General features: G+C 37.7%; 2 protein-coding genes across 2 annotated transcripts; one reads left to right on the plus strand and one right to left on the minus strand.

Moving 5' to 3' along the window:
* Positions 1-10,399: 10,399 nt before the first annotated feature.
* LOC126978066 (NADH-ubiquinone oxidoreductase chain 4-like) lies at positions 10,400-11,089 on the plus strand (the record flags this gene model as incomplete). The annotated part of the gene is given in 1 exon segment (XM_050826778.1): positions 10,400-11,089. A coding segment is annotated over 1 exon segment (690 nt), but the record flags the coding sequence as incomplete, so codon positions are not given.
* A 16,668-nt stretch (positions 11,090-27,757) lies between these two features.
* LOC126978123 (dynein axonemal heavy chain 1-like) lies at positions 27,758-48,931 on the minus strand. The gene is made up of 11 exons (XM_050826860.1): positions 48,815-48,931; positions 46,934-47,147; positions 46,334-46,496; positions 45,005-45,123; positions 42,227-42,432; positions 41,123-41,285; positions 39,737-39,897; positions 38,129-38,347; positions 36,231-36,325; positions 34,136-34,274; positions 27,758-27,808 (listed from the first exon to the last, which is right to left on the minus strand). Exons 1-11 carry the CDS (start codon positions 48,887-48,889, stop codon positions 27,764-27,766), a joined length of 1,599 nt encoding a protein of 532 aa, XP_050682817.1. The 5' UTR covers positions 48,890-48,931; the 3' UTR covers positions 27,758-27,763.
* Positions 48,932-53,721: the final 4,790 nt, after the last annotated feature.

Here is a 53,721-nt window from a genome sequence, read left to right on the forward strand (position 1 = left end):
AACCAAAAAAAAAAATGAATGTCGCAAAAGTCAGAAAATTTTAGCAACCAACTTCAACCTGTTACTTTTGTGTTACAGTGATGCGCGAGCCTCTTAAAATTTCACTCTCATCATTTTTTCATTACGCGCCTAAAGAAGTATAACTTCAAAAACTTTTGCTGCTTACCGACAAAAAGGCAAGGAAAGTGTAAATTTAATTTTTTTAAATAAAATATACACTGTAATATGAAATATTTACACATTGTAAAGAATTTGGAAAAGTGACCGATAGATAATTATGAATAAATACTTCTTCTAATTTTATACAAACATTTTTTTTCTTTTTTAAGAAATCTTTACCCTTCATAAGAGCCCCAAGCAAATTTTTATACGGAGCCTAGCCAAGCCACGCTACGCCAGTTTGCCATGTTTTACCGCCAATAGATGTCCCTAAAAGTGCAACCCTTTTCACTAATGTTATGATTACGGAGCAATATACCAGAATTAAACTTAATATTAATAAATTACCTTGAAATTGGGTACTTTGCTGTCACTGGAGTTGAAGTAATCCAAAAAGTCCGGCACTTGGTTCATGTAGGCCTTCAACAAGTTCGCTTTGATGCCGCGGGGAGGTTCTACTGTCATTTTGTATCCTGTACAATCAGACTAGCTTTTACCCGCGACTTCGTACGCGTGCAATAGTTACTTTCGGCAGCAATTTTTATATTGTAACATACTCACTTTGCAAATAATACACATAGAAACTGCTGTGGTTAATACATTTTTATAAGCTACCAACTATAGAACTTTCATCCCCCTTTTTCATCCCCACACAGGTCTAAATTTTAAAAACTCCAGCATAAATATTTATTTATTACTTATCAAGTGCCTAAATACAAATTTTCATGGTGTTATCTTCGATAATGACGAACTTTCATACATACCTCCATCCCCTATTTCAACCCCGCCAATCCTTCTATTCGCGATAAAAGGTGGCCTATATCCTTTCCCAAGCTCTTGTGTCATGGAAATCGGTTCAGTGGTTTAGGCGTGAAAGCGTAACATAAGCTAACATTCACATTTATAATATCAGTAGGGATGTCATAAAATTGTTAATACATATTCAGAGGGAAACTTTGTATGTAAATCCAGTTTTAAAGTGGTTCCGCCGGCAGTTCATATTGGAAAAATTACATAATTTCTAATGTGCTCAAAATTTAGTGACTCTAAATATAACAACTCAGTAAAAATGAGATTCTCCTACTTTGGTTGATTGAACCCTCGGATTTGCCTCTTGCCTCTCCGTGAAAACTACACCCTCGGCGGAATCGCTAACATTGGTGAATCACGCTCTGACATAACTTAAAAAATCATCAATGAAACATATATAATGTTTTGATTGTTATGTCTATATTTTTCAAATAATATTAGTGTTTTGTGACCATGAGCACCTATAAAGAAAACATACGGTAATAGACCACTCAGAAAGTTATGTGAAAAAAAGTTTTAATGCATTAAGCCCTGACTAGTTGTAATTATTTAAAAATATGTGATATGAGTAAAAATATTATCGTTCGAATTTCAATTATCCCTTCATATTATTTGAGAGCTAAATTATCGTATCTCATTGAAAAATGGATTTACAACGGGAACATTTACGTGCTATGATTTTTTATGATTTTAAATTTTATTCGCACCGCAGGCTATTTCTTAACCACGACAACGCGCCCGCGTTCTCTGCGCTCAAAACAAGGGACTTCCTGGACACCACACCGGTAAAAGTCACTGTTCACCCTCCTTACAGTCCTGATCTAGCATTGTGTGACTTCTTTTTATTCCCTAAAATAAAACATCTAACCAGTTTTAGTCCCCTGAAAATGCTCCAGCGTTCAAGAAGGTTCGAAAGAGGTGCCTGCGGCAGACTGGAAAAAGTGTTTCGAAAGCTGTTTTAGACGTGTGAGAATTTATAGATAGGCTGGTGGAGAGAACTTTTTTTCAAAACTTTCTGAGTGCCCCAAGTTTCTGCACACAATATTGCTTATCCTTTTGAATATTAGGTACCTTCGGCCGGCACGAGGAAATCATTAACTACTAATAGTGATCTAGCCAATTAATTAGTAATTAACTTTTACTATATTCAACTTTTGTTCTTGTTCAGAAAACAATATTTTTCCAACTATTACATATTATTTCTAGGATACTTAAGTAGTTTTTAGTCACCTTAAATGCAAATTTCAGTCACTATTATTTTAATGGAAATCATTCCAGAACAAATCAGTGTTCTCCTATAATTGGTAGTACATACAAAAGTTAAGATATAAGGCATGTGTTAGATGTAAGTTAATATGTACAACTGTTGGAGATGCATACAAATAAATATGTATCTCTGCTCCCATGAAAAGGTATTACTCGCTATTTTATACTTTTGTTAGTATTTTTCCAGCCTTGCGCTTAATATTTATACATAAAAGCGAAATACCGTTCACTCACTGTCTGACTAACTGACTAATCACGAAATCTCAGAAACTACAAAGGCTACAAAGTTGAAATTTGGGAGGTAGGTTCTTTCTAGGAACAGTATTAGCTAAGAAACGGATATGAGAAAGGGGGCGTCGAAGGTTTTATGAAAGTCCTATGCTTTTGAAACGTGAAATTCGACATTTTGGTTATTAGCTTTACATAATAAAAATCTGTATAAGTCATTTAGGGGGCAAGTGTAAGAATAAAGTAGGATCGTTTCATGAACATTTAAATATTTATGAACTTACATACAGATCTTTGCTTATAACATTTTAGTGTATAAAGCTTAAATGTATGTGTTCTGAAAATAAATATATAAAAAATTTGAGTTAAGATCAATAATTTGGAAATGTGTTTGTTAGATACCGTTCTGCAGCAGTGCTACAGGAAAGAATGGCGAGGGTGTAGATGTGAGCCACAGACGGAAATCCTTGTGCACCGTCTCCGGCATTATGTGCTCCACATTGAGTTCAAGAACCGGCATCCAGGATGGCGATAGGTGACAGTTCTGTAAGATATTCAATATGTAAGGCTGATCATAGCCAGAGACATAACTTTTATATATATTCAAAAGTATTGCAATGCAGAACTGCTCGAATTGTCGGGAAGTGCTCTGTGAACGGCAAGATCACCTAGCTTTGCGTATAGACGTTGCTTCATTGTATCAACCTATTACGGGGAGTGTTGCGAAGAGCTGTTTAACCTGATTCTTGCTACCCAATCCCACCTGTATACGACACCCCACAAGTTAGCATACTTATATCATCCCCACCACCTGGATGTGCGGCGTTCCTCCACAGTGCGGTTTTCAAGGAACTTTCTTCCACGTACAACCAAGCTGTGGATCGAGCTTCCTTGTCCGGTGTTTCCGGGATGATGCGACATGGGTACCTTCAAAAAAAAGCGCGTACACGTTCCTTAAAGGCCGTCAACGCTCCTGTCATTCCTCTGGTGTTGCAGGCGAGTGTGGGCGGTGGTGATCAATTAACATCAGGCGACCTATACTCTCATTTGAACTCCATAGAAAAGCATAATTCATATGATGTGGTGATATGTCCATAGGACTAGAGGCTAGGCTTAGAGGTTTTCGATTATGTTTTTTTAAGTACGCAGTATAGATGCAGAAATAAGTAATAATATTACATAACGAAAACTTTTATATTTTACCTAGTGTTGACGATAAAATAAAAATATATAAGAAAATTGTAACTACTGTAAAAGTTTAGCAAGTGGTTAAAAAGTACCTGAAAGAACACCCAGTTGCCAAAATCACATCCAATTTTCATCATATTCTCAGCTAGTGGACCCTGACCTTGACCAAGTGAAATGCTCTCGAAACGTTTACCCATCTTCATTTTTTCAGCGAATTTCAGTAAATCTAATAACAAAACACATTTTTGGTACAATTTGGATGAATAGTTTCGTAATTTTAAAGGAAAAACATTTATTCCACAAAATACTCACAGGATACACAAAGTAAAATAAAATAAAGTTACGGAACAAAACAAAAAAGAAAGTATATATTAAATAATGATTGATTTAAAATTGGAGTTTCTGTGCAGTGAAGGAAATGGATCACCGACTCAGGACTATCTGCGACACGTGATTTAAGAAGTAGAAGGGAAGCCCAAGAAAATCTTACCGTGGTGTACATGGTTAAATATAAACGTAACGCCTTCGTAGTGTTATGTAATTATAGTAAGCAAATAAAAGCAATAAATATAGCAGCTAACAATTAATTCTACAAAGTGGCATTGCAGTGCAAAAGTGAGGACGACCTTAATCTAATTTCGAAATTTCGACCCGTTTGACCTATATATTCCCCGTTACAAGTGTCACAGCTTAGTTTATAATACCCAGATTTTTCGGAATTATTTAATCGATCTTTGCCATTACATATTCGATTGTTATTGTGATTTGTTCGGAAGGACACATTAATATTGTTTTTTCTAAATATTTTAGCAATTTTATCTGATATTGGACCAATATATGTCAAAGTACCCACATATTTGGTATTTGACTGTGGTGGGACGGGATAAAGTTCTGAATTAATTAAATGTTTTTGTTTATTTTTAATTAGTTTATTCACTAACTGTTTTGTATAGCCGTTGGAAACCGCGATTTGGTATATTGTATTAACTTCTTTCGCGAAGTTGTCACAGTTGGACAGTGGGACTGACATAGCAGCGGAAGTCTCGTGCTAGATTTTGGCGACTCAAACTGTCCTGAGGATGCCTCGTGTAGAGGCGAAACAGGTGTCGAATTGTTTAAAGACAAAATATATTGGCGGAAATAACACTAAAGAAAACTCAAAAATTTTGGATAATTATGGATTTCCGCAAAGTAACGCCTACTTCAATAAAATTTCTTATATAATATGTTGGATTTTGGGTAATGCGGCAGATGCAGTGTTTCAATAAGTATGGTATCAACCAGTTTTTGTAAATTCTGTAGCTTCTACCAAACCAACACTTTTTCTAATAAACATATCAACACCTACAAAAATACTATCGCGCCAAGAATCCTTAATTTCAACGATATTTGTATAGTACCTGCAGCCGGATCAGTGCCAGTTGAGAGTACGAAAATGATGGGTGCTAGAGGATCAGACTCGGCGTACAGTGCTGCCAGGTCTGCAGGCTGTGGCTCTACGAACCTGGCGCCAAGGCCCACCACGACGTAGTCCTGGAATACATCATTTGTTTTTTATATGTACCATCATCATTTGGGATTTATAAAACAATTCAATTTGTACCAAAACTATTGGACGTTGTAGAAATCAAAACCACGTTCTGGAGATTATGCCTCGAAAGCTCTGATAAGCCAATGTATATGTTTTTATCGAAGTGTTTTCTCTCACTACTAAGCCCAATGTAGGGTTAAGTGTAATGGAGGCATCTCGTACTGAATCTAGTAGCACACAATTAGAAATCACTTAGATACTACAATTTTATCCTGATTCAGGTCTTTCAAATACGATTGGACATGTTGATTCACATCTAGTAAGACAGCTTCTAAAGGGACCATGGAAGGAAAATGGGGTCAAAGAACTTTTTTGGCGGAATCGACCTCTAAGCTGATCAGACCAACATAAGATTAAAGGAACATCAGCATTCCACGATGTTAATAAGGAACGGATATTTAAACATAGAAACTATTAAGGAAAAATTGTCTGAATAATTTGTTTAGAAGTCATGGTTTTTTTTTATATTTACAGACTATATTCGATTGCGTTAGATGATTGAGTAGACCAATGTCCATTATTTTGGTTTGCAAGGGACAAGGAATGTGTTGCAGGGATATCGAGGCGGTTTGTGCTCCGAAAGAATATTTGTAAAATTCTCTTCTACGTAAGCTTTGGAAAATATGTATAGGTATATGAAATTATGTATCTTACTTGCAAGCCGGGTATGAGTTTGTCCGGCCGGAGACATTTTAAAACCAATAGTTTTTGGAACGGGTCCAACTGAGTATCCAATGGTTTAGGGTATGGGAGTCTGTAATTAAATACCAAAACTAAGCTTTAGACACTAATAAAATTACAGCGACGTGAATTATAAAAATACAGAATATACTTGTTTTTTCCAACAAAGAAAAAATATGTTCTCTTTAATTTATTTGAAACTTAAAAAATCTAAATGCCTTAATAGCTTATATACATGTAATTACATCTATCACCTAGGCAGAGATTACAGATCTACACTAATTATGCTTGTTGTTATATATACAAATCTATGCTACAGAATATCTTATCTAATCTCGAAAAGAAAAACTTTACTACTGGGCTATTTTTGACCTTTCAACTTGAAGATCATGGTATAAGAGGTATGGTATCATGTATGGTTAGCTTCATACCTTTCAAACTGACCTCAATTTGTTGTCATCACGAAACATGATGAATATGAATAACGAGATGAAGTCATACGCATCTGAACATAAATTATCTAAATACGGGGTCCCCCAGGGAAGTGTTCTTGGCCCGTTTCTATTTTTAATTTATATTAATGACATAAACATAACAAAATACAAATGTGTCCTCTTTGCGGACGATATTTCCATAGTTTAGTAGTATAGATAGATAGATAATAGTAGCTGGCAAACACGAATTATGTTCAATTTAACGCAACTAAACGCGAAATGCCATTTCTTAATGTTAATTATAATACCGCCATTGTTAACACAGCAAATCAAACAAAGTTTTTAGGATTGCTCCTGGATGACACCATTAGATGGAATCACATATTTCTGACGTACAAACGTCAAATTTGTTAATCTTGCTACAAAGCAAGATTAACAAATTTATTTATGCTCTATGGGAAATGGCAATTATGACAACAAATAAATTAAAATTAATTAGGAAATTAAGTCGTTCGAATTCCGAATATATTTACAATTATTAAAAAAATATATATATTGCTACGATTTTTGTAACCACTAGCACTAAGATTATTAGTATCGTTGTTAAAATTACTTGTGGGGGTTCATGGAATCGTAGTACGTCTTGAAGAATCTAATATTTTCCGTGAAGTCCATTACAAACTGATGCATCGTTGGAATGGAAGCCAATTGCTGCATATCGAGCCACATCCGTGGTGATATCCATTTCGGTTCGGGATTATCCATCTCCTTGAAGAGCAAATTTAGTTGGTACAATGTTATTAATAAGAAGGCTTTTCGCTTATGAAGCGTCAAATATACCACATAATTTGTTTGCATACTGATGAAGGTGCAAACAAATTATGTGGTATCCGGTAAGTACTTTCGCAATATACCATTGTACCGTCGAATATTAAATAGATACTAACGAAATTTAAATTAGTAGTGCACCTAGTTCATACTACATTGAATAAAATATATTTTATAAATGATTATAAACTCGTGTAAATCGAAAATGATTGTCGACGCCATATTTCCTCGACTGGATTAAATTAAATTTTATTATTATATCGAGCCATACACCTAAACCCATCAAATAACTCAAACATTACTTCGTTTACCTACTCTGTCAATCATACTTCATACTTCATCTAGCTGTCAAATACAACCTTCATTCATTCACTCTATCCTACTTCAACGACACCTGAACTACACAAGAAACTATAATTGTAATCCTGTTATGACAGACGAATAAACATCTTTAAGAAGATATCCATCTTTCTTTTGTTCATCGCGAACAATGATTTATTTTTTTCCAATCACTACTTACATGTTCAATTTTTGCACCATTGAGCAGGAAATTAAACTCAACATGTCTGATAGTTCCTTTGTCCAGGAGTATCCTAGCGCAGAGCAGGAAAGCAAACAGCAGCTTGTGACGTTCAAACAGACTTCTGCATACATTCTGATACAGGAGGAACGTAAAGTGCTCGATAATTATTTCCACGCGTTCGATGATGTCCTCTGTAAGATAAAACTCTTCTCAAAATACAAATCGTACACTTTTATTAATTTAATTTTGTAAATTGTCTTTAGCAGCAGTAGAACTATCTGCGTGCATAGTGTTCGATGGAGCAGTACATCACATCTTACAGTAAATAGATGAGCGTCATTTTCTGCCGTGAAGCAGTAATGTGTAAGCATTACTGTGCGTTGGTCTGAAGGTCGCCGTAGCTAGTGAAAATACTGGACAAATAAGACTGAACATCTTATGTCTCAAGCTTACCAGCGCAATTGTAATGCCGCTCAGAATTTTTGAGTTTCCAGAAATGAGCGGCACTGCATTGTATAGGGCAGGGCGTACGACGGAGTACGATTTAATCATAAACGTATCGCCTTACGGTTCACTATAGTTTGTTCCGAGGCATAACAGTGGCAATATACGTGTGTCTGGGCATATGATAACTATAAAAATTAGGTCGGTCATATTATAACAGACTATGAGGAAACTTCCTCTCCTGATAATCGAGAGAACGCAAAAACTTTTCCTTATCTCAAGTGTCTTCTATATTGTAGGTAAATCAAAATTTCAGTTTCAACCCAACATGATTAGTCAACACGTTTGAGAATTTCATTATCATCTTCTAATCGCAACTTTCTTGTTGAATATTTCGCAGCAAATCAGGTAAAATAATAAAATAATAATTTCAATCAACTACGCAATTATTTTTTTTAATACATAAAAATTCAAGCAAGTTTTACTTAACTATACGTTTACTTTTGCATTTTACTTTAATTTTAAGGGATTAATCTTGGTGCACTACAAGATTCTATTTTTTAAATAAACGCATTTTAATATTTGCAAAAAGTATAATTTCATATACTTTATAAAATGTTATAAATATTTATCTGCATAAGTTACCATTAGGTTCCGTCTCTGCCATACTTCTAATAAACAGCTTGACGAACCACTCGAGTGAGTACTGATACATGGGATCCACGTTGGCCATTCCGGACAAACAGAAGAACAGGATCTGGCCGCGGTTGGCGACCGGCACATAGTCTTGCCGTGTCTCGTCTATTTCAGCAGATGTTCGCTCGATATCTTCTACTTTTATCTGCAATTCAAGTTTAAAAAACAATGTTTTATACAAAGCGATGATAAAACGAGCAAGATTTTCAACCAATTATTATTATTATTTGGGGATTTAGATGCACTTAAATCCTAAAATCTATTGTGCCCACTGCTTGCACGCCCGCGCATGCCCTTAACTCCCTATGTCTAAAACTGAGATGTGGCTACTACAAAAATCGAGGCTACTAACTAGGAAACGTGTGCCCTTACTGTGCCGAAGTTTAAATTATATCCTCATGACTTATTACTTTTAAGAGGCGTAGGATTCTCAGAGTGTTTATTTAGGCAGAGCACGTCCTCTGCTCTGAGTGAAGTTACTATACGACACCCCAGCCTGATTCCGCCATTCCAGAAGGATGTTTGGGGTCTACAGCGGTTCCTCAGCATAATCAACGATGCAGGCAGCAGGTTTGATTCACTGAGATCCTAGATGTTCAACCGATGGTAAGTGATATGTTGTGCCAACCCAAAAGTCTGAACAGGACCGCGATTGCGCTCGTTATATTGATATTTTATAATGTAGTCCCTGAAGCTGAGTTTATTTTACTTGGTGAATATCGCCTTTTTTTAAGGAAAAGGACGACAGACGAGAGACAGAACACCGCCCACATTCCCTTGCAACACCAGAAGAACCACATGACCGTTGCCGGCCTTTAAGGAAGGTGTAAGCGCTTTTTTTTAAGCCTACCCATGTGGTGTCGTCGCGGAAACACCGCACAAGGATGCTCATTCCACAGCTTTGTAGTAAGTGGAAGAAAGTTCCTAGAACAACTTGTGGCGGACTGCCACACATCCAGATGATATTATCCTAATTTATAGCGTGTAGGGGAAGGTGACATTCGGCGGCAGGAATCAGGTGTGTTCCACCTGTGTGCTATTCGGAACACGGCTTTAAGCCACGCCGTTATATAAAAGTAAGAAAAAAGCGTTTTAAAGATTAACAATCTTGCCAATTAAGCTCCATTTCAATTAAAGTAATTATTACTTTCATGAGTGTTAATAATTTATGTAATCTATGAACACACTGTGATGAATAGCTTTTACCAAAATTTCAGCACTCTTGATCTTGATCGCCTCCAGGGTCTGTATGAGCGGAACGTCGTCGACGGGCGAGCCCTCGCTATTGGACAGCCCGTACAAGATGGCGGACTGCATCTCCGCCAATTGGGAGGCCATCTGCGCTCGCGACACGATCAGCTGACCGCGCAGTTCCTCAAGATCTGGCCTTTCTTGAGCCACCACTATGGACAGGAGCTGCTCAGCCAGGCCACTGAAATAGTTATTTGTTCAATAAGTGAGCAAAGAAATTTTTTGCTGCGAGCGCCGACTTTAAATCATGAATTGGCGAAGTAGTCTAGAATTGAATCACGAGCGTAGCGAGTAATAATTATAGTTTTTTTATTGAAAATACCTATATATTTTGTTCATTTATGATTATCTAAGGCTCATGTTGAGGCCCCAATTTCAGGGTCTATGATTTGAGCTCGAATCATACTAAAATTAGGGAGTTATGGGTTATTGCGAGTTTTAATTATATTCCAAGAAATTAATAAAAAAATTGGATTTATTTGAATTGTAATTAGATTATTAGGTGGGGTATATATTAGATTAAAATGTTTTTGTCAAGTTGATATAAAATCTCTAATTGCTTATTCATCAGTTGCTCATATAGGATTAGTAATTGGGGGTATTATAACTATAAATTAATGAGGTTTTATAGGATCTTATTTATTAATAATTGGTCATGGATTATGTTCATCTGGAATATATTGTTTATCTAATATAAATTATGAACGTTTTATAAGACGAAGATTATTTATTAATAAAGGAATAATAAATCTTATACCTACATTAAGATTGTGGTGATCTTTATTAATAATTTCTAATATAGCTGCTCCTCCTTCTATAAATTTTTGAGGGGAAGTTGAATTAATGAATAGACTAATTAGATGATCTTGAATAAGAATATTTATATTAATAATAATTTCTTTTCTTAGAGCTGGGTATAGACTTTATTTATATTCATATTCTCAACACGGGGAATATAATTTAGGTTTATATATAAATATACTGAGGTAGTGAGTATTTAAAGGCGCGAGACAAAAAAAAAATTGCTCTCGAGTGAAACATACAACTTTTCACCTCGACTAGCGAGAAAAGTGTTATAGGTGTATTAGTGGAGAAATAATGTTTACTAGTATTTATTTTAAATATTAAGTCTTTAAAAAGACGATAGTTAAATTTGGAGGATAATGGAGGTACGTTTTTATCATTTACAATGGATTTCTGCAATGTAACAACTGATAAACCTTAATTATAATTTTTCGTCTTTATAGTAAGTTGCTAAATTATTCACAATATTTACTATTTTCTAGCTTTAGGTAAATATCAAATAAAACAAACAGGGTTTAAATCCGGACGAGACTTTCTGCTTTCGTTCTATTTTCTAAAATATTTAGTAAACTCTCTGTAACTTTTTTAATTTATAAAATATTAATTTTTCAATTTATATGTATTTAAATTAGAACGAATACCTTGGCACTAGAGCAAAGTTGACAATCTGCACTTTGACAGAAGTCTCAGGAGTGTATCTTGGGTTGGGGAGCTTGGTAGTGATGTACAGACGAAATCCGGCCGTGAAGGGAATCAGGGAATCTCCGAGTTTCAGAACCAATTGACCGGCTTGGCGGAAATATTGGCGCTGCAAAATAAAAACACCAACACTTATCATTAATAATTAAACCTATTTGAACAAAGTATATTTTGTAGAAGTGTAGTGTAACTACGGCCCACTTTACTTGATAAAATTAAAAAAAATAAGAGTTATAAGGCACTAAATATAGAAACAAATCTTAGAAAATTTATTTTAATTAATAAAAGTCTTAAAAAACTTTATTAATTCTGTTCACAACCAATCTAGAATATGTAATTATAAAATATAATTTATGTTGTTAATCTATTAATATATCTAACTATATATGTATAATGAAAATGGTCTTTGTTTGAGGCACTTTCACGCTTAAACCACTGATCGTATCGACATGAAACTACCACCATTCGATGCGAAATTTATCTTAGATGGTTTTTATTATTTTTTTATTGTTTAATTTATTTCTTTTTACAATTCGGGAACGGCTGTTATATTATAAATTAATCTGATCACTCGACTTTTACTTTTTTGTCTTGAATAGAAAGATAAGATACAAAAATTATAGATAGAAAGATGAGTTGTTTCTGATTCGTATTATATATATACTTCTGTTTTAACTTAAATAATTTAAAGTTAGGTAATATGATCGAGTAATTACGTTGCGTCAGCTTGCATCTTGCAATAAAATGTTTAAACTGTAAGAATATTGAAAGAGTAGCAATGATTTTGTTGCCACTTCGTATCAAAAGAGCAATCAAACTTTCGGAAGCAATGCAAAAGTAAATAACTTTGAAAAAAAAAATTTATTAATACAAATTTTTACCCACGTGTGTTTGGATTTTGATTTGATTGCATTACCTTAAGCACAGGATCCAACGCAGGGTCGAGTTCCTGACCAACATTTTCCAGCAGAACAGGCTTCCCGAATCTGAGCGCTGACTCGAAGTTCCTCAGTAGATCTCTGTCGTTGGGTTTGCATACCACCAACCCTTCTATCTTTCCCTGTTAGACAGATTTTTAAACCAAAACATATTATGAGAGGTTTAGAGTTTTAAAGTGATACACTTCTGGGATTAATTATACAAATTAAAATTGTAACCAAAATGTATCAACGATGCGGTTCTCGACCCACGACCTCTCGGTTTCCGTCCGAGCGCTCTTGCAACTCAGCCAACCGTTCGAGTAGCACACGGTTCTTGGTATGTCTTGTTCCACTCTCAGGTTGAGGCTCCATCTACAGTATCTACTTTACAGTTGATAACCTGCTCAACCCCAGTATTTGCATATTAGGAAATAGACTTGAGATGTCATTCGTAATAAATTCTTTAGATTCGTTCATAAATTTTGGTTACAAATTAAATTTTTACTCAGACTCACTGTCACAAATAACTGCTTCTATGTTCACAAACATAACAGTACTTGATCAAGCATCATATATACATTTTCATATTATGCAGAAAATAAAGGCTTTTACAGAACAGAGACGTGAAAAGAAATGGTGTTTCCATACCGATGCATAAAAAATCCTTAACAGAAACTGTATTTATTTAATAATAGAACGAGAATGAGATCTTTTTTATTCATCCATAGTAGATATAATAACCTCCTTAGTCGTTTCGAACCATTATGTAATCTGACTTTCTCTAATGCTATTTGTTTCACCATTTCGAATGTAAACTTACACTATACCATGAGCTTTTTTTATGGAAAAGGAGGACAAACGAGCTTACCTGGTGTTAAGTGATCACCACCACCCACATTCTCTTGCAACACCTGAGGAATCACAGGAGCGTTACCGGCCTTTAAGGAAGGTGTATCGTCCCGGAAGCACCGCACAAGGAAGTTCATTCCACAGCTTTGTAGTACGTGGAAGAAAGCTCCTAGAAAACCGCATTTTGGAGGACCGCCCCGCCACACATCCAGATGGTGGGGATGATATCTTAACTTGTGGCGTATCGTGCGAAGGTGGAATTTGGCACACAATGAAGCGACGTCTCTACGCAACGCCAAGTGATCCAGCTGTTCACAGAGCTTGGCGACATTCGAAGAAATGATGAACTAAAGTTTTTGACCCATGTCTTAACTCACTAAATTTTCTACAACAATACCACCCATTGTTATATGCTTAATCTATTCATAATTTTGTTTTTTCTTAAGATAGTTTGATGGCTACTTGTTTATCACCGCCTCTCATAGGAGCCGGCCTTTTAAGTACGTTTGTACGTGTGCAAGGAAGTTCTATTTATTGAAGATATTATTTAAATTTGCAGCATGTGGTAAATGTGGTACAAGAAAACTACGCAGCGCCATATATTGCAGTCACCATAGCTCTGATCCACTTGTTGGCTTGCGTCTGCGGGTCTATGATGAGCGGCCAGCGCCGGGAGTTTGACATCAGCACGGCTGACTCCACGGAGAGAGGGTCGCGCGGCAAACCATACATCTGCCAGTTTCTGAAACGAATTTTTATCATCTTTATTACATCTATTGTTACGAAGCAGTCCAAACTATAAGATAAATATAATTAATTGAACGATAAATATACTACAATAATTTCCTTTTTTATATAAGAGGGGGCAAGAGGCTAATGGGATGGGGAATGGTGAGGCAACCACCCATGGACATCCACAACAACAGGTCTTAAGAGATGCGTTGCTGGCTTTTAAGGTGGGTGTATGCTCTTTTCTTGAAGGTACTGTAGTGTACTGACATCTAGTCTTAACAGAGTATGTGTTAACTGTCATTGTCACTGTCACGACATAGACAGTGACATTAACCGTGTAGCTTAATAAGCGTAATAGCTTACCAGCGATAGAAGTTTGTATGGAAATTGCAATTCAAGCGTCCCAATATAAGGCGATAAAAGGCATAAAAAGGCATAAAAGGCATAAAAGGCATTTATTTTCTCAAAATTGATTCCTTTAGAATTCTTTTTGATGTCATTTCTTATACTACTAGATACTACTACAGTCAGTAATTAGCTGTCAATAATCTGATTCTGTCCCAACATACCCGATAAGTCATATGATCCAAATTGAACTAATAATGTTTTATAGTAATAAAAATCCTTCATAGCATTTGGTTACCTTATAAGCACAGCATCTCCTAGTGTCGAGAGCGGAGTAGCACCGGGAGTATGAGGTACATTCACTGCCTGTAAACATAATATTATATATGCCTAGATATTAATAGAAGTGTTTCGGTAAAGAAATTTCGTTTTAGTTTGAAAGTTCCTGTAGAACTTGTTATAAAAGGCCCATGAGAGACTGAATGAGATTCACGGTGACGTCAACAGCTCGTTTCACTACATTTATCTGTTCATTAAAAAAAATATTGAAAAGGAGAATATACAGGTCATCTGATGGTAAGCTATCACCACAGCCCATACTCTCTTGTAACATCAGAGGAATCACAAGAGTCCAATAAACGTACTTAAGAATTCGAAAACCGAGGTACGTTGCGGGCGAAGATCGAGCCGGGGGCGCCGTGTTACCTTTTATATCCGTAAAAGTGGGCTAAGTCAAATACCCTTGTCCCTTTTATAATTTTTTGGTTTAATGTTTGTATGATTTCAAAGTCTCCTGACTTTTAGTACAGATCTTCATGTCTTACCACCAAATGTGAGTTCCAGTTTTCGAGCAGTTCTCGCCGGTACTCGTCTGTGAATGGCGTCACGTATCCAACAGCGCCTAACACACATTAAGAATATTAATAATTTATTCATTTCAGTTACAATTTGAAATCCTATTCCAACAGATATATTACATCTCAAAATAACACCGCAATACGCATCGAACTAGCGTATTCAGCATCCGATAGAATACTTACACCCTCGGATACAAAGTTCCAAAACACACCAAAAGGCTTCAGTTAAAAATACAGCTGCCCAGGCTTTCATTCTGTGTGACTTTAATAAATTTAATAACATATTATTACCTAAGAATGTATGATTTACATATAAAAGTGTTGGTGTACTTATATATGCACTCTTGATGGGAGATAAAAGAAGAAAATAGAGCCAGCCAATGGCATATTAACCAGATACAATTAACAGTGGGTCCTTACTGGAGGAAAGTCACGCGAGATAAGACACTATGGAAACATTTAGAGGAGGCCTATGCCAAGAGGCAACCCAAAAAGAAAAGATATTTTGTACATTTGATTAAAAAATTATTGTATGTCCATAATTTCGGAATAAATGGGCTTGTTAATATTATTATACGCACGCAAGAAGTTAAGTAAGACGAAATCCGCAAAAACAAATTAAAACCCACCATGTTCGGTGATAATAATAATGTGTTTGTATCCAGTTCGGTAGGGTTTTGAATTCTCTGTGGATGTGTGTTAGTATTATAAGCCAACCGTAAACACTTTTGAGCGTTTCATTTAACTACAAAAGGGGTTATTTAAATACCATACCATGAAACGACCGTTACATATTAATATATTTTGTTCAAGATTATGGTATAGAATAATTTGAAACTTTTAACGTCCTGCTATTAAAGAAACTTACTTTAATTACATCTATTCAAACAGAGCTCATAAAGATTTATATTTAAAGATAATTTTCATATATTTTTTTTAAATAATTATAATAAGGCTTTTGTTTTTATAAAAATAAACAAAAGGCTGCTTTTATTCAAACAATCTCTGAGGAATTATCTACACAGGTAGGTAATTACATAAAAATGAGTTTAAATTGAATTACCTATTTTCATATTCAAATTATAAAATTAATATAGAAAAGAACTACAAGCAGTTTTGCGAAATGATGTTTTTTTTATGCAAACTCACTGAAGACGTGTAACAGTCAAAAAGTCTGCAATAATATATTTCAATCACGGACGAGTAAAAAAATAAGAACTCACTTTACACAACAGTGAGGCACCAAAACAAGCCGGTAAACGTGTAAATACATAGCCCCACGCACACACTTACACTAATACAAACCGATCGGCCGCTATTATGAGATTTGCCATCGTCTGTGACAGATCAGTTTGCGTCGCAGTAAAATATTTTATACATGCCATTGTGCGTTGTGAAAAAATGTAAAAACAATAATATAAAAGTATTTGTGGATATAAGATAATCTAAAAAAATGTATAACTGGTATACAACGTAACCGCACACACAGTAGCATAAAGGTGCTTCACTTGCTAATATCACGGTGCGGAGTCCTTCTTTTTTACTAGTCCGTCGTTTAAATATGTTTAAAACGTTTTATTACTTTTGGACGTTTATAGGAAAACGCGTGTAAAAGGCAAGTGAATTTCTATATTGATTATTTCGTAAATATTATAATGTTTTAAATTCCTAATTTGTGTGGGCTTTCTTTTTTTTGTTTACGTGTGACAGTTATAATAAACCCGAGTTTTATTTGATTATAACACATATAGTACAAGTAAAGTATTTTCCTAAATATGTTGTAGTTAGATTCAAAACAGTTAGAGCATATTAGCAAATTTAAAATTCTTAGGTATTTGCAAGGATTAATTTAACAAAAATACTAACAGGCGCTCAATAAAATGTCTCCAATAAGATTGATGATAGCAACGTCCAATTCCTTGATAGTACTGATCCAACGAACCCTCTCGCTCGACAGCCCGTTGAGAAGTCTGTGAACAAATAAATATATACATACCCTACATAGAGTTATAAGTATCCTCGCGAGTTGCCATTACCTCGTGTCAGTACAACTCGAAACCACGTGGATATTGTTAAGTTTCTATCTTTAGTGGAATACGACAAACTAGCACACGAGTGATCTGGTAAATCGCCTATGTTTTATTTACGCGATGCCTCTATGCAAGTTGAGCCGTAAGTACTTTCTGGATCATTTGCAATGCTGAAGATACCTACTGATGTTACTTACTAAAGGGGAAGTTTATTTATGTGTCGTACTCAAGAACGTCGAGCACAGGAAGCGAGTACGAAGAAGATTTGGTATTCGTTAAGACGAATTAGGGTAATTAGGTCTGATGTAATTGGCGTGCGGTGCGAGTTCGGATGAGAGCGCCGAGCAGGCAGTCAGGGAATAACTATCGAGCAAGGCGGTTGTGTCGCACGCGCACGCCGGGAACACTACGTTCTTGTTCCGAAATCTATTTTTGCGAAGAAGCTTCTTACGATTAAACGATTATTATACCATGTGTTTTTAAGACTGTTTTACTTGCTGACGTGTTAAACGCTCACAACAATGGATAAGGAGATAACGAAGATCCTGACCATGTGACAGACTTGCCCCGTCATATTGTTTACTCATTTTAAGCCACGTTAACGTCTATCATAAGCCTAGCACATAAGCAATCAGTCACCTCCTATACGCTGATCGTGTTTTTTTTAACATGAACACCACTAGGAACATTCCAAAACTGAGGGGTCCATAGTGCTATTTACAGATCAAAAACATATATATTCACCTGAAATGAATTCGAATGACACTAGAATCTGAACTAGGATCAAAGTTGATTAACATGCAATGTTGCAAAGAACGTACCTGTTAGCGCGGTCCATCCGTGCGAGACACTGATTAATATCTTCTTCCATCTTTCTCTTCTCATCTTCCTTCTCCTGTAGGTACGCGTTCAGTTTCGCGATGCCCTCCAGCAACGCTTGCATTTTCGCCTTCGCGTTGGCGAGCATAGCTGGTGTATTAGAGGAATAAGTTTTAAATTAAAATACCCATTAATGAAAAGAATAAGCAAAGACTAGTTATAGATTGTTGTTTGTTGTTGTTGTCAAATGTTTTTCTGGCACAAAAAAAAAAATGTATAAGAGCTTTATGCAATGTCAGTCCTCTAGAATCGTGTAGACCATTATTCAAAAAGCACCGTCTGTTAACGCTTACTGGTCTATATATATTAGAAATTTGTATGTTCATTAAAAAACATGGTGAACTTTTTAAACCAGCAAAGGACTATTCCATATTAGAATTAAGAGATCCAACTCGCCTTCTGATGCCATACTGTAGAACAGCGCTTCATCAAAATAACGCAAATGTTATGTGTATTAGGGTATTTAACCACCTTCCAAAGAATATTAGAGAGATGCCTAAAACATTAATGCATAAAAAATTAAAATTATGGCTAATAGATAAATGCTTTTATAGTTTAAAAGAATTCTTTAGCCAAAAATAATAGTATTCAAATGTAATTTTTGAGAGGTACCTACAAACTAATGTTTATTTTATATTATCTCATTGAATTAAAGCTATGTAATGTGTATTAAGAACGTATAAGTATAAATTAAATATGATATTCCAATATTGACAATCAAATATTTGTATGCCGATATATTGGCGAATTGTGCTGTACACCAATTAATTGTTAACAACTATGTTACCACGATTCATACAAATAAATCATTTCATTTCATTTCATTTCATTTCATTTCATTTCATTTCATTTCATTTCATTTCATTTCATTTCATTTCATTTCATTTCATTTCATTTCAGATTTATTAAACTATCATAGTTTTAAACACTTATTATAGCATTAAACGGAAAAGTTAATGATTTAGAAATTAAAGAGCATTTCCGATATTTTTACTGGATTTAGTAAAAGTTAATTTACCTATACCAATTACCAATTTGCAGTTTGGATGGGGATCCGAGGGAACTTTAGCATGGGTGGTGTAAAAACTTATTAGATTACTCGCAATCTTGTCTATATTTCCATTTTAATATGCGATTTTGCAAACCCAATAAGCAATGTGATATTCGTTGCTCAATAGGTAGTAGACATTCTTTTGCAGGCTCGTTGATAATGAAAGAAATTATTGCCTATGTTTATCTCCTTTTGTATAAATGTAATCAGTAACAAAGTATTCACTATAAGAGGGCGCCGATAAATGTGATCGCCAACAGATTTTAATCAATCTGCGATCTTAGTAGTAGTGGTAATAAAGTCGTTTTTATTCATCAAAAGCAGAAATAAATTGCCTCCTTAAACGTTTACTACTGACTTATAATATCATTTGCCATTTATCTGAAGATCTCACTGTTATTTGATATTAAAAAACGTGAATATTACAAAGAAAAACGCTAGCAAAGAAGTAAACACTAAACGAATTATTTCGTTTCTCATTAATTTGTAAAATTAATAATGAAATACAATGATTTTCGTTGAGACTTTCTGCACTCTCTTTTATATGTTTATAGTGTTGTTGCTTACCTTCTACTGCAGCTAGATCCTTTGTGGCCTTAGCTAAAGCCTCTTTTTTGGGAGCAACCGCTTTATTCACGTGATAGAACTTATACATCGCATGTACCCACATGCATAGGGACATGCACGCTTTCGACACCTGCAGATAAAGATAGAAATTGTTTTACTAGTCCGCTCGCATCTACGCTAATGAACGGTGTATATTGTTAGTGTATGGTAAGTTGAGCTCTCAGTGATATATTTTCTGTACCTTCATAATCTTCGCGGGGTCGTAGTTCGGGTCAACGACAAACCTCTTCAACTTTTTAATCATGTCCTCAGTGATGCTCTCCTTGTCGAACTTCATAAGCGAATCTAAAAATGCAGTGGGATCCGCAAGCATCTGAGACCCTGGCTTCCAGTAGTTCAGGATTTTCTCGCCGAACGATGCACCAGGCTCCTAAAAAGTAGGGAGAGAACTTTTTTAGAACATTTCAATTTAACTTTTTTTTATTACGCATTAAAATTTGAAAACAAAACGACCTCTTGTGTTCCGTGAGAGCTGAACAAAGCAGACAAGATCTTATCACATCACTCGAACGCTTGACGCAGTTGGAAAGAGCTCTCACACGGAACGCGAGAGATTGCAGGTTCAAGTCCCGCATCGTTCATAAAATTAATGTTTTCAAATTTTATTTGTGTAATCAATTTAATCCCAGAAGTAAGGGTTATCACTTTGAAACATAACAAATTGTTATTTTTTTATTAAAATTGGGTACTACTTAGATATAATGTTAATAATACTTTTGAATTAACCATAATTGTCTTGAGAGTCGTATCCCTAAATGATCTAATATCAATAAATCTCAACAAATATCCAAAGTCGCCGTCGCTAAATAAGTTAGGTATGAAATTGAGATTGTAGCTATTTTGGGTACGGCACATATTATACGAGAGTAAAACCTAATCACCGGCGGAATTGTCTAACAGCATACGCTAGTGGATCTCGGATTTATTAGTCATGATAAATATGTATAAATGTAAAAGCTTTAAATGAAATATACGACGATGATAATGATATGAAGATAGTTACTAAGGCTCCATTAACTAAAGAACTGTACAGAATCATTCTAGAACTAATAATACCTTGATTGACTTGATGTCACGAGTTTACAGCTAATCGACCTGGCCATTGATAGCGTTTCTCTTACATCGATCAGCTACAAAACTCGATTCACCACAATCTTTTCATACTTAGCCACCTGGCTATTTTCATTCACATCAACCAAGCCTATTAGAGGTCTGTAGACTATATGTCGAACTTACTTACCACTTCACTGTATAAAACCAGCGCAGACAACTTTCAGCCATCTTTCCTAGGTGACCAAACCACCGATATAAATTAACAAAAAAACAAGAGACAACAATGATATGAGAATAGTTACTGAAGGTTCATTAACTAAAGAACTGTACTGAATCAGTCTAGAACTAGTAATACCTTGATTGGCTTGATGTCGAAGACTACACAGAGAGACTCGATAACGAGCACCACTCCGCCGGGAGGTTTCTTCATCGCCTTCACCTCTACTACGTCATTTCGGTTAAGTTCCTGCAGCGCCTTCTCCGCCGCTCGTAATGCCGGCATGGCCTCATCTATGGGAATGATTTTTTTAATGTATGCTTAATATCACAACTAGAGATGTGTCATTGAATTTTTCCTATAAAAGAGGGGAGCAAATGGGTGAATGACTGATGAAAATTAATAGAGTCGCAGAAGTCTTCAGTCAAGAAATTTGATTTGCGAACCTTTTCGCTGACTCATTGCTTGAAATATGGAAATATTTTAAAATTTAGCACTGCCGCATAAATGTCATATTAGCGAGGCAAACAAAGATAGCCCATAGTATTATTGTCATCAACAATTGAGGCTTAAGGCGGTACGCGAATCAAATTCATTCTGTACATAAGGAATGCCTTAGCTGGCCGTCATTTCCACAAAGCATCTACGAAAGCCAAGAAGTTTGCAAATGACACCGTTGTGACGCTTAACACAGAATTCTAAATAGAGTCCCATTTGCGAAAGGTTCGAGGGGAGAGGGAGATGTGCAGATTGGTTAAAATGTATTATTTCTTATTTTATCACGCAGTGCAATATGTCCACAACTCACACCCGCGACTTAATGTAACTGATCGCTCAAAATCTGTTGTGGCCTATTTCCATTTCCACGTTTGGCTATCACGTCAAAATGAGATATTACATTAGTGCCATTCGCACGACGCTTTTCTCCTGCAGCCAAATTATGGAATCTTCTGCCAAGCTGTTGTACTATTGAACCGATACAACTTAGGAAACTTCAAGCTTAAGGAGTATGCTCATACTCCAACCTCAATTAACGGCATCGAATTTTTTGATACTTGGTATAACTGATTTCCATAGAAGTCCTCTTCCCTAATATGATAAAAGTAGCTAATCACCCTGTTACTTTACATCCACTAAGTCACGCACTAAGTTATGTCGAAAAGGTGTAGTCGGAAAGGTGAAAATTTTTGCGTATAATTTTCCCTCGCGTAATAAAATCGTGATATTGTACACCTAATTTTAAAATATGTGATCAATTTAACAATGATAGTCCGGCTCTCAAATTGTAATATTTTTTTAAAAATTAGTTGTCAGCTTACTTGACTGCAATCTATGGTGGTAGAGTAAAAAAAATACAATTTTAGTTTATATAATACTGCATACCCAAATCTCTTTGCGCATCCTCAGCCATCGCTGTAGTTTCTTTAGCCATGGCCTCGGCGATTGCTTGTTCCTTTTCAACTTTGATCCTCGCTTCTTCTGCTATGGCCTATTTATGCAACAACAATTTTGATATTTTCTCACAGTAACAATCCAGCTTATTTTGATAGATTCAGTTGAGTCACAAGCTTTCAGCTAATCTATCTACCTTAACATTTACATACAATCAGGCCTGCCTCTCCCAGAGGACTATAACTACGATGTTTTCATTCTAATTTGTCTACTTTCACTCCCATCAACCCTTATATACAATCTCTCCTTATCTAACTATTAGTGATCTTTAGACTGTATGTCGACTTTACTTACAACTTCACAATAAAACTTGTGCAGTCTACTTTCAGCCATCCTTTCTACATGACCAAACCACCAATATAAATTAAAATTATACAATTCGAGTGCCTTCTAAATAATAAAGTAGTTAGTGCATAGAGCAAGACTGAACTCTCGCAAATTTTGGAATACAAAATTTCTTGCGAGTTCGCTAAATATTTATATTTCATTATTAATTCAAATGTAGCTGTGAAAACGTGGTTTATTTTGCATAAGTCAAATGTACTCCATTCATTCGCTTAACTATTTAAACAATAAATCATACGTTATATCAAATGCAAAGATGATCGGGTAGGTTTCGTCAAATAACGTAAACATTACAAAAATATAATCACAGTTACGCTGAGTGTTAGTGACATGATCTGAAATGGGAACTCACTGTATCACTGGCGATTTGCTCTATGACCTTCCTAGTTTCCTCTGCCGCTTTTTCCATCAAAGGTTTCAGCTCTGCCAACTCAATCTGAAGCTGCTTCACCTCCACTTCCGTCTGGTTCAACTTATTGAGGCCTGAGTTATCATTTTATTACTGCCTTTACTAGCTGACTGACGCAGATTCAAGACATGCCATAAATTTGTAAAACATCCTACTGTGACTCACCAGTCTTGAGAGCGTTCGACTCCTGGAGAATAGACCTTTGCTTCTTCCGGAACATATCGGCGTAGGCGGCCAACATCTCCATGTAGGACATGGGGGTGACGTAGTTCAGGCGGTTCAGCTCGGCCAGGAAGCGAGTACTGGCGTCCACAACGCTCTGATGAACATAGCAGCATACGGACTGGAAGTAAAACATTTTCCAATGAAATAGATGATTCAAATTCATTAAGTACAGATACAACTTGTGTATCATCTTTGATGATTAAAATATTTATTTAAAGTGAACTCTCAGATGAAAAGATATTAAAAGCGATGATCAAAATGAGCTTAAAAAATAAGCCATATAAGTAAAAATAATAAATATATAAAAATATATAAAATAAAATTTAAAAATAAATATATTTGCAGATATTTGCAAGAGGATTGGTATAGCGAAATTTAATTTTTCTACTAGTGACACAATGATTGTAGAAGAAAGAAGGAGAATAGACAAGCCGGCGACTAGATACAAGTGGCAGGACAGATGTAAACAGATTATTTATTGGAGAAGGCATTATTTTGTGGAAATCCATAATTATCCAAATGTTTTGAGATTTTGAATGACAAACTTGTTCTCTTCACCATTGTTACGTATTTCTTCCGGTGGTAATACGTCACAAAAGACGACGCACCAACTAATGTGACGAGGGTATTAAAGAGCGGTTTTCGACTCATTCAATTCAGGCACGTGCTAGAGTTTGGCGAATCAACATTTCCTGAGGATACCTCGTGTAGAGGCGAAACACGTGTCGACAAATACTGGCGGAATTAACACTCAAGAAAACTCAAAACATTTGTAAACATATTAGCTAAAGCAAAACATTAAAAGATAAGTATTGCTAGAGGTTCTTACATTTTTGTTAATCTGTATGAAATGGCATCTTTTTTGTTATACTAACCACCATAGACTCGATGACCTCGTCGGTGCACTGAAGTTCGCCCATGTTTGTGAAGAAATGACGTGCGACGGAGCTGAGTGCTGATCGCGGCCATTCACTGAACCAGTCGATGGTGCAGCAGTTCACCAGCGACGGGAACTGACGCAACCGCGCGCGAAACAACTGACAACATAAAGTTACACTGTGCCACTTAAATCATTACTTGTGCACGTAATCGGATTGTGATGCCTCTACCACTTCCCCATTTTGTATTGGAATAGTCCAAATAGCATAAAATATTTCTGCCTATTATAAAGTATGTGACAAGTAGTTAAATAATATTTTTTATATTTATTGACATAGCAGAGCGGTGATATGACGTCATAGACGCCAGATGCAGAAATGTTTCGATAGGGATATTCAAGACTGCAGTGGAATTTAAGTATATTGGCATTTTTAGGGAACTTCTCAAAATATCAGCATACGATACCATAATATACTCATTACTCAATCTATCAACTAAGACTGTATCCATAATAAATTTCGGCAAAATCGATGACAAACAGAGTTATTATAACAATATTAATCTGGATTAAGTATTTTCTTTAATTAACACGAGTGTTAATTTGTTTGTTGTGAGTTTAAGCAAATGTGTAACATTTAAATAAAACACTTTTAATTATGGATTAGAACGCGTGTAATTGTAACTGTTTTTGTTAATGTACAACGTTTTTGCGTAAAAGTTATTATTGTTATTATATTATTTCAGTTAACCCTACGAATGTCTTCACATTTCGGATATCAAACACAGAGTCACTCTAAGTCAGCTGTATGTGAACACATAACAGACCGTCCTAACCACTACATCCGGTTCGACCAACCAAAAGCTTCGGTAAAAGAGAATAGATTTAGACCCAAATTAGTATTGGTAAACGCCCAAATTTCAATAGACCGTCTTGTCTAATATTAGCTATCACTTGGGATCCAATAATCTCTAAATTAAAAACCAAAACTAGCACATACCAAAAAAGATGAGGACACTGTCAGTAAATTTTGCCAAAAACCATATGTCCAACCTCTAAGGCAATAATTACAATTACAAAGTTTACAACTATACGCGTTTTAATCCTTTAAAAAGTGTTTTATTTTTATTTAAATAACTGTTTTTTTATAATAGGTGAGAATCTGTTTCTTGTTCAGAAGATATGTGACATATTGTCACATTATATGTCGGAACTATAATATCTATTTTGTCGTGTCATAAGAAAAAAATATTTATGGTCACCTCCCCCACTGGACTCATCACAATTACAATATGAAGGTTGCTCCTGACTCGGCGCTGGTAGCACGCGAACAGGTTGGTCTTAGTCGCCGGCAGGTTCAGCTCCATGACCGCGTGGCGCACAGACATGTAAATTTTGTCCAGGTCCTCAGCTTCATAAATGTTGGGCACATCACCAGAACTGAGTATATTGTTCAGATCCTCCAGAAATGATTCCATTTTTATCTAAAATATTACTACTTTTAAAATTTTTGAGTTTTCAGTGGCGTAGTGTTCAAGAAATTGATGAAATATTCGCATATATTTAGCAATTAATTGAGTCAAAGAGTTCCTATGCTGAGAATAGACCTAAAGCTTGAGAATATGGTGCTAAAACCAAGAAAGACACATTCCTAGTTCTTTTGATAAGATTTCTGAAGTACTCAAATTGAAACTAGTGCCAAGTTGAAATCTGAATGCTGACAAAACGTCTTAGATATAAATATTTGATCTATACACAACTAAAATTTGAAAAACAAAATTTTTTGAACGATGCGGGATTCCGTGCCGATGCTCTAACTAACTAAGCCAACCGTTCGAGTAGCGTATCGTTATAAAATCTTGTTTGCTTTGTTAAACTCTCAGGTTGTGGCTTCATCTACAGGATCTACTTTACAGTTGATAACCTGCTCAACCCCAATACTTGCATATTAGGAAATTGACTTGAGATGTCGCTCTTGTAAATCTCAACAATATGCTATGTTTTTTAATGTGATAACCCACCCTCACTTCTAGGATTAACACACAAATACAATTTGAAAAACAAAATTTTATTAACGATGCGGGACTCGAACTCACGACCTCCGGCGTTCCGTGCCGGTGCTCTTACCAACTGAGCGAACCGTTCGAGTAGCGTATTTGATCTATGACAATAATCATACGTATGTAATAAGCAATAAAATTAAATTGCCGACACAACCTAAAGAAGTACTCAAAAATTTATCACCACATATTATAAAACAAAGTCCTCGGCCGCGTCTATCTGTCTGTCTGTTCGCGATAAACTCAAAAACTACTCCACCAACTTTCATGCTGATTTCACCAATAGATAGCGTGGTTCTTGAGAAAGGTTCTAGTGTATAATTTGTTAAGTTTTTGTTAAGTTTGTGTACATTAACGATATCTGTTAATGTCGGAAAAAAAATAAGTCGTCTGGGAGCTTTCAACGAAAACGTTATCCAAACCCTGTGAGATTTAACAAAATAATGTGTGGTGGAATTGTGGATCTTATATAGGTCTACAGTAAAGTCCGGGATGGAATATATCTATCACTTAAGGATAACATACTTCATGTATATACATTTTAATACTTTAAAAAATTTTGATGGACTGGAATGTAAAAGTTGTTTAAACAAAATATTCCTACGATACCTATTAATCACTATCATTATATTACCACATATTATAAAATCATTCAGAAATACGTTTTTATTTCATTTTTAACTCATTGAACGCATCTTTCCCATGGCTTTAGAATACATCATTCCAAAATACTAACATAATATTTTTTTCTGTTGACAGAACAGCGTCTGTCGGGTTAGCTAGTAAATATATAGGTACATAAAAATATTGATGTTACAGAATACCATGAAGGTCGCACATGGCATATCTCGATATTGAAAACTGGTGAGGGCTGTCCCAGCATTAGATCATTATATTATAGATTGCCAAAGAATTATTTCTATTTATTGAAGTAGGCGCTACTTGGCAGAAATCCATAATTATTCAAATGTTGCCACACACATGAGTGCAAATTGAGTCTCGTGTCAGAATTTGGAGAGTCAACATCGAATGTTAGCAGAACTTACACTTAAGAAGGCTCACAACATTTGAATAATTATTTCTCCTTAAGATTTGCTCTCGATTTCACCTGAGCATCGGAGAACAAGAAAACAATGCCACGGTTCTCAGCACCCGCTTTCAACATGGTCTGTTTGAGATCGTCGCGCCACTCGGTTTGCCCGTACGCCTTGGTGATCTCAATCTGTATGGTGGTCAGCTCAGCCATGGACGCTGCGAGACGGGACAGCGACTGACGACCTAGACATTAACGATTGATCAATCTAATATGTAAAATTATCGTGTCCCCGTGTTGTTTACCAAAACCTCCAAAACAAATTTTTATATGTGTGTTCAGTAGGTCTAAGAATAGGCCAACATCTATTTTTCATACTCCTAAATCATAAGGGTAACCTACCCCTATATGTCTTTTTTATTTTTCTGACATTTTTTTTGTTTTTATTTTACTATAATTCAGCATTAAAAAATACAAACAACTTCCAATTTTCATCCGTCTACGATCAACACCTATATTTGTATCGCGATTTTTATATTATTCTGTCCCATCCGCAAGATGGCAATCGAATATAAAAATTATTGTAGAACGATAAATTTTATGTATGGTCGTCAACTTTTTTATACTCCAAAAATTTTAATTATTGAATTTCTTTTATTACTTTTAATGGCAATACAACGTTTGGTGGGTCAGGTAGTAATTATATAATTTGTAACTCTTGTGGCAGGTCATTTAGTAAGTAGAAAGTACGGCCCTTGTGTTGCCAGTGACTTACGGTATGCAGATGTGATCGCTAACTATGGACCTGATGAGAAGCTCATGGTCGGTTAGAGGGTAATGGGGAGGGCTTGGGGTTTCCTTGCAAGATCGAATCCGAAATGAGGAGATCCGTAGCAGAACCAATGTCACCAATATAGCTCAAATGATTGCTAAACTGAAGTGGCAGTGGGCAGGGCACGTAGTTCAACGGACAGATGGCCATTGGGGTAGAAAAGTCGTCGAATGGTGACCACGTACCGGAAGACGTGGGGTAGGCCCCCCAAAAAGATGGACCGACGATCTAGTCCAGATACGTAATACGTTGGATGAGGGCAGCGCCTTTGCTTCCAGGAATAGACATCTTCCGGGTGATGATGATAATGATGATGTAGTACGTCCCGATTTTACCTTTCAAAAACATTCTAGTCACATTTGCTGTTTAATTAAATGCCGTATACAACCGTGAGGAATCACAGGAGCTTTTTTTGAAGATACCCATGTCGTATCGTCCCGGAAACATCGCACAAGGAAGGTCATTCGACAACTTTGCTGTACGTGGAAGAAAGCTCCTTGAAAACCGCATTGTGGAGGACCGTCACACATCCAGATGGTGGGGATGATATCCTAACTTGTGGCGTGTCCTGTAAAGGTGAATTCTTCGGCAGGAATCAGGTTCAACAGCTCTTCGGAATAATCCCCGTGATAAATGCGGTAGAAGACACACAATGAAGCGACGTCTCTATGCAACGCCAAGAGATCCAGCCGTTCACAGAGCACTGGGTCCCTGACATGCATGTAACCTGTATGTTTGTTGTTCCTCCCATTTCATAGAAAAAAGTTGAATACCAGATCCCCCCATGCCGAGCAAAAGCGCGTTGGCCATGGGTTGGCGCACTATCCTGGAGATCCGACACAGGTGCGCCACCGCGTCATCAAACAGCACCAGGTCAAGCGGCGCTGTAGTCGACAAATTGTACTCGTTCAAGTAGTTTGCCAACACTTCGTCCAACTGAAATTTACAGAGATGTTTGGTATTGAGGGTCTCTGTAGCTAAGAGCAGGGAGTTAGAAAATAGCATCAACCAGTATTCATTTATTTTATTTATTTACTGACATGCCTACAGCATTACACAAATAACATTATAATTATCATGGTGTTATACATAATCTGGTATGAATTCCAGTTACTGGTATATCACTCTCATTGGAAGACATTAAAAAGAGTATAAAAGTTCGACCTAATTTTGACAAAGAACAATTTTCGCTAAGAGTTGAAGCAAATTATTAAAATAATAGAAATAATAAAAAGAAGAAATATAGTTTGCATGAAAAACAAGTAACATATTATTAAGAACAGAAATGTGGGGTTAGATTTTGTTTCGCGCTTGTCACAGAGTCATGAAAAATATCAAAATCTTTCATGGACGCGGAAAATCGATTGTAGTCAGAACACATCCTTGATAATGAAGAATGTGTAAAGGCATTTTCAAAGTCAAACTCAAAATCACTTTATTCATGAAGGTCACGGAAATGAGACTTATGAATGTCAAAAAAATATTTTTCTTATTCAATCTACCGCTACTTCGTAAAGGGTTGAGCTAATGAGAAGAAGTAGCAAGAAACTCATTGCCACGCTTTTATATCAAGATTTACATTTCCATCGATATACAAATCATTTCAATTACAATATAATATGTAAAATGATGCAGCAAACATACTTTTATACATTTGTCCTATTTACTGGTTCAACAAGTATTATAAGGTTCAACAAGGTTAATAATGGGATTTTGTGGATATCTGTATCGGCTTTTAAATTTTATTTTATCAAGATTCACTGCATGTTGTCTCTCCCGATAACAGCTTTTGAGGAATGTTAGATCCAGTATTGTGGGGCGATTATAGAGTGACATCATTTTAAAGTGTTTCAGCCGCAAGTCATAGGTGGCCTTATGAAAGATGCTGGAACGGTGATAAGCCGAGTATCTAGTAAAGGATCTTCGAGAAGATAGTGTTGAAAAATTAGTAGGAATCATGTAACATTATGATCATAACATTACTTGGCAGCTTCTTTGTTATACAAATGATTTAAGTTTTCTTTAGTGTTAATTCCGCCTATATTTGTTTTTAAAAAACAATTCGACACGTGTTTCGCCTCTACACGAGGCATCCTCAGGACATGTTGAGTAGATGTGTAGAGACACGTAACAAAGCACCTTTATTACGTGTCTCTTCATGGGGTAATACGTCACAACAGCCGACCAATCACAGCGCGTCATTTCATGGGACGAGGGTATAAAAGAGCGGTTTCCGGTTCATTTGAGTCATTCCCCATTCTTGCCTCGGCCCCCGCGCCGAGCAGACTACTACACGCGCCTGTGCTCACGTTCCGCTACGCCCAGTGCTACGCTACGCATCTCCGCTACGTGTGGTACGAGGTATACTACGTCAAGTTCGACTGGTTACGTCGAATTCGTTCCGGCCCGCAGCTTGTTTACAGCAATTTTTATTGTAGTAAGTGAGTTGCGTGTCATCGCGGTTGAGCTGAAGGATACCTAACGGTGACAACTAACTCGGCTAACGTTGACCCGGTGCGTTTCTCAGGCCTCCTGACCTGAGTGAAACCGGACGACCCGATCCCATTGCATTTGGGCTTTCCCAAGAGTGACGGTTCGCGGCTATAACCATTAGGGATAGCCGCATCACTTCCGACCCCCGTTGCTCCCTGCCCTCAGCAGGGAGGCTCCCACAGCATGGCTCCATCAGCGGAGTCCCTCAACGCCGTGATACCCCAGATTGCGGCTTTACTTAAAAATCTCACACCCGAGGAGACCCAAAGGGTCTGGAAAAGACTCTCTTCCATGGCCACCACCCAGAGTCAGCCCCTCGCTGACTCCCCCGACGAGCCCGACGCTCATGCCCTAGTTCCTGCAAACATGGAGTTCTTAGACTCCGCCTCCAGCGGCCGCAAGCGGCCAGTCCATTCCTCCTCGGAGGAATCAGATAACGGAAAACTCACTGGTTCCGTACTCGACACCTCTCTCCGTCCCTATCGTCCCTCAGACGATTCATTTCAACTGGTTCGGTCCAGAAAGAAGCGTCAGTCCAAGCGCATCGCGTCTGATAAGATTTCAACTTCCACTTCCTTCCCAGTACCATTAATGTCCCTCGACATTAGTTTACCCCCGGACTCTGTCCCCTCCTCTTGCCAACCAGCGACACGCTCGCCCGTCCACCCTTATAACAAGCCTCCACCGCCAATCTTTCTCCGTGACAAGGCAAAGTGGACATACGTAGCCTAACTTTGCATCGATCACAAGGTGCGATACACCCGTGCCTCAAACACAGGTGAGGCAATACGCATAGCCGTACCGACCACGGACGACTTTCGCAACCTCACTCTCCTCCTCTCGCGTAACAACGTGCCTTACCACACTTATGCGCTCCCGGAAGAGCGCAAGGTCAAGGCTGTCCTCCGAGGCCTCCCGTACGAGCTCTCTAATGAGCTCATACAGGAGGACCTTGTCAAGAAAGGCTTTCCGGTCGAGGCAGTACATAAAATGTACAGCCGTACCGGGAAGAAGTACCCGTTAGCGTTAGTCATTCTAACTAACGTCCCTGAAGCCAGGGAACTTTTCAAAGGAGAGCTCACCGTATGTGGGCTCTCCAACATACGTGTGGAAGCCCCACACAAGCGGGGGTTCCCCGGTCAATGTCACCGCTGCCAGATGTATGGTCACGCAGCGGCAAACTGCTCTCCCTCCCAGGTGCGTAAAGTGCCTCGAACCCCACAGCACCAAAGAGTGCAAACGCACTCGCGACGAGGTAACACCTCCCGCATGCGTGCTCTGCGGGCAGGAGGGCCATACCGCGAATTATCGCGGATGCCCTTGTGCCCCTCGTTCCGCCCCGAAGGCTGCTAATAAGCAGACTTCCAGGCCGCCAAAACAAAGGCCACCTCTGGCCTCTAACTCCCAATCCCATTTTCCTCATATGAGGAATAAAACTGTCGGGCCCCAACTCTCCACCTCATGGAGACAATCAGCCCCTCCCTCTCAGGCATTCAATGTCTACTCCCGCCCCGCACCGGCCACCTTCAGTGGCCCCAGGCGGGCAGTACCTCCCCAGGCTCAATCACAGGTGCAAAGCACCCTGAAAGACCTGGAAGAGATCTACGCCTCACTAGGCGAAGTCGACATCCACGAAATATCCGTCCTGGCACGGAAACTCAGGACGGCTAAGTCCTCCAAGGAGCGCCTCTTTGCGCTGGCGGAGCACCACCATTTGGTGGCCTCCTTGTAATATCTAAAGCGCTTAACGCTTACCACATAATGCGGTACGAGTGAAGCCTAGGGGCGTATCACTCGATCTAACCAATCACTATTTTTAAATTTTTTCTCCTCTTTCAATCTTTCGTCTGACCTGGATTGACAGGTACCAGATACATGTAGCCTCACCTCCCGTTTGTGATCATCCTTCTGATGTCGCCAAGTCTCTATTAGACAGCACCTTCTGTGCATTCCCAGCGAACACTCCCTAGGGTGTGCCGCTTGCGCCTCTCTTCCCCGAGAGATGGTCGCCTACGATGAAGGCTTAGAGGGCACACTGCCCAAAGCCAACCTCAGGTGGTGTTTAGTTGGTAGGCACTTAGGTTCTTACGTGAGTCCCACATAACCAACGCAGCCTTAGGCTGCGCTGGTATGCATGAGCATTCACCACCTCCCTCCCTTCGTAATCCCGGAGGGTAGCCCTTTCCCTTTGTCTGGGCGCAAAAAAAAAATTCATTTGATTCAGTCTCGTGCCAGATTTTGGCGAGACAACACGTCCTGAGGATTTCCGCAAAGTAACGCCTAATTCAATAAATTTGCTTCTTCCTTTCTGTTTCCCCCTTGTTACAAACTAATAATTTATAATGTAGGTTTTATTAACCGCCTTCACTTCTAGGAATAAAATGAATTCATTTATATTAAAATAAGTGTTTGCGCTCCAAGTCTATTCTCTTTGTTGTATTTTTTCGTTATGGCGAAATATAGTGCAGATAGATTCCTATAGGTAATAGAGAGATACCTATAGACAACAGACGCATTAGTATCTGATTGGCTGATCTAATGCCAATTGCCTCTCGCAACAACGGTGTTCGATCTGTTAGGTCGGAAGTTGATATTGAATGAAAAAAAAAACACTATTTTTTCTTATGAAAATAAGGGAAAAGGCGAGCAGGTCGTTCAGCTGATGGTAATTGATACGCCCTGCCCAATACAATGCAGTGCCGCTCAGGATTATTGAAAAACACCAAAAATTCTGAGTGCCACTACAACTGCCTCACCTTAAAACATAAGATGTTAAGTCTCATTTGCCAAATAATTTCACTAGCTACGGCGCCCTTCAGACCGAAACACACTAATGCTTACACATTACCTTCTGCTTCACGGCAGAAATAGGCGCCATTGTGGTACTCATAATCTAGCCGGCTTCCTGTGCAAAGGAGCCTCTGACTTTGTACCATAACACCTTAATTTTTCATCAAATATTTTTTTTTATAAACTATTTATAACTATTTTTTAATTTACTTTATATTTTACAAACAAAATTACCACATCGCGGATATTAGTTGAAGTGAACTTACACATAACCAATGTTACATAAATTTGGGATATAATATATTTTTTCCTTGATAATTATCAAGTTAAGAAGAATTTTAGGGTCCATCAGTTCAAGTATTGAAAACGGTACGTGATTGTATGTATTTTAATACCTGGAACATTCAGAAGATAAAAAAAACTAATGTCGTAAACTGCTGTAATGCAAAGTCCTCACCTCCTCTTTGTCGGTAATCTCCAGGTACTTTCTATCATCAGCGCCGATGTCCATGAAGTCTCCAAAGAGCATCAGCCGACCTCCGATCAGATCAGAGGTTTTCTTGCCAAACTCTGTCTTAATTTTTGTGTCTAGCAATCTGTGCAGTGATAACAAAATTAAAAGATGATATGCATCTATAGATAAAAACTCTATATAATATTTTTTAAGTCTTGATAGAGCCCCTTGCTGCTAGACAACCGATAAAAACAGGCAAGGTTTATTACTTCAGTGTGCGTGACAGTCCGTAGCTTGTCACGCACGAGTGTAAGACGTATCTTACACTCGCGATTTGTATGTCACTTTCTGTTAGTTTGCATATATAGCTCAAAATAGAGGTTCTCTCAATGTTTTTTTGACTTTTTCACAACTGTCACAGTCTATCTTGTTACCTTTCCTTTCGACTGGGTAAACCGATTTTGATATTTTTTATTTATTTGAAAGCTGGTGCTTCTCGTGTGGTGCCATTGAAATTTGGTCCAGATAAAACCATAAAGGTTCTTAAATTTGCTAGAAGTGTACGCGCGTTAAATTTACGAATAACTCAAAATTGCGCAAACCGATTTCAATGATTCTTTTGTTAATGGAAAAGATATACTTCAAATATACTTTGGTGCGACTTTGGTTAGGTTCTGATTATGGGAACCAAGAAACCAACCAAAGTAACGGAACTCTTCAATTCTTAGGAGCAAATTAACGAAACTCGGCCGAAACTGTTTAATGTTTAAAGTTACCTACGAGTAACGTCGTTATGGTCAAGTAAGTGTCGTAGTTGAATATTATGATCAATGGATCGACCACCGATTCCAAAAATAACAATAATCGTAACTAGAATTAGATTAATTAATTAGATTGTATAAAGATACGCAATTATTTTTAAACCTTTCAGTGCATAGTATATGTATTATTTTGGAATAGTGTTGTTGAAGTCGGTTGTTTTTTTTTGTTAAAATTTTAACTTAAGTGTGCGGCGTAACATACAGTATGTATGTCACTTTTTAATGTGCGTGCGTTGCTGAAAAAAAGGGTTTACTCTTCGCCTCTATTTTTTTTCGATGTGTTCACACTGTCAGTCTACCTAGACGTGTGAATTATCTAAGACGTAATCATATACGACGTATCAGAAATTGGCGCCGCTGTGTTACCCATAATCCAGCTGGTACCCTGTGCACAGGAGCCTCCCAGTGGTTAATACATTCATTTGTGTTTTTTTAGTCGAATACATAATTATTAATATCGAAGAGAATAAGCATCAAACATCTTAAAGTTCTTAAATCCATGCAACGTTCAACATTTTGGTTGAACTTGAGGAGGTTTTTAAAGTTATACTTAAATCTTGGCTTGACACCTAAATTTGACACCCTGACGATTAGACTAGACTAGTTGGTAAACTAGACCATCTATACAGCTACCAAAAACCTCTTGCAAATCATATGTCCACTCAAACACACTCAATGGAATGGAGAATTAAATAAATTACGATACATGTATATTTTTATAGAAATTCATTTCTTTCGAGTTGTATAAAAATATTTTAATGATATTTAAATATTACAACATGGGTAGTTCAAAAAAAGCGCTTTATATTGTCATACTTCAGTAGTCATTTTTTTTAAGTTTTTATGGGTAGGCATCGAAAGCAGCCGCGCGCGCCTCAAACAATATGGATCTCAATAAACAGGAATGGAAAAATGAACGGACTCCGAAAAAATGCTGTTCGAAACTCTATTTCACTTAAAGGCCGGCAACGCTCCTGTGCTTCCTCTGGGGTTACAAGAGAATGTATCGATCACTTAAACCAGATGACACCGTACGATATTTTGTCCTCCTTTTCCATTAAAAAAATAAAGGTTATTTAACAAAATTATGCGGTGTAATACTACTTTCAATAGTTGTATTTAATACATTGTTTATTACGTATTATTCATTCTAAAAACGTAAAATAGCACGAGGAATAATTTTTTTAAGGATTTTTGGTTTATTACTCCATAGAACTATAACTCTATGCGTATGGCGTTTATTTTCGTACGTAAAATGTAAACTTATGTCAACTTACTTGGTAAACCACTTCCTATCTTCGTCGTTGACAAGCCGGTCCTGATAGACGCGTTGATGCTCATGGTACCAGAGACGGATAACGTCATCTTCGTCCTGTTGGTATTGGCGCAGTTACAAATTAAGAAATGAGGGATAGGAATTATGACTTCCGAATAGTACTACAATTTTTAATAATGTGTCTTTTATAACGGCCCCTTTCAATAGCAGAAATCAAATTTTAGATTATTTAAATTCCAGGGTTAATCAACCGTAAATGCGAGTCCATACAATTCATTTTTTATTCAAATAAGGATTTTCAATCGCCCAAAATTTACAACAAGATCAAACCTGAGCTGAACGTGTGCAAGAAACTCGACAGATTTCTTTTTTTAATTTAAATTTGTGGCTGTTCGCTCCATTCCCATAGTGTGGTTTCATTAAGAAAGTCAATTATGTAAGGCCAGATCCATGTACTCCAATCGAGAGCGAAATTATGAAAAGAAAGAGAAAAACTGTGTGTGGCGAGGCGAGAGAAAGAGAAGGGAGATAATACTTTGACTTTCGTAGCATTTCGAAGAATTTTGTAGCACATCATAGCATTTCGTAGCAATTCTTAGCAATTCGTAGCATTTCATAGCATTTCTAAGCATTTCGTAGCATTATGTACCATTGCGTAGCAAAGCATATTTTTTTTTATGGAATAGGAGGACAAACGAGCGTACGGGTCACCTGGTGTTAAGTGATCACCGCCGCCCACATTCTCCTGCAACACCAGAGTAATCACAAGAGCGTTGCGGGCCTTTAAGAAAGGTGTAGGCGCTTTTTTTGAAGGTACCCATGTCGTATCGTCCCGGATACATCGCACAAGGAAGCTCATTCCACAGCTTTGTAGTACGTGGAAGAAAGCTCCTTGGAAACCGCTATCTATTGCGCTATTTAAAATTCATTTGTATAGTGCAATAGATACGCATTGGACATTTGATGTGATCATGTTGAAAAAGCAAACACATCGCGCAACAAAATACTTAATAACTTTACCGAATCGTAGGCATATTAAATTTGGGTATGTTCATGGTATATGCATATTACAATTATCACAGATTTCATATACTGGAGATGTAAATCAATTTGTTATTACTTTTTTACTGACTTTAAAAAGGAGGAGATTCTCAATTTGACTGTTTTTTTTTTATGTTTGTAACCTCAGAACTTTCTACAGTGTGAACCGAATTTGATAATTCTTCTTTTATTTGAAATCTGGTGCTTCCCATTGCAATTTGGTCTAGTTCCTTAATTAGATTAATTAATTAGATCGTGTAGGCAATTATTTTTATACTTTTTAGTGCATATTATATCTATTGTTTTGGAATTGTTTTTTTAAGGCGGTTTTTTTGTTCATTTTTTTTATGTGATTGTACTAACGTTATAAGGGGTTGCGACTGGAGAGTTGAACAAACATTAAATTTGGTTTGGTTTTATTTTATGAAAATAAGGGACGAGACGGGCATGACGTTCAGCTGATGGTAATTGATACGGCCTGCCCATTACAATGCAGTGCCGGTCAGGATTCTTGAAAAACCCAAAAACTGTGAGCGGGACTACAATTGCGTTAGTCACCATGAGACATAAGATGTTAAGTCTCATTTGCCCAGTAATTTCACTAGCTACGACGCCCTTCAGACCGAAACACAAAAATATATCATATACATATTATCTACTGCTTCACAGCAGAAATAGGCACCGTTGTAGTACCCATAATTTATTATAATCTAGCCGATGACCTGTGCAAAGGAGCCTCCCACTGGTATACCATGACTTACGAACGATAGCCTATCGGATGTTTAGCTTACCAGTAGCACCCCCAGGAGCTATGCGTCCATAAATTTCGGCACAAATGGCTCTATTTTATTTTCATACCTTGACAAGATGCGGATCCATCATCAAGATACCCTGGAACACTTTGCTGAGGTCGCGCAGGTTGAAGGTGTAGTGGGATTTGGTGGGCGTGGGCAGCAGCTCCTCTACCAGGGAGTTGAAGATCTCGATGGATCCCTTGAGGAACGGGTTCTCTCGTATCGTCACGTTCTGGTGGAAGTTACGCGTCCACGACTTGAGGATCGTCAGGAATATGAGGTACTGTAAGAATGTTATGTTCTAATTAATATTGTTTATATTTATTTGGAAAAATATTTAATCATCCGTTTAGTTTGTTAAATGTTCTCTTAATCGAGTGGTTTTTTCAATGGAACATAAAAACGAACTTGTGGAGTATCTGACCTCTCTAGCAAAACCGGAGGATCAAAATAGTATATTGTGCAACTCGTGCCACAAGTTGTGGGCAATCGATATCGTCGCACGAGTTGCACATAATATTTTATATTACAAATGCGATGATTTATGTGAGTCCAGGAGCAAAGTGTTTCCGGCTTATTCGTTTTTAAACTGTTGTAACTTAAATTAGAATTTTATTTATTTAACTAAACTGTCAGACGCGTCAATCTCAATTCTGTTTTGATATTTCGATTGTGTTTTTTTTGGTATTATTTTATTTTTTTTATTTTATTTTAAAAGAAAACTTACAGCTTAATTTAAATAAAATTAGTCAATAAATACAGAAAAATAATATACGCTAATCACAAGTTCCCGCAGACAGAAATTTTAGCAATTTTATCTAAATTTGCGTGTGCCATGTATAATTTGCGTGCGACAAGTAAGCTTTTCGCACTCAAACAACAGTTTCATTTACGAAAAAACTCACGCGTAATTTTAAATGGGCAAACGGCTCTTTTACTACTTTTCCCGCATGAGTAATACAAAATCGCTATTAAATGGGGTGTCAAAGAAAGTTCTCCACGGGAAAAGAAGTATTGTAAATAAATATGAGAGAATATTACTTATACTAATTATTTTGGTTAGAGCCTCTCTGTCCATCCATCCTCAATAGACATCAGAGAGATAGACAATACCAGAGGTCAAGAGATTTGTTGTTAGACTTTGAAGTTGGAGTATGCTCTCCGATTGAAGATTCCCAAAATCATAATATGGGTTCGTGAATACCGCAACTGGCAAATGACTCCATGCAAGGCAAGGCAAGAACTTTATTTTAAGAATTTCAGTTTATTATCAAGAAGTTTACTTTTATCGTACGATTATGAGATACCAAAAACAAATATTGTGCAGTTTACCTAAGTAAATGTTTACATTAACTTTAATTTTGCCAAATCAAACACATTCCGTGTGGCGCATTTAGCCTTAACCTATTCGGGATAAAAAATTGTCGTCATATAATATAAACAGCGCGCCATCAAAATGTGATGGAACCTTGTTAAAGTAGTTTAAAATGTCTGTACTTTAGCTCCTACTGAGCTACTTACTTACGTTACTCAGAAAAAAAAGAATCGTCTCGCGATCCTTGCGAGTGCCCTTTAAAAGATTATCTTGAATTTATTCGCTTTAGTATTGTAAACGTAGTCTATACTTCATTCTAATTCATAGCTAGATAACTTCAAAATAATTGGAGCAAACCTTGCTTGCGTACTCCATCTCCGTGAAGGAGACGTAGTGGAAGTGCCTCATGAGGCGCATGGTGACAGGGTTGCGGCCGCCGCCCGGTGGTCCCATGGCTGCCACGATCCCCACGTCGATCAGAGTCCTGAACTCTCCAATATTCGTGCGGTCGTACCAACCTTTGCAAATATCCACAAAATTTACAACTAATAGTTTTATAGTTTCATATTTCTGTTAAGTTAGTTCTCAGAAAAACAAAAAAATAATAATAAGCGGTGCGGTGTTTCCGAGACGATACGACATGGGTATCTTCAAAAACTGCGTTGCAAGAGAATGTGGGCGGCGGTAATCGCTTAACACCAGGTGACCCGTACGCTTGTTAGTCCTCCTTTTCCATAAAAAAAAACAAACAATATCACTAGATTTTTACAAATTTCTAAAAGATTGCCGGTTGGCAATCTTTTAGAACGTTTCTTTATGAAAGGGTCGGTTGACCCTGATAATATTTTAACGTAATAAAAAATGCAGTTTTTTTTATATTAATTTTGTATATTCATTAATAAGCAAAGAACTCACTCGATAGTAATCCCTACTAATTATATAATAAGGTTCATGCAATGACGTCAGCCTATTCAATACCAAAATTATATTTGCATAGAATTTTGGGGGCCACTGACTCCACAAATCAGTCTCATAACTACTGGTGCATCTTAGTCGATATCGCGTTACAAGTCAAACCTTGAATTTGTAAATGAGGTGTTTTTTATTTGGAAAAGGCGGACAAACGAGCATACGGGTCACCTAGTGTTAAGTTTTCACCGCCACCTACATTCTCTTGCAACACCAGAGGAATCACAAGAGCGTTGCCGGCCTTTAAGTAATGTGTACTCGTTTTTTTTTTGTAAGTACCCATGTCGTATCGTCGCGGAGACACCACACAAGGAAGCTCATTCCACACGTACGAGGAAGAAAGCTCCTTGAAAATCACACTGTGGTGGACCGCTGGACACATCCAGAAGATGGGAATGATATCCTCATTCTGGCGTATCGTGCGAAGGTGGATTCCGGTGGCAGAAATCAGGTGAAACAGCTCTTTGGAACACTCCCCGTGATAATTGCGGTAAGACACACAATGAAACGACGTCTCTACGCAACCCTAAGTGATCCAGCCGTTATTATATTAACTACAACTTTAACAGACAGGAAACGAGAATTAATAACAGTGCTCTGTGAACGACAGAGCACTGGGTCCCCGACAATCCGAGCTGCTCTGCGTTTCACGTAGAAAAATGGATCGACCTGATACTGGGGTGCGCCAGACCAGAGGATTTTTCCTTTTATATGCATTTTACAATATAGCAGCAAGGAGAATATTTCATGGTTTGCATATCGATCATTCCATACCTGAGAAGTCCATGAATTGCCTTAATAATTCAATGGGCGGCTGGGCTCCGTACACTTCGAGCGCGGGCATGTTGAGGTCGTCTATGAAGAACACCTGTCTCTTGGTGGGCGGCGGTCCGAACACGCCACGTCGACGTCGGTCCAGCTTGCTGTCTATAACATCCTAGACCAAATTGAAAGCATCGGCATTAGTAGTTAAATCGATTTGATATTCAAAATACCTTGATGAATCGCCAAATAGTTCTAGAAAATTCATAGTTTCGGGAAATCGGCCAGAAACCCAACATTTTCTCTTTTAAATGTACCTTGAAACTTGACTACGATTTTAATTTCTATTGACTGACTGACTGCGTTTCATTGCAACTGCATGAACTGGCTCTGTCTCATAGTGAATGAGTATAAACTGCGCGCGTTGGAACGGGGTCGGAACCTTGTCATTTTAACGATTGCATTACGTTAGGCTGGCGTAATCTGGAACTGACGTCTGATCTAAGCTCGACTGAAGGCTTATCTAAGCTTTACATAAGATACTGTGCCGCAAACTAAAATACCATCTGTATAAGGTTCAGTCCTTGTCTTTTCTCTGAAAAAAATTTCCGCTTACAACATAACTTGATGGGTTTTTACAGATCAATAAAATACGGCTACCTAAAAAAGCACGTACACCTTCTAACAGACAACGTTGTTGGGATTATTCCAGGGTTGCAGAAGAACCCTTATAACCTGCAGGTTTATCTGATGGATGATTTAGTTTATCCGCTTAAGGTCATAGCTCAATAAACCAATTCGGCACCCAATGAGTGTCGCCTCGTCCACTGGTCGACAGGTGGTTGACGGAAAATGATTACGTAGACCAACAAACGTCGCACGGTCCACGCGGGACCCGTGCTTTGGCAATGCGTAGTTAAATCAAAAAAGCACACAACCGGCTTGCCATCGAGTGGTCCATTTGCCGATAGCTAGCAGTGGTGTGCCGGTAACGTTGAGTTGATGGAAATTAAAGTAACTTTGCGATGCTAGGTGAAGCAGGTCGAGTGCTGGCTTAATCTAATGAGCACAAAACCCATAAAAATGTGGGCACATTTATTACATGATATATTTTACCTGCGTCTGGTTGGCTGATGTCCTCGCGGAGAAGACGAGGAACTCGCATATGAACTTCTTGTGGAGGCCGCGGGAGAGCTTGGAGGTAATTGTGACGGTCTTTCCCGTGCCGGTGGGACCCACGCAGATCACGTGGTTGTAGTTGGCTATCTTGTAGCCCATTATGGCAGCGCTTCTGACGTTGTCCAGCGTTGGAACTTCGATGTCTAGGAGCATTCGTGTATACTTAAGTGTTCGGTTTGTAGAAATATAAAAAAATTTAGATTAATCTAGTGTAAGTAAGACGCGATAATAACTAACGATAGATACTTAGTATTAGAGCTATTCTTAAGGTACTAACCGCCCTTTCCTTTTTCTTACAGTTCGACAGTTATTTATAATACCTTCCAGACCTTCCCTATAACACTAAACTTATTGATAACAGACGCAAAGATATTGATTGTCCTCAAAAAACAAAAACAAACTTGGTTTTTGTTTTTTTTTGATCAAAGTTCTAAGTATCCCTAAGACTATTTCTTTACAATAAACTAAACGCTAAAGCAATCATCTATCCCCTAAATTGTATAAATTGTAAGAAGGCTCTTCATAAAGCACTTCTAAATATGTCCTATGAAGATACAGAAAAAATAATAATAGTATTAAAATAAACATTATCTATATTTTATTTGTATGAATTAAGAGTCATTACGTTATATACATTGTTTACTTATATACTAAACTGTAGATTAATTTATAACTTTTTACTTTATTAATTTTTTCTTTTTTGTGATTACTTAGTTTCAATATCAGCTCTTTACGCCTGAAACACAGAATTACCTAGTTTAGGCACAGCGTTAACTAGCGTTTACGCAAGACTTTTGTATCATTATTTTTATTTTGTAATGTAATAATCTTTTCATAAATAAATTGAATCGAATTGAATTGAATATAATCTGGTGCGAGTCGGTAGTATAACTTCGCTATAACGATAAATTAACTGCCCAATAAATTATTGTATGATACCAGCAGATGCCGCAAACATATATTTAACGTTATAATTCGCCCATTTTTTTATGGAAAAGGAGAACAAACGAGCGTATGGGTCACCTGGTGTTAAGTGATCACTGCCACATTCTCTTGCAACACCAGAGGAATCACAGGAGCGTTGCGGGCCTTTGAGGAGGTGTACGCGCTTTTTTTAAAGGTGTTGGTCGACATACCCATGTCCACACAAGGAAGCTCATTCCGCAGCTTTGTAGTACGTAGAAGAATGCTCCTTGAAAACAGCACTGTGGAGGACCACCACACATCCAGATGGTGGGGATGATATACTAATTTGTGGCGTGTCGTGCGAAGGTCGAATTCAGTGATAGTGTGGATAGGTGAAACAGCTCTTTGGACACTCCCCGTGATAAATACGGTAGAAGATACACAATGAAGCGATATCTCTACGCAAGGCCAAGTGATCTAGCCGTTATTATATTGACTATAATCGACCACGCAAAAATAATTTAAGAGAACTTTAACAGACAGGAAACGAGAATTAATAACAGTTGCTCAATTACACTATCAACATTTTCCACTACTACTACAAACTATGACTTAAGACATCTGTCTAATTGTTCGTCAATAGCGGCAAACATAGAAATAGGCGTAATTCACGATAAAAACAATTGCGAAGGTAAATACTGCCTCAGACAGGATCTCTGTGTATTTTTTTTATGAAAATAAGGGACGAGACGAGTAGGACGTTCAGCTGATGGTAATTTACCCTACCCATTACAATGCAGTGCCTCTCAGGATTCTTGAAAAATCCAAAAATTCTGAGCGGCACTACAATTGCGCTCGTCACCTTGAAACATAAGGTGTTCAGTCTAATTTGCCCAGTAATTTCATTAGCTACGGCGCCCTTCAGACCGAAACACAGTAATGGTTACACATTACTGCTTCACGGCAGTAATAGGCACCGTTGGGGTACCCATAATCTAGCCGGCTTCCTGTGCAAAGGAGCCTCCCACAGCTACAGCTTCAAAATTAAATACTATTTACTTTATATCATCGGACATCATTAAAATAGAAAATTATCATCCATCAATCACAATTAGTCGTGAGTAATACCTATACTTATTAAAGGTATTCTGGGGCTAGTTTCCGTCTACTATGTGCCTTTTTAGGGTTAAAGTAGCTCTGGGTCTTCATACCCCATTCTAATCCCAGTATTTTTCGTAGAAGAGGCTGAGTCAGAGCGGCTGGTCAACTTCTCACACAACGTTCGCAGGTGTGTTTAGGTTTCTTTTACCGTAAAATCGTCGAATAAACGAACATATTATGGATTCGTAAATTAAAAATAGATTTATCCAAATTTTTTGAGTTATTTTGAGAGTAAATTCCGCTAAGATTTGTCCTCAATCAATTCGGCACGTGTTTCGCTTTTGCAAGAGGCATATCTCAGCAGCTGATGCTGAAACGATTTATCCATTACACGCCAAATTCTGGCATGAGACTCAATCTTGTGCGATTATGGATTTCCGCAAAATAACGCCTTATTCAAATAGTTTTCAAAAATACAATTGTATGTTGGAATCCATAATCGCCAAATTCTAGCAAGAGACTGAGTCTGAGTGCCAGAATTTGGCTATTATAGATTTCCACAAAATAACACCTATTTCAATAAATTTTGAAAAATAAATTTGTATGTTTTTAGTTAAAAGTGAGGGGCGTCGAAGGTAGGCTTTGCTAAGAACTAACACTTCTACTACGTAGATATGACATACGCGAGTAAGAAACAGTGTGGTATACCAGCAAACTGCCACTCGGGATCCACTTCGTACTCCTCAAGATTAGCCATCCAATTGTACCAGTAAGGATTGGCTGGTTCACCGTCGTCGGTAGGGTCCGTGAAGCCTCCATCATGCAGACTGACAAACAAATACTGCGATATAATATTTATCTTTCCCCAATTGTGTGTACTTCTTCTTCTTTGATTGAAAATTTTGTAGTACACAACCTCGGAACTACAAAAGAAGTCCAGGGTTTGGAAAGACAATTTGAATTTGGAATGTATTAATATAGCGCTTAGTTATTTAACTCTACTCTAATACGTTCGTTTTTTGTTTTTAAATAAAACAATTATTGTATTGAGGTTTCTCAACCCCTGCGGTTCAAATAAATGATTTCCAAGCATTCTGGTGACACACAACACACAACATGCTTATTTCATTTATTATAATATTAGTATTTGTCGTGTTCTAATGCACAAAAATTTGTCAAGTCGGCATGACGATTGTCATATGGTCAAGCCGTTTCTCCGTCACCTCTCTTGTCACACATATACGTGTGCGCACACTCATAAGGGACATATATATATATATATATATATATATATATATATATATATATATCATACATAAGCATACGCTATATACTCCGTTACATCTTTGCCACATATTTTAGTTATCATCAGTCACTCATTTTTTATACTAATCAATATATTTCCAATAGATACTATTACAGAAATCACAGGGAAATTGTTTTTAAAACAGTCTTCATTAAATATTTAATTATTTTTCATATATACGAGAAATATTATATTAATAAACCTCTATTACTTTTTTAATGATAGGGAATTTGAATATTCTCTGAGATGTTATTATTACCAGTGGGAGGATTTGTTTATCCTTTGCACAGGATACCGGCTAGATTATGGGTACCACAACGGAGCCTATTTCTACCAGTACCAGCAGTAATGTGTAAGCATTACTGTGTTTCGGTCTAAAGGGCGCGGTAGCTAGTGAAATTACTAGGCAAATGAGACTTAACATCTTATGTCTCAAGGTGACAAGCGCGATTGTAGTGTCGTACTGATTTTTTGGGTTTTTCAAGAATCCTGAGCGGCACTGCATTTTAATAGGCATGGCGTATCAATTACTATCAGCTGAACGTTCTGCTCGTCTCATCCCTTATTTTCATAAAAAAAAATTGAGAAATTGTATTTTAAAGCAGAATATTCTCAGAGATGTTTCACACCTACCGGGCGTGTTGACGTCCCGATATTATTATATTTGATGGATCGGCTAGACGCAAATTGCGGCATCTATTCAGTAATTTACATGGTACTGTTTAACTCACGTGTAATCGTAAACTCTTCCTTCCTTAGGGAACAGTGGCTTGGTACCACTCTCTACCATGAGGTTCCTCATGAAATCAGAGAAGATGGCGCGACCGTTGTGATCACAGGTCGCTCCCACAGACCAGATCACCGCCCACACCACCCAACATGGAGCCAGCTTTGCTATACAATTGATTCATACATTAATTTGTTTGATGAGTTATTAGGAAAAATTTAGGCAATAAGAAAAAAGTATTCATCATAATAGTTAGCCTTATCCATAAATGATATAACTATTTTTTTCATCTATCTACTTATTTCTTTTAAACATCCGCCAATTGTGTATCATATCCCATAAACTTGGTCGCACACACACTTTTGTATGTCACATAAAAACAATTGTCGTCAATGTATTTAGAGACGGTAGTAACAATCTTCAAATTTGAATACAGTAAATGTTTTAAGATTTGAGTCACTACGACGTCATTAGACGTATAAAATGATCAAAAGCGTTGTGTATCATGAAACGATTCTGTTAATATAACATTTGGCTCGTCACCCTGACATTTAAGGATATAATAGGAGGCCAGTATGAGGCCAGACTGAGTATCAATTCTTACGCATCATCGCGATAAAGGGGCCCCCTGGTGGAGGCCGGTCATCCTTTCCAGTCAGCGGTCGCAGCCGGTAGTCCAACAGCTCGAGGAACTTTAGCACCAGCGATGAGTCGATAGAGGCCACGATCTCTGTCAGCCGCGACCGTAGCAAGGTCAGTGCAGGGTACAGGTACGTTGTGATCAGGTTATAGAGGCTCTTGCGAATGTTGTCAGCCATCTATATGCAAATTTTGGATGTAATATAGATGGTTGTTTTGTTTATATCACAGGGGATAAATGGGAAAATAAACCAATGCCGAATATCACATCTGTAACCGTCGCCAGCCTTTGTGTATTACTATGGAGGGTGTGCTCGGGTCAGGGACTCACCCAATGGTCTATAATGCGTTGCTGGCCTTTGAGATGGGAGTGTGCCCAATACTTGAAAGTACCTTAGTCCCTGCTATATTCCCAAACCAATAGTTTGGGAATATAGTAGCCGGCAGGTGATTCCCCAAAGTGGCTGTGTGAGGCAAAAAGATTTTTAGTGAAACGCGCAGTTATGTAAATGCCAGACATCAACGATATGCGGGTGTTATTTCGCATTTGACGTAAGAATCAGCTACTGACTAACTCATCTGAGCACTCCCCATGATATATGCGCTAAAAGACGATATTTCTACTAAAATTTGTATTTACAGGGATTATGTCAAGGAACAATATTGTAGATCAGAACAGGTTCCACAATGGATGCGTGTGAGAATTAGTTTCTTACTCTCGGTACAGTTGAAGTATCGGATATCGTCGGTGGTGTCAACTTAGCTACCAGTACTGTTCCTTAGAATTCCTCAGCGGTACATTAACCTTTCCGCATCAGCGCGCTCCGGATCTCGCTGTACACTATAGATCGGCAAGCTTCCGGAATTTTCGCGGCATTTTCCCCGTGTGTATTATTTTACGTGTAGTTATAAAATGCTTATAACTAGGGTGATTTGAGTGACTGTCACTGAAAGCTATTGAAACAAGCTATAAGACCATGTATAAATTATTCATATTGTCTTTCTTTTTTATTTCACAAAGACTTTTCATTCGAAAAAAAGTGTAAAAATAGGTATATTTTAAAATAAATATTGTTATTATTGTTAATTACTTGTTTTATTTATTTCCTTTTATGTTTTTGTAATGAATAGTATATGTTAATTATAAAATTAAGCTTAAATCTCCACAAAGAACGATCTTCGTGTAAAGTCTTGATAACGACCGCTCGCTGCGCCGGCCGGGAACAAGTGGACACATAAGTGCTTTGTCCGTAAAGCTATGACGTCGAATATTGGTGGCCTTGAATCGTAACGGATCGAAATATGTTTGGGAATTCACTCGTTCATAACTGCGTAGGCAAATAAACCATCTTGTACACCTAATAAGGGTGAAAACTGGATGAGGTAAAAGAGTGCCCCGCGGCACAGCCGCTCTCATTGTTTTTTGAATTACCAGTGCCAGCGGGCACGGCTGATGCGGAAAGGTTAATGCAATAAAGCTTCTGAATATCGAGGTGATCGATGATATGGTGATATTGATGATTTTGAAGAAGGGGAGGACAAACGAGCATAACTAGTGGTAGGAAGGAAGGTAGGAATAACACAAGCGTTGCCAACCTAATAAGGCGCCCAATAAACGTACCTACATATAAATTTGATAGCTGAAAATATGTTGGTACGTGGATAAAACTGGGTGATCCGTGGTGAGAGTCAACGTTGCAACCTATTGCACGATCAACGCTTCATTTCACCGCCCCAATATTTTAGCTTATAGAAAGGGTTACAGCAAGTATGTCAAAACCAAGAGAAACAGAAGAGCAAAACCTCTGGCTACCAAAGGAGATAGGAATGTAAATAATAGACATACCGAAGGCAAGTTACTCTTCATCCAAGCGTTCACGAGCGGCTGTAGCCCAACTACTTTGGTGTCCAGGTAGACCATACCGCAGCGCGATACCGTAGCTGGAGACGCGACCGCCAGGTCAGCGACCTCAAATATCATGCGCTGCCGATCAGTCAGTTTCATAATCTCACCACTCGACAGACACAGCTTCTTGTTATCGTCCAGCACCTGTCGAGATCGACGGTAACATTAGACGTGGACCCAGGGAGTAGGGACGACCCGAATGGGAATTGTTCTTGACCACGTATACAAAAACATAATAAAGAAAACGTAATAATGCACAAATTTCACAGTTCTAAGTGTTGTTGATACCAATACAAAATATTAAAATTGTCTCATAAGGTGGATTCCGTTTTACTCCGTAACATTCTCCGCCCAGAACATTGTAGAGCTTTTTCAAAGAAAGCTTACTACGTTGATCTTGACAGTTCATTATTATGAATCCTAATCGTGGAAATGGTTCATTAGCACTTGCAGATAGTGTCGTGGAAAGTTAGCTTTCGGTCGAGGGTAGCGCCCAAAAAAATAGGAAAACGATTGACCTTAAGGGCCAACCCTGCAACTTCCCGCTAAAATTCCTGCTTCCCGCTAAAATTTCAGCTTTCCGCTGAAATTAATTATTCGATCAAAGCAAGAAGATTTATAAAAGTTTCATATTTGTGCTTACTGTGGAGATACGTGGAGACGTATTGCACCTCTCAAAAAAAACCATACTAATATTATAATTAATCGCTAATTCCATACCTAAACGTTTCAAATTGTAAGTACTTATGACAAAATATAATTTGTGTTGCTTTGAACTCTTCGAGCTCAAAGAGTCTGTTCTATGTTTTTGAGCTCGTCGATGGATAATCCGAATTGTAATCAAAATCTAAGTTTAGTCAAGCCCTTTCGTATGACGCCAACCGTGGTGGTTTACATACATCCATACACACACACACACACAGAGACACACACACAGAGACACACACACACAAACACGCACACACACACACACGCACGCACACACACACGCACGCACACACGCGCGCACACACGCACACACGCATACATACATACAGACGTACGGACACCATACACAAGCTTACTAACGGGGAAGGTCCCCGTTAGGAAGAAAAAACGTCGAAATCTTATGAACCAATAAAAAAATCGAAATTTCTTGAACTTCTCGAATGTTCAAGAAATTTCGACAATTTTCAATTATCTTAGCGGGAAGTTAAAAATATTGTTTCTCAGGCTCCACAAGTTGATGAAATCAATATCAGACTAAAGAACAAAATAAGTCAGTGGTAGATTTAAATTCAGAGAAAATGTGAAATCATCTCCGTATAGAAGTTAACGACAAGTTGACCCAAGGATGAAATGCAGTCTTACCACGCTTACTACTAGTCGTTCACTACCTCTTTATCCTATCACGTATTTTTGATTTTAAATCTTTCTTCCAGACACATCGATTGTCTGTAGTAACAACATTGAATGTTGTTACTACAGACAATCGATGTGTGCTCCTTAGTATCCTTCCTTATCAGTATCTTTCATGCTTTCAAGTTTCTATTTCAAATCATCTGTTCTAAAATTTCCATCTGCATCTATATGCAATCATTTACGGGCGTTAATGTTTCTTCGGTGATATCCTTTTTACATATTCATTTATTTTCAATAAAGTGATTCCTCGATCTTAAAAACAACCAATATTAGCTTTTATTTGTGTATCTACTAACAGTGTTCATATTTTCGATCCACACAGCGTCAACGGGTCCGTCGAACACGTACCATCGCTTGTCCATGTCTTCGACTGCAATACCAGCCCGCACAAGACTTGAGAGGATGCCGTCAGTCCTAGGAAATTAATTATTCGATCAAAGCAATAATATTTATAAACATTTTTTATTTGCGCTTACGTGGAGACATATTGCATCTCTCAAAAAAATCCATACTAATATTATAATTAATGTGAATGTAAGTTTGTTTGTTACGCTTTCATGCCTATACCACAGAACTGATTTTGATGAAATTTATTACAGAGAATATTTATTACAGTGAAATATATTTTAATGAAATTTATTACAGAGAGAGACAAGAGCTTGGGAAAGGATATCGGCTACCTTTTATCGCGATTAAAAGTCTTGGGGCGATTGAAATAGGGGGTGGAAGTTTGTATGACAGTTCATCATTACCGAAGATAATACCATGAAAATTTGTATTTAGGCACTTGGTAAAAAATTCCAATGAATAAATATGTGTTCTAGCGTTTCTTAAATTTTGTCCTGTGTGGGGTGGGGATGAAATAGGGGGATAAAATATCTATAGTTGGTAGCTTACAAAATCTATTAACCACAGCAGTTTGTTGTGTTCCATTTGCAAAGTGATTATATTTAAAAATAAAAAATGTTACCAATAGTAACTATTGCACGCGCACGCAGCCGCGCGAAAAGCTAGAACTAAATAATTAAATGGTCTACCATTCGTGGGTCTGCAAGTCAAATTCCCCGTAGAGTTGCCCCATTGTGATTGATTTGGGGTTCACGACGAATGTGTGGACGGGTGTGAAAGGAAACCCGTCCGGTGCCAATTTGCCCTTTATTGCGGTGAGGGCGTCACGGAGTATCTCGTAGCACTGAAATTGTTTACGTTGTGTATCTACTTGAATAGCATCACATTATGTTGTATTCTATTATGATTTAATATGGAATAATCTGTTTCCATATTTATATAAAGTTTTATCTTAAGTCAATTTAAACAGTATTTTATTTTTATATGATATCCCTCAATATATCTCACTTCTGGGCTAAGATATACAAATTTAATTTTTACGAAAATTAATGGACGATGCGGGACTCGAACCCTTGCATTTCGGGTTATCGCTCATACTAACTAAGCTGACTGGACGGTTGGCTGATATCTTAATAGCGGATATACCTTATTTTCTCGAGAAAATCTCAAAGAAATTCTATTTCTTGTATCGAAAACTTTTAGCTGTGAATTTTGTTCAGATTAGGAGAGGTTACAAGTTCGCGTCATCTAATGGTAGGTGATCAGCGCTGGTAATGCTTTCTTGGAACACCAGCAATATTACACAAGTGATGTCGGCCTTTAAGGCCGCTACCCCAAGAAATCGCCAAATTAGCCAATAATTGTAACCATTTCTTGACAGTTTATACAAATCTTATATTTTTATAAAAAATAATTATATATATACACCTACTAATCCTGTATATTCGACCATATTACCTTTGTTTTCCCCGAGCCTGCTGGACCCACTATCATCAAACCATGACGCACCACAGTCGTCTCATACAGTTGGATTATCTTGAATATGAAAGCTGAAATAACAAAAAAAAAAAATTAAAGGCTCTTTTTTACATCAGTTATCAACAGATGAGCTTTGTGCTCACTTGGTGGTAGGTAGAAATAGAAATGTATTTAATTCACCATCGACTCATCTACCAACCCTGTGTCTTCCTGTACGTGGTAAAAGTACGCGCCATTCGAGGACTTTACTGCCCCAACGGCCATCTGTCCGTCAAACTATGTGCCCTGCCCACTGCCACTTCAGTTTCTCAAGCATTTGGGCTATGGCGGTGACTTTGGTTCTCCTACGGATCTCCTCATTTCTGATTCGATCTCGCAGGGAAATTCCGAGCATAGCCCACTCCATTACCCTGAGCAATCATGAGCTTTCTTATCAGGCCTATAGTTAGCACCGACGTCTGCGTACCGTAAGTCATCACTGGTAACACTGGTTGAAAACCTTTGTCTTCAGACACTGTGGTATTTGGGACGAGAAGATTTAAAGGCTTCCTTTAATGCACCATAGGGAGTGATAATAACATAACATTTTGCAACAGTACTTGGTGAAAGTCAGGAAGCTACATCAGTTCGTAAAGAATTGCAACAATGTGACCATCGAATCTAAAACAGACCATGGAACCCAAAACCCGTTGATCGATAGTGGGATACATCTAAAACAGACTGACAGCTCTGCGACCATGATGTTCGACCTTCCGAAATATTAGTCTCTAAATTATATAATACAAAATATTTCAGACCTCGTTTTCTTAGTGAAGCCAATATTTAAAATTACTATTAACTTTTGAAGCACGTTTCCAAAGAGGATGTAAATACTACGTAATAAGAAGCAGGACTGCCTGAGTAAAAATTAATAAGTAAAAACGACAGCCTGGGATAGTCCCAGGCTGTCGGATCACTTAGATATTCAGCTGTGGAGTAATAGGATTTACGACAGAGCCATATTTTTTATAAAACATCTAATATTATTACTTTATGATAAAGGTGTATACATTTACCCTTAAAGCTTTTTTTTATGGAATAGGAGGACAAACGAGCGTACGGGTCACCTGGTGTTAAGTGGTCACCGCCGCCCACATTCTCTTGCAATATCAGAGGAATCACAAGAGCATTACCGGCCTTTAAGGAAGGTGTACGCGCTTTTTTTGAAGGTACCCATGTCGTATCGTCCCGGAAACACCGCACAAGGAAACTCATTCCACAGCTTTGTAGTACGAGGGAGAAAGCTCCTTGAAAACCGCACTGTGGAGGGCCGCCACACATCCAGATGGTGGGGATGATATCCTATCTTGTGGCTTGTCGTGCGAAGGTAGAATTCGGCGGAATCAGGTTAAACAGCTCTTCGGAACACTCCCCGTGATAAATGCGGTAGAAGACACACAATGAAGCGACGTCTCTACGCAACGGCAAGAGATCCAGCCGTTCACAGAGCACTGAGTCCCTGACAATTCGAGCTGCTCTACGTTTCACGCGGTCAAATGGATCGAGCAGATACTGGGGTGCGCCAGACCAGAGATGACAGCAATACTCCATGTGTGGCCGGACCTGCGCTTTGTAGAGCG

This window comes from Leptidea sinapis, chromosome 47 (assembly GCF_905404315.1).
Source record: "Leptidea sinapis chromosome 47, ilLepSina1.1, whole genome shotgun sequence".
In the NCBI taxonomy this organism is placed as follows: Eukaryota; Metazoa; Arthropoda; class Insecta; order Lepidoptera; family Pieridae; genus Leptidea; species Leptidea sinapis.

Coding starts and splice junctions, on each gene's coding strand:
- LOC126978123 (XM_050826860.1), bottom strand. CDS start 48,889: ATGGTCTACCTGGACACCAAAGTAGTTGGGCTACAGCCGCTCGTGAAC. Junction 41,286..42,226: donor CATCAGCCAACCAGACGCAG/GTAAAATATATC, acceptor AATTTGGTCTAG/GATGTTATAGACAGCAAGCT. Junction 34,275..36,230: donor GATAGGAAGTGGTTTACCAA/GTAAGTTGACAT, acceptor ATCACTGCACAG/ATTGCTAGACACAAAAATTA.